This window comes from Colias eurytheme, chromosome 28 (assembly GCF_061535395.1).
Source record: "Colias eurytheme isolate Ceu_HAF_F1 chromosome 28, ilColEury1 Martin Lab GWU primary, whole genome shotgun sequence".
In the NCBI taxonomy this organism is placed as follows: Eukaryota; Metazoa; Arthropoda; class Insecta; order Lepidoptera; family Pieridae; genus Colias; species Colias eurytheme.
Genome location: NC_143007.1, coordinates 167,260 through 239,348, shown reverse-complemented (window position 1 = coordinate 239,348; position 72,089 = coordinate 167,260). Strand labels below are relative to the sequence as shown.

The 72,089-nt window shown below is 33.6% G+C and overlaps 3 protein-coding genes across 3 annotated transcripts in view; 2 read left to right on the top strand and 1 right to left on the bottom strand.

Annotated features, from left to right (window-relative positions):
* Nucleotides 1–25,785, bottom strand: part of ergic53 (lectin, mannose binding protein ergic53) — a 26,164-nt gene extending 379 nt beyond the window's left edge. Inside the window, exons 1-11 of the mRNA XM_090117507.1 lie at nt 25,578–25,785; nt 7,503–7,657; nt 6,678–6,850; nt 6,019–6,134; nt 5,126–5,290; nt 4,236–4,348; nt 3,376–3,501; nt 2,913–3,008; nt 1,881–1,966; nt 1,078–1,239; nt 130–255 (exon numbers count right to left, since the gene is read on the bottom strand). Coding sequence (XP_089973633.1) covers nt 130–255; nt 1,078–1,239; nt 1,881–1,966; nt 2,913–3,008; nt 3,376–3,501; nt 4,236–4,348; nt 5,126–5,290; nt 6,019–6,134; nt 6,678–6,850; nt 7,503–7,657; nt 25,578–25,743 — 1,484 coding nt within the window. The 5' untranslated portion in view covers nt 25,744–25,785. The remainder of the gene's footprint in view (nt 1–129; nt 256–1,077; nt 1,240–1,880; nt 1,967–2,912; nt 3,009–3,375; nt 3,502–4,235; nt 4,349–5,125; nt 5,291–6,018; nt 6,135–6,677; nt 6,851–7,502; nt 7,658–25,577) is intronic.
* Nucleotides 25,786–26,076: 291 nt separating this feature from the next.
* LOC149896400 (uncharacterized) lies at nt 26,077–32,247 on the top strand. The gene is made up of 9 exons (XM_090117725.1): nt 26,077–26,401; nt 26,825–26,904; nt 27,511–27,774; nt 28,277–28,408; nt 28,611–28,697; nt 29,135–29,214; nt 29,960–30,053; nt 30,530–30,648; nt 31,414–32,247. Exons 1-9 carry the CDS (start codon nt 26,280–26,282, stop codon nt 31,594–31,596), a joined length of 1,161 nt encoding a protein of 386 aa, XP_089973851.1. The 5' UTR covers nt 26,077–26,279; the 3' UTR covers nt 31,597–32,247.
* A 7,489-nt stretch (nt 32,248–39,736) lies between these two features.
* On the top strand, nt 39,737–64,067 carry LOC149896399 (uncharacterized). The gene is made up of 24 exons (XM_090117580.1): nt 39,737–40,059; nt 41,681–41,881; nt 42,562–42,721; nt 48,242–48,449; nt 49,810–49,901; nt 50,163–50,290; nt 50,692–50,787; nt 51,528–51,607; nt 52,087–52,223; nt 52,653–52,740; nt 53,459–53,544; nt 53,896–53,965; nt 54,337–54,496; nt 55,147–55,201; nt 55,847–55,937; nt 57,442–57,606; nt 58,108–58,188; nt 58,803–59,006; nt 59,195–59,241; nt 59,851–59,933; nt 60,382–61,130; nt 61,702–61,925; nt 62,634–62,699; nt 62,931–64,067. The coding sequence occupies exons 1-24, from the start codon at nt 39,744–39,746 to the stop codon at nt 63,148–63,150; spliced, it is 3,807 nt and encodes a 1,268-aa protein (XP_089973706.1). The 5' UTR covers nt 39,737–39,743; the 3' UTR covers nt 63,151–64,067.
* The last annotated feature ends 8,022 nt before the right edge of the window (nt 64,068–72,089 follow it).

Here is a 72,089-nt window from a genome sequence, read left to right as displayed (position 1 = left end):
TTTTTGAAAATTCACTTTCATCAACCGGGAATCGAGCTGAGTAAAAAATAAAAAAAAATTGTTCCACACAGTATAGGGACATAAGGACAGAGAAAGCGACATTGTTTTATAATATTTTACAATACTCACTTATACATTTGATACAGGAACAACACGACCAACTGCCCCGCGACCACAGTTAACAACATGCCGGTCCCCACACAGGACACCGTGGGACAAGACCCCGGGCTGATTGGGGCTTGGGGCGATGATAATCTGGGGACAAAACAACGAAATATAGATAAAAATTTCAGTTTGGGTTCAATATTTCATACCGTGTCCCCTAGTGGGGGGTGGATGCATTACTAATACATCTGTTTCACTGATCGATTTTCTTTAGGGACAAGTAGGTGATCAGCCTTCTGTGTCCTGCCAGACCAAGATATTTTTTTCTTCGTCTCCACCGGGAATCGAACCCAGCACCTCGGTTCTACGCACACGCGTCAGCCGTGTAAATAGTAAAAATATGTTATGACGTTTCAAAAGTGTTTAGAAGAAGTCTAATTGAATAAATAAATGTTTGAGTTTGAGTGGAAGCATTGCAATGGATTTTAAACTTTACGGCTATGCTGAGGAAAAATAACGATAATAAAGACAACATAAAGGATGAATCCTTTATGTTCTCTTTCTATAAGGGTCCCTAGTACAATGGATTTTGAACTTTATCTATCTCTAGGGAATAAAGTGGTAATTGGAAATGAATGTTCGGACGTTCTTTAACAGACGCAGGCTACAAAATTTGTCCGAAATAAAAATCTGCCCACGCGTCTGATGGCAGAGGCAGAGAAACCAATTGAAATGCACTATGAAATAGAAAATAATTATCAAATTAATTGTGTTCAAAGTTCTGTGGGAATAAAATTTTTGGTTGGGAAAATAATATTTGAGGAGTAGAAAAAAATTGTTTGGCGACCCACGTCTTTTCCTCGGCGAAAGACGCGGGTCAGGTATCCATTTTTTTGTATTCTTAGGAAATTTCTCATTTACAATTGAATGCTGTGAAAATAGATAACATGAATTATTTTGTTAAAACCTCACCTCTGAGTAACTCCCGCCAAATTAGCCTTCACACTGTTTACACTATCCCGCAATTCGTTCAGGAACTGCGGGTTGATGGCTGCCCCCCCTCCCCCCGCAGCTACCGCCCCCCCTCCTGCTAGTAACGCGTCTGTTTTGCGGTTCACTTCGATTATGAATGCTCTGAAAATACAAAAATATATAAACATACATGATATTGTAAAAAAAATATAACATAAGCGCTATATAAAGTTGGTGGAAATGATTTAAGATCTAAATAATAATCATTTATTTAGCATTTGTCAAATATAAAATAATAAGAACATTTTAAAGTACAGCTAGCTGACGCGTAATATGTAAAAAAAATAGTGTAACTATGCTGTTTTGTTTCGGAGCTGATTCCAACTACTCTTTTGTACGAGAATATTGTGCATTACATACATCAAGATAGATAAATAAAATATGCACATAAGAAATGACAAATGTTTTGTATTCTTAATAAAAAAATTGGTAATTATTTCACAATCCATTAATTTTTCTAATCTTAAAAAAATGTGTAGTGTACACACGTAAGAAGTGAAACTTCTTTATGACCTTATTTTTTAAAAAATAATTTACTATATGCAACTTTACAGAAATACGTCGAATCACGCGTGGTAGGGATAAGAAAAAGATGGCGCGTAACGGAAAAATGTCACGCGTAACGAAAAAATGTTACACTAAATTTTTCCAGCCCCGATAAAGAAGTTTCACTTCCAATATATATAAATAAAATGCAGAAAACTTAATAAAATAAAACCAATCCAAAACAAAAAGCGACTCACTTGAGCTCGGATATGGTCTGTATGGTCATCTGGTTGTTGTTCACGAACACATCCCAGTCGTGTCGGGTTATCGGGAACGCGGGCATCTTTGGGGAAACAATTCAATATATAATATATTAAGCATTATTGAAAAGAGTTGAAAGTGATCGGAAATGCAGCTTTGAAAAGGTGAATAAATATTTAGGTAAAAATATCTTTAGCTTCTTGTTTTTATCGTGGACAAAATCAAGGAGTATTTTATATACAATTATTATATATACTAATATTATAAAGCTTAAGAGTTTGTTTGTTCGAACGTGCTAATCTCAGGAACTACTGCTCCGATTTGAAAAATTATTTCGGTGTTAGATAGCCCATTTATCGAGGAAGGCTATAGGCTATATATCATAACGCTAAGACCAACAGCAGCGGAGCAATGCGGGTAAAACCGCGGGATAGTTTTTATGCCAAAATTCCCACAAGAACAAGAACTATGCGGGTTTTTCTTTGAAAACGCGGGCAAAGCCGCGGACGGAAAGCTAGTAAATAATAATTTATCTAAATATAAAAATGAAACCCGTTTCGCGTTGTCACGGCATCACGTGTGAACGGCTGAACCGATTTCGATATTTTTTTTTAAATTATATTCCTTGAAGTACGTGGACGGTTCTTATGTAGAGAAAACGTAAATATGTATCACGGGCGAAGCCGGGGCGGACCGCTAGTTAAAAATAAATATCATAACTTAAAAATTGGTTGTCTGTAAAGTCGGTATACTGACGATAGTTGAACGTGACAACGTCCGATTGTGTTTCTTTGTCGCTCGTTCCGCGCTCTCGCTCGCACTTCAAGCCTTACATGGAACGCCTCAGAGAGTTTTTTTGTTTGAACGCGCTAATCTCAGGAACTACTGGGCCGATTTGAAAAATTCTTTCGGTGTTAGATTTCCCATTTATCGAGGAAGGCTATAGGCTATATATCATCACACTAAGACCAACAAGAGCGGAGCAATGCGGGTGAAACCGCGGGGCACAGCTTGTTTGTTATATTCACCTGCACTTGCTGACCGGGCGCTGCCATCGGCTGTCCCTGCGCTTGACTGTACACTGCTGTGAGCATCGACAGCGAGTTCATTTGCTTGCCGATCACCTGGAACATGATGCACCGGAAGTGATGAGATTGTAAGGTGGTGATGGTTACAAAATTGTAGTATTGTGTGAATCGGTTGAATAAAATAGATGGGTAAGCTTTAAACGTTTGTATGACCAGCATATTACCTAAACTTTTCGTTGTAATGGGAAATAAAAATAAATTTAGCAATAATATAAAAAAAAAACGACCAAATGCGAGCTGTCTTTTTTTATAAGTTGTAACTATAAATTTATACTTTTTACAATGATTTCTACCAAATTTCAAGATTCTGTGTTACAATTATCAAGAAATGTGTGACAACACAAAAATATCATGAATTTAAAGCGATTTTTTAACTAAGTATATTTATTTGTATTTCACTTACCTCGTCAACTTTCTTATGCAGGTCTCTAGTAACGTCCTGTATATGAGAGAGACTCTGGAAGATCTGCCGCAATTCCCTCTGACCGTCCGACTCGAACCAGTCGTCCATCTCGTCTTTGTCGCGGACCTGGAATTAAAACCGGGTTTAATTGGGTTTATTGCCGTTAAAATGTTTTAAGAGAGATTTTATATATAACGTAGTTTTTTCGGGCTTTAATTGCGGTATTTTTCGTTTAAAATGGCTTCTAATGTCGTTAATTTGATGATTTGCTGCAGGTAGTTACTAAAGTAAGAAATGGAGAAAACACTGTTATTGAGCAAATAGGAAAAAAATGATAATTACGTAGACTAACGACAATAAAGTAGATATTAATTGGAAAAAAAAGCGTTATAATACTCTCAATTCCAAAAAAAAAATCATAAAGAAATGCAATATCTATAAATAAATGAGGGGAGTTTACGTAAACTTATAATAAACGAGGGTAGTTTACGTAAAACTGTATTTTGACTAATTTTGTGAGTACTCATGTGCCCTGGTAATCGCTTCGTTAGTTGACAATAATTAAAAAAATAATAATACAAAAAAAACGATTTTTGGAACCCTTCACCTCCCCGTGTTGAGAAAGGAACACTCTCAATATCTATAAACAAATGTGGGTAATTGACAAATAAAATAAAAAAAAGACGTGTGTCACTCGGGGACTGCCGCGGTAAAGCTATTGCATGCTATGCCTTCAAGCCACATCTCCGCGCCCGTCCCCGTGGGGAGCGTGAGGTTTTTTCGTTACGGAATTTCTGGATTCGGTCCCCGCGCTCAAGGCCCGCGATAGAAGCTATGCAATAGCTTAAAAAAAAAATTACCTCTCCGGGATGTTCCTTCCTATACTCCTCCTTCTGCTGTTCAAGCTTGCGCTGATACTCTTGGTACTCCTGCGACAGCTTCTGTTGGTCGTCGTTGCTTATTTGTTGACCTCCTGGTGGTATCAATGTGTGCTTTAATATGGTATGTACACTTCTTGATTGTTTTTTTTTTTAACTTATTTGTATTGTTTCAATTATAATGTAATTGATAATTTAATTGATTTCGTAAGTATAGCAGATATTTTCGTGTACCATTATTTAAATTATATAAATGATTGGTAATATTTCTGTATTTCGACGCTTCAAAGCACTTTTAAATTAAGTATAGATGAATAATTACGTATATATGTATTTTCTATGTATATTATTATTACAAACCGCCTCCTTGGTACAGTGGTTGACGCGTGAGCGTAACACCGAGGGGTCCTGGGTTCGATTCCCAGTGGAGACGAAGAAAAAAAAAGACGGGTTGCACTGGGGGAGTGCCGGCAGAAGTGAAAACTTGATTATTAACGTTGAGCATGTTTGATATTTTGGAATGGTATCCGTCTTACGCTTTTTCGATCAGGTCACGTGTCCTGACGCGAGTTTAAGATTTTATACCCATTACAGAAAAAGTGCTCAACGCCGCTAAAGAAGTTTTCACTTCAAAAAATATCTCGGTCTGGCAGGACACAGAAGGCTGATCACCTACTTGTTCCTAAAGAAAATCGATCAGTGAAATAGATGCATAATGCATCTGCCCCTTACCCCACTTAAGGACATGGGACTTCATATTTGTCTTTACAGTGCGTAAGTGATACTTGTGTCTATATCACTACGTATGTTTGTATGTATCTGTGTGTGTGTGTGTGTGTGTGTGTGTGTGTGTGTGTGTGTGTGCCACTCACCGGTCTGCTGGTCGCTGTGCAGCGAGCTGGTCAGCAAGTGTATCACGTCATGGTCGTCCGCCAGCCCGCCGGTCGCGGCTGACAGACCGAAGTATCCCCCGCGCGGTAACACCACGTTCTCCGCGCGGAAACATAGCTCGTAGTCCGCCTCGTTGTTTGTCAGACCTGTGGTTTATGATAAATGTTAATAGTTTGTAGAAACTTGCAAATGAAATGATTGATAGAATGTTCAAAATCAAATTTTAATACTTTATTGCCAATACAAATCAAATTTTATACCAATATATTTTTACATATGTACATACTAGCTTTCCGCCCGCGGCTTCGCCCGCGTTTTCAAAGAAAATCCCGTTCCCGTAGGATTTCCGGGATAAAACCTATCCTATGTCCTTTCTCGGGTATCAAAATATCTCTATACCAAATTTCATGCAAATTGGTTCAGTAGTTAAGGCGTGATTGAGTAACAGACAGACAGACAGAGTTACTTTCGCATTTATAATATTAGTATGGATGTATTAGCAACCTAATGCAGGTATTGCAATACAATAGGTCATATATTTAAATCACATCATATTATATATGTTTCATTGTTTATATACGTCAGGGTAATTTATTTCAATTATAAGATTATATATTTAAGCAGACTTTTGAGTAACTATTCCCATAATTATATTTTGATCAAAAAATTTTTTAAACAATATACATATTTACAACATACAAAGTTCATTATCATGTGTATGTGTACCAAATGTGTGTAAAACGTGCAAAATAAATCCAAATGTAACTGTGTAAAACATATGGGTCTTTTAAATAAATATATTCTCATATTTTCATTTCCATTTATATAGCAAATAAAACATTTCACGTCACGACACACTTATGACATAACTCACCATTATGGAAGTACACGGTGAGCGTGTTCTGATAGTACTCGATCCTGGCGCGAGTCGGGAACGGCTTGTTACGGAAGTCTCGTAGACACCCTGATAGGAGTTGGGTTGAACCGTCACTGTAATAAACAGCATACAGTTAGTAGAAACTGTATGTCTTTTCAATAGATAATAATAAGTGAAGTCCCGTGTCCCCTAGTGGGGTAAGGGGCAGATGCATTATACATCTGTTTCACTGATCGATTTTCTTTGGGGACAAGTAGGTGATCAGCCTTCTGTGTCCTGCCAGACAGAGACATTTTTTTTTCTTCGTCTCCACCGGGAATCGAACCCAGGACCCCTCGGTTCTACGCTCATGCGTCAACCACTGTACCAAGGAGGCAGTCATAGATAGATAATACATGTTTAAAAAAACCTTATTGTCTAGCTGTAAGATAAACAGGAAGATAACAAGTACTTCGAATCTATACTACACGTTTAAGAAAAGAACCTGTAAAATGAAAGATCTATGACGTTGTTTAATTTGCAAGTGACTGATAAGTACATAGTTATTTCCATACAGCACATACATATTTCTCTTATTACACCTTTTATTTCAAAATTCATATACGATTATTAAAATGGCAACCCTACAAACCACCCACACAAAGTGTCTCCCTCACCTCTTATGATCAAAGTTCTTCGTGCCATCATTGATCATGGCCATGATGTAGGGGTTGTTGTGCTTGTTGTCATTGTCGAACGAGTCGAATATGACGCCCAGACCGTTCCAGCGGTCTGACGAACCGAACACGTCTCCCGTGTAGTCGCCACGCTGGCTTGTGTACCAGAACGCCTGGGAGACAAGTTATATTGTTATTTAATTATATAGTAATCTTATATATAAAAATGAATCGCAAAATGTGTTGGTAAGCGCATAACTCGAGAACGGCTGAACCGATTTCGATAATTCTTTTTTTATTATATTCCTGGAAGTACGAGGATGGTTCTTATGTAGAGAAAACGTAAACATGTACCACGGGCGAAGCCGGGGTGGACCGCTAGTAAGGAATGAAATTGATTGATGGTGCAGTGAAGATGTTTCTTTTACAATATAGTTATATAATAGAGATATGTCAACATAAAATATCAAAGTGATAATTTTAAATTCACACAATCTCTTTACTTTTTGGTTTTTGTTTAAGATCAAGTTAGCATCTATCTGTATATTAAGACTTTCTTATTTTACTGTTTCATATAATAACTTTAGTTCTAAGCACGCTTTATCACAATTGTACCATTACCGTACAGATTGGAAAAGTAAAAGTCTGGCACAAACCAGAACCACCGTTTTCACCGTCTTCGGTAAGGTATGCACATTCTCCACTACATAAAAGGCTGTTTTCCTTTGCCTCATTTAAATTAAAATCATTCAATTATTGTTTATGTATCGGCATAATTATTGTTTATGCCGATACATAATCACTTTTTTTTAAAAAGCTACTTACCAAACCGTCAGCACCTATCCTGCCTCTACCCGTGATCTTGAACATCACATCCACCTCCCACCAGTCGAAGTTGATCGGCTGCTTCGTCCATATCGCACCCTTTTGACTGCGTAGTGACGGTGCGAGTCGGACGCTTTCGCCGGACGCTATTGCGTCTGTAAAGTAAAACATAACATGTTAGTACCAGACTTAGCAGACCTTTTATATTATCGCGTCCAGAACGGCTCATAGTGTTAACCACATTTTTATAGACGGTTTATAAACGTTGAACAATAGCAAACAAGAAAAAAAAATTTAAATTTATTTTAGTAAGTAGTTAGGTAATCCATGAAAATTTTAATACTTTTAAGCTATAATATAGTATTGAAAATAAGTTCATTGTAGGCTCATTTCTAGGGTGGGGTATATTATAGATAGTAAGTACTTATGTATAACAAATCGATAAATTATCATTTTAATATAATTAAATTCTCTTTAGTTTGTTGAATGTCTCGTCTTGTTTATTCAGATGTTTGTAAATTTTCCGAAAACAGAAATGCAAAAAATTTTACATTGAAAATTAATACACATACGATATAATAGATATTCGCCTGTTTAAATACCTATATTAACATATTATTAAAACACTTAGAGCCAGCGCGCACGAGCAACTTTGTCTCCGCAACTATTTTGTCTCTCCCATCAATTTGTATGGGGAGTTGCGTCGCTACGTGCGCGCACTTTCATACTAGCCCATGGGTAGGAGAGACAAAATAGTTGCGGAGACAAAAAAGTTGCGAAGACAAAGTTGCTCGTGCGCGCTGGCTCTTATATTTTTATATCGATTATTTTCATTATTTTATGACTAATAAGTTTAATGTCGTGTCTCAAGCTTTTTTTCCGACACAAAGTAGGCTATATTCTTCTAATAATCACTTTCAAGTCTTCGGAAAATACATTTTTTATGAAAACTGGTCAAGCCGTTTCTAAGAAGTTTAATTTTCACATCCTATTTTTATAGTTATCAAAATGTATTTAATCATCCGCACATAATTTTTATTCAAATAAAACTTGACCCTATTAAATAAATATCACCGGCAGACGCAAACCGCATCAAAGCCGGGTCAGCCAACACCAACTGACACTTGACAGATAAACAAACATTATCGCTAAGAGCTAGCGCGCACGAGCAACTTTGTCTCCGCAACTATTTTGTCTCTCCCATCAATTTGTATGGGGAGTTGCGTCGCTACGTGCGCGCACTTTCATACTAGCCGTACTAAACTACTAAAGTATCTCTCAATTCAGTGGCTATACACTTTTCAATGATAATAATCTACACAGCAATAGTAGATGATAAGATTAGAAAATTTTTTGTAAATGTTAAATATAATTTAATAAAATAATGTTATTATATACCTACTGTATTTAATGGTTGTGATTATCTCTGGTAGATTAACAATATTTTATTAAGAAATTACTCATTGAATAATACTAGCCGTTCGCCCCGGTACTGCCCGGGTTAATCCGGATTTAAAAAAAAAGGTAGGTAGTCTACGTCACGAATTATGTAGCTAAATTTAAGTAAGAACTTGTAATAAATTTTGAATTCGATCCAGTAGTTTCGGCGATTATTATATTAACTAAAAAAATCTACTGTATGTTTGTTTGTAGTTTATTACTGGTTCACTCAAAAACTGCTGAACCGATTTTTATGAAATTTAGATAGAGGGTAACCTGGATTAACACGTAGGATTATTTTTCCTTTGACTACGCGGGTGAAGCTGCGGGCGAAAAGCTAGTAAAAGAATACCTACCTACATTTTTAAATAATTTATTTTAGTGGTCACTAGGCAATGCTTACATTGTATTATTTTAACAGATAATATTATACAGTAATATAACATTATAGCCCCGTTAGCATTTGTACGAGCGTATTTTTTGCAACGCTCGCGGCTCGCCACACATCGACCTCAAACTTTTTGCTTGCCTGTCTTGAACGTGTGTTTCTACACTCAAACTCAATTAGGTTTCATTTGGAAGTGCTTTTAAATTGTCATCATTACTATTAAGTATTAACAATTTACCTTCTAGACCAGTGCCGATAATTTTTGAAACAAAAAAAAATCACAGTAGGATGAAACCCGTTAGAAAAGGAGGGGAATATGATAAAGTGTTCCTTTAATTTTTATCATATTCCCCTCCTTTTCTAACGGGTTTCATCCTACTGTGATTTTTTAAAGGTTTTTATCATTTTGGAAGGAATTGGCAGTTGGCACTGGCCTATTCGGTTCAGAAATCAGAACGAATATTGTAAAGCTTGTTTCTATCTTCTTCTTCTTCTTCTTATCTTCTTATATATAAAAATGAATCGCAAAATGTGTTGGTAAGCGCATAACTCGAGAACGGCTGAACCGATTTCGATAATTTTTTTTTTATTATATTCCTTGAAGTACGAGGATGGTTTTTATGTAGAGAAAACGTAAATATGTACCACGGGCGAAGCCGGGGCGGACCGCTAGTATAGAATAATAATATTTATGTCAATATGTGCAGTTAGCATTGAGTATGTTTGAATTTAATCTATGTATTATAATAAAGTAGTGGCTGTGCCCCGCGGTTTTACCCGCATTGCTCCGCTGTCCGCTCATACTGGTCTTGGTGATGAATAGATGATAATAATTGTTTAAGGTATTTTTATTCTTTGTACCTATGTCGCAAAGTTAGAAGATCTGAATTCTCAAATTAAATAATGTTGAGTACTAAATACTGTGCTTAAAAATCATACACACTATTTCAACGACCTATAAAAGTAGAAGCCACATAAATAATCATACAACATTAAAAATACACATAAATCGGCTATCAATATGTAGGTCAAGATATTCAAAGGTATATTTATTGGTCTAAACTATATCTTGTAGAGGTCACTTTATCGGAGCGGTGCATCTATGCATGCCGCGTATTTACTTACGATACCACAAACGTAAATATTATGTTACGATTCATGACCCGGCCGCGGCCGCGGCGGTGTAATTAAAGGAGATGAGATATCATGTTATCTTTGCATGAAAAGTTATATAAACATAGCATTCATGTATTCTTAATTAATATTTTACCCGATTACTAAAGAAGGAAGGCAATGTTTTTCGAGTGTATGTATGTGTGTATATTTGGCACGCCCTGCAGTCCAAACCGCTGGGCGGATTTTCATTTAGGAGGTGTCGTTGTAACCATCAGGATTGTTTTTTTTTTAATTGAAAAGTTACTTCCGAAAAGGATTTTGTATATATACTATAATATATCCTAGACCTTAACTTTCAAACTAGGACTAAAACTGTACATAATATTAAAATGTCCGAGAAAGACACAACAACTTATCATTACCTAAATATAAGCTCAAACTCAAACATTTATTTATTCAATAAGACTTCTTTTAGAAGCAAGTTTGAATCGTCATTACATATTTTTAACATTTACCATCGATTCGAAAAGCAGTATCTACGGAGTAGAACCGGCAAGAAACTCCATAGTTGCTCTTTTAAATCATGTCAGTATTACAACATATAATACAAAATTGCAACATAACTATATAATATACTTTAACATTTAGTATCAACTAATAATAATTAGGCTATCAGAAGGCAGACTGAGCGAAAAAAAAATAATTTAAATGAGCCATGTTGCTATTTGGAACATTAAAAAGAATTTTTAATTTTTAATATAGATTTCTTTTATTTAATTTACAAATCACATATATTATAATATCTAGCGCATGCCAAAAAACAACATTAATAATTAATTATACAATAAAATTAATTTTAAATCAATAAGTATTTAAAAACACAACTTTGCAAAATTTTCCACAGCGCATGCATCTTAGCTGCTAAATTTTTAATGTTACAAGAAATTCATTTAAAAATGTCATAATTTACATAAACTATTTATGTATAATGTTTGTTTTTTCTTTATTCTAATACAAAATGTAGTTTTAAATTTACATAAGTGCCGTAATATGTATCTAATTTCAATACAAGTCTTATTATTTTACGTCTCTATATGTGATGCCGATTATTGCATAAGAATAATTATTTTCTTGTCCTATAAAATCTTTGTTGTCTCGGGTTGTCTGGCAGAAATCGCTTACAGCGATAAGACCGCCCTCTGTACATGTTGTTACTTGTATGGTTATTAGTTTTTAATCCTGTATTAAGTGTGCAATAAAGTATTTTTCATTTTTCATTTCATTTCATTCATCTTTGTTCGTAATCTTACAGCACCACCTAAACAGCATTGCTTATTTATGGTATATCGCGAAAATAAAATGTATCCATAGGCTTAAAAAAAATCCCTTTAACTATTTAAAGACCATATTATTTGCTTTGTGTGCACCTAAAACATTATTTTCTATACCATGCAGTCAAAAAATCCATACTAATATTATAAATGCGAAAGTAACTCTGTCTGTCTGTCTGTTACTCAATCACGCCTAAACTACTGAACCAACTGTCATGAAATTTGGTATGGAGATATTTTGATACCCGAGAAAGGACATAGGCTACTTTTTATCCCGGGAAAATGACGTAATCCCGGATATCCCACGGGAACGGGAACTATTCGGATTTTTCTTTGACTGCGCGGGCGAAGCCGCGGGCGGAAACCTAGTATTAAATAAGATATTTAATCTATTTCTTACTAGAGTATCCTGTCAACTTATAAAACATTTTTCTCATCCGATAGTCAATTGTTTTTTTTCGATGTTTCAAAAGGTTGCTCTTTTAAAAGGGTTTGTTAATAAATAAATCTTTCGAGTGTACAGTGTGATTAAATACATCCAATTTCCTTCCTCTATATTGAAAAGAGACAAAAATCGCAAAACTGATGCATAACGCAACTCAACGGTTGCAAATCAAAATGATTTGATAAGGAACTCACGTGCTACAATAAAAAATCAACCTTATATTAAGACAGTAGGGTATAAATTAATCTAATACATAACACAAAGGTTATTAAAAGTTGTTGAAAACATTCATTTTATTACTTTTAAATGTGTAACTATCACCTTAATGCGATTTGTGTGTTTGTGTACAATGGATATAAAATTTCAGTTTGTCTGTATATCTATATCTATACTAGTAAGATACGAGATGAAGGGTCTGTTTGAATGCATGAGTGTCTGGAATGATTGTGCTGATTTCGATAATTCTTCCCTCATTGAATATGTATGTGACTCCTGCCCCCCTAGTCGAGTGGCTTTCTGTTAGCGTAGCGTTCAATAGAATAGACTACGAATGTATGAGATTGACGTAACATGTAGATACGTTTATCTACAGCCTACGTCAATCTCATACATTAGTAGTCTATTCTATTGAACGCTACGCTAACAGAAAGCCACTTGACTAGGGGGGCTGAGTGCTAAAGGCAATGTTTTAAAAATTTGTCTGTATGTCTGCTTACTTCAGGGCATCTCGGAAATGGATATTTATTTAATAATTAACTAGTAACGAATTTTATAAGGAAAACTTGGCTTAAAATTGGCGAACAATAAAAATATTTTTTAATGTAAGCAAAGTGATCAATATCTAGTTTTTTACATTCCATACGTAAAGAATAAATTATTGCAATTACTTTTATCATGGTTCACTTCTATTTAATACTAGCGGACCGCCCCGGCTTCGCCCCCGTGGTACATGTTTACGTTTTCTCTACATAAGAACCATCCTCGTACTTCAAGGAATATAATAAAAAAAGAATTATCGAAATCGGTTCAGCCGTTCTCGAGTTATGTGCTTACCAACACATTTTGCGATTCATTTTTATATATAAAGATTGTTTTTATTATATTTAATAGTTATTGTGAAAATTGTCATATTAATAAAAGTATGTTTGTATCTCTGTCTAGTTTACTATTTCCATATAAACAAGTCAAATACATATATTTTCATGTAAAATTGTACACAATATTATTTTCACAACAATACAAATACAATAATGTATTAGCACAGACTAATAATAATATACTACGTATACAACAGACGGTGCACTCCATACAAAAAAAGTTGCACTATGAATTTACGCAATTAAAGCGCCAGTGGGGAAATAACGTACTACGTGTTCGATTATATCTCTTAGTCTTTTGCTTTTAACACACTAGATGGCACGTTAAACACAGACTTGATGTTCTTTTTCTTCCAGAGCCACTAGATGGCACTAATGTAAATATATGTACACGTACCTTTTATTTTCAAGTCTTTGGCGTCAAGTGTCAACTGTCAACTGTCAACATAATATTTTGTACCTACTCGGATTTTTAATTAGACAAAGCTGACTCACAGAGTACCTACATAGTACCTACATTATTATGACTGGTATTTAGTTCAGTTTATTTACGAGATTCTGTCAAAACCAAAACGAGAAGCTTTGTTTGTTTTCGTTTTTAATTGTTGAAAAATAAGTGCTAAATATGATTGAATGACTGTGAGGTTATGTAGAATCTACAGGCAGAAAAACGGCAGAAAATAAGCTTTATATGGTAAACTGATATTTTCTCTGAACATAAATTTTTACAAACATGATTTTTAATGATTGGTTTAATGGATTTGTAACCCAATATAAGATTGTTTTATTACAGACTTATTATGCTTACGTTCGCAATAACAAATTTGTTCAAGAGAGGAGAAGAATTAATCCATCCCAAATGTAAATACGATTCTCCACAAAAACATTGTAGACACAAGAAAGGGATTTCTACATTTGCTACTAAGAAGGATATGGGATCATGAAGGATTTCATCTGTTTTAATACCAGTAAAATGGAATGAGCGCCGTGGCCGTGACTGTGTTTGGTAACTACATAAAGAATGACAAACATTCAACTTAAAATTATTATGAGTGCATTACGGGCAAGGGCACAATAAGTTGTCCTTTGACTAAGATGTACTTAATTTTAAGGAACACTAAAATGGATGGCTAGAATAGGTATAATCGCATACATAGTATTTATTTCTAGTCTGTTGTATAAATAATCAAAGACTACAAAATATATAGTGAACTATGTCTTTAATATTAATTCTACAGTTTACAGTGTAGTGTGTAATCTATTGTATGTGTGCGTCTAGAATATATAGTCCTGTTGTTCTACAGTTTAAGCAGTTCAATACAAGCTTACAGTCGAGTCAAGTGTTTCATTAACCACCAACCATTGCATGGCAACCCTGCCAGTTTTGTAAATTGTAGTCTACCTAACCTGACTGTTGGTTTTGATTTGTATCACACAAAGAATACTATACCAAATTTCAAGAAATAAGAATTAAATATTTGATTAACTTTTACTAATATACAGGAGCTTATACATCAAACAAGACCAAAGCAGGGCTTTGGAGAAAGTGTGTATGGACAAAGACCACAATACATATGGTGCGGACAACTGCATGAAAAGCATGCAGTAAGGGACATTAAATAAATAAATAAATAAAACACATTTATTGTGAGAAAAGGCGCGACAATTTTGATATTTTATTTTTATACAAATTAATTAGAAATCATATTGACTGCCCTCAATTGCTTTCTCTGATTGGATTCCGGACGCCTAGTAAATTCCCACGTAAACCGATCCCACTATTATCGGTGCCTGTCATGAGGACCACTTTGGGTTCCTTCTCTCCCATACCACGAATATGTAGAAATTACAATCGAATAGTAAATCATACACTAGATATACATTTCGATAATATTGGAAAATTTAAACAGACGTTGCAAGCGATCAACCATGTCAGTGTTTAATTATTATACTAGGTACCTCTCTTTTATACATGATTTTTTTTTGTTTATTTATGTTGGAAAATGAATTAATTCTGCATTTTATATTAATTTAATTTGAATGTTATATAATTAGTCATTTTTAAAGTAACGTTTTAATTTAATTTGTTTAATTTTCAATTAATTTTATTCCATTTTGATTATTATATTGTTATTTTAATTTTATCTAGTGATTATTTTAAAATGTATTTTATTAAGTTAAAATGTATTTAATGTGTATATTATTATTATTTTTTTTAATGTAATTAATTTTTGTAGTGCATGCAGTGCTCATTTTTTATTAGTTGTACATCATGTCCTATATTTTTTGTGTACTTTTTATGTAAAACAATCGATGTACTGCTGCTAATGAGCCTTAATAAAATAAAATAAAATCACAACACGAGATACATTTATAAACGAAGGAAAAACAAAAAGAAATAAAAAGAAAAATAATTAAATAAAAATAATCTTATTCCTAAGAACTGTAATGTGGCAGTGAGTGACCTGACAAATGGAGCCAACTCAGTATATGATGGCAAGGTGATTAATACCTCACCACCACTGATTTTCAGTGACCCCAAGTGACTATTGGAGTTTCAGTCTAGAATTGTATATAATGATAATTTAACATGAGTATATTATGTGAAAGATATATTTCTATTAATATGATAAATACTAATAAATAAATACATCAGTTAAAACATGATATACATATATATATACATATATATATTATGTATAGTTAGATATAATATCAGTATGTAATTATGTATATACTTAATGTAAATAAATAAAATTAAATTATGTATATGTTACCGGAAATGTATGAAATCAAGGAATTGTATACAAATCCTAGTGGTCTAAGATCCGAATATAAGTCGAAATGCAACGGCGTGATAATAGAATGAGACCAATTTTATAATAAATAAAGTGTATTAAAAATGGTTTGACTGGAAAAATCCTGGACAGGATATTTTTTATTAATTATAAAAAAAAAATATTTTCATTTTTTATTAATTCAATTTAATTCAATTTTATTTTCAGTTTCGAGATAATAAAACAAACGTTATTTGAAGACTTTTTAACGAATGGGTCTCAAACTAATAGGAAATGTGTACAATGCCGATGCCACTTAGGACATGTATAAAATATTGTTTAATAAACTATTTAATGCATACAATATATCCTAGTAAATGTATAATCTTCCTTGGAATTATATATAATTCCAATATCGTATTAGGAAATGTATATAAAGTAAATGATTTCTGTAATAAAACACGTTGTTATTTTTTTTATTATAGCACTTATTGAGACAATCGGGTAACAGTCTTACCGTAAAATAATAATAATATTATGTTCATATTATCTTACTAATTAAAATTTCTTAAATCAACTTATATTCAATCAAATCAAATTTTCATTTAAGTATTTAAGGGTGCTATTACCGATTTTTAACAAAAAACGCTATTTTACGGTACCATTTTAACTCAAAGCAATTACACGTGAGAACAAAGTAATATCTTAATTTAAAGATAATATATTCAGATCTACGATCATCTTATAAAAATTGTACGACGTCATACAAAATTGTCGCTGAAATACGATTTTCCCAGCACAATGATCGCATAAAATGCAAAAAAATGGGGTCTAAAACGGTACAATTTTAAGAAAATTAAAAGCCTAATCTATCTTCTTACCTATAAATTATTGAGGGATATACATATAGTCCTTTATAGATTCTGATAATTTTTTTGTATCTAAATCAAAATTTTATTTCAATTATTAGCTAAATTAAAAATACTTGTCGATTTCCTCATACATTTTGCTCTCGCGGGTCGTCAGACCGCGCTCAGAAGCGCTCTTGGAAGGACGGGTGTATCGCTCCTCGTCCCAAAAATAAAACGAATTAGAAAAAGATTACTGTGCGTGCACTATCGTTTTCGCGATTTGAAATATTTGATACTTTATAAGAGTAAACTGTTTATGTTTCATATTCCAATTATTTGTAATTTTAAATTATGTTTTAAAAATGACCTTGCTTGAGATGCTCTTTTTTATGGGTTGTTGAATAGATTGGTGGGGTGAAACAATTCAAGATGGCGTCGACGAAAATTTGACTTTTTTTTCGTGATGGGTGTTATTTTCAAAGTTTTTGGGGTAGCTATTAACGAATATGAGGTCAAAACTGAAATCCAAGATGGCGCTGACGAAAATTGTACATCTTTTCGTCATGGGTGTCATTTTCACGGTTATTAGGGTATCTATTAACCAATATGAGGTCAAAACTAAAATCTAAGATGGCGCCGACGAAAATTTTACATCTTTTCGTTATGGGTGTCATTTTCATGGTTTTTGGGGTAGCTATTAACGAATATGAGGTCAAAACTATAATCCAAGATGGCGCCGACAAAACTTTTACATCTTTTCGTCATGGGTGTCATTTTCATGGTTTTTGGGGTAGCTACTAGCTATTAACCAATATGAGGTCAAAACTGAAAAAATTGTATATCTTTTCGTTATGGGTGTCATTTTCATGGTTTTTGGGGTAGCTATTAACCCGTTTGAGGTCAAAACTAAAATCCAAGAAGGCACCGACGAAAAGTTTGACATCTTTTCATCATGGGTGTCATATTTTCATGGTTTTTGGAGAAGCTATTAACGAATATAAGGTCAAAACTATAATCCAAGATGGCGCTGACGAAAATTAGACTTTTTTCGTGATGGGTGTCATTTTCATGGTTTTTGGGGTAGCTATTAACGAATATGAGGCCAAACCTAAAATCCAAGATGGTCATCGAATTTCAAGATCGCGTCATGGTAATACTGTCGCGTTATGGAGCAAGGCGGCGATTTTGGTATCTATGAATCTCGCCAAAGAAAATTCACTCCTGCCACTTTTTTCGGCACACACGTTCTTTTTTATTTTATTCTCTTCGTTTAAATGTTTTAGATAAACTATATTTTAAATATAGTTTATCTAAAACATTTAAACATTTTGACCTCATATTCGTTAATAGCTACCCCAAAAACCATGAAAATGACACCCATCACGAAAAAAAGTCAAATTTTCGTCAGCGCCATCTTGGATTATAGTTTTGACCTCATATTTGTTAATAGCTACCCCAAAAACCATGAAAATGACACCCATGACGAAAATATGTCAAATTTTTCGTCGGCGCCATCTTGGATTTTAGTTTTGACCTTATATTCGTTAATAGCTACCCCAAAAACCATGAAAATGACACCCATGACGAAAATATGTAAAATTTTCGTCGGCGCCATCTTGGATTTTAGTTTTGACCTCATATTGGTTAATAGATACCCCAAATACCATGAAAATGACACCCATGACGAAAAGATGTAAAATTTTCGTCGGCGCCATCTTGGATTTTAGTTTTGACCTCATATTGGTTAATAGCTACCCCAAAAACCATGAAAATGACACCCGTGTCGAAAAGATGTAAAATTTTCGTCGGCGCCATCTTGGATTTTAGTTTTGACCTCATATTGGTTAATAGATACCCCAAATACCATGAAAATGACACCCATGACGAAAAGATGTAAAATTTTCGTCGGCGCCATCTTAGATTTTAGTTTTGACCTCATATTGGTTAATAGATACCCTAATAACCGTGAAAATGACACCCATGACGAAAAGATGTACAATTTTCGTCAGCGCCATCTTAGATTTCAGTTTTGACCTCATATTCGTTAATAGCTACCCCAAAAACTTTGAAAATGACACCCATGACGAAATGATGTCAAATTTTCGTCGGCGCCATTTTGGATTTTAAATTTGACCTCATATTGATTAATAGCTACTCCAACTCCTTGAAAATGACACCCATGACGAAAAGATTTCAAATTTTCGTCGGCGCCATCTTGGATTTTAGTTTTGACCTCATATTGGTTAATAGCTACCCCAAAAACCACCCAAATTTGCAAATGTGTTTGCTTATTAGGAAAAGTTCAGATTTAAAGATATAGGTAATGTGACGAATTTAATTTATTGCATTCCGACTGTTTCTCGGAATAACATACATTTACTAAGAATTGCATACAAATACAATGCCGGGTTTAATATATTGCCGGTAACATAATATTATGTATGATAATAATTCTTAAAGTATTTTATAGATACATTTCTTAAAAAGCTTCGATATATGAATAATATGTATACAATATACAATAATACAATTCATATTCAAATTGTTGTAAAATAGTCACACTTTTTTAAGTTGGTTGAATTCACTAAAATACACATAAGGATCGTACCTACTAATAAAAGTAACAAAATGAATTTTTAAAGTTCCCAGTAATCTTCTGGAATCAATTTCAATAAAAATATAAAAAAAATAATATCAAGTATGAATATGGTCTATAAAATGGAATGCGCTATGTTTACGTGAGCGTGATGTCCCGCGAACCACGTTGCGACGTTAAATACCTAAATTTGAGTAGCGCAGATTTGTGACAACTGACAGCGTCCTTAAAAAAGTATTTTATACATTTCTTAAAAAGCTTCGATATTGTATACAATAATACAATTATTCATATTCAAATTGTTGTAAAATAGTCCCACTTTTTTAAGTTGGTTGAATACACTAAAATACTTATAAGGATCGTACCTACTAATAAAAGTAACAAAATGAATTTTTTAAAGTTCCCAGTAATCTTCTGGAATCAATTTCAATAAAAATATAAAAAAAAATATTAAGTATGAAGATGGTCTATAAAATGGATTGCGCTATGTTTACGTGAGCGTGATGTCCCGCGAACCACGTTGCGACGTTAAGGGTGACAAATCAACATCAAGCTATGCTGCGCTGTACTGCGCTGTGCTGTGTTTGGTCAACTCGCTCGTCTAATATTTTAATGAGGATACAAACAAACCATGCTGTGCTGCGCTGTGTGAGGCTACGCTCTGTTTAAAAACGCAGCAGTCTCGAGCGAGGCGCGCTACCCGCCATGCTGAGCCGCGCTGTGCCGAACTGTGCTATGTTTTTTATGGAGCTCTGCCATGCTGCGCTGTGTTGAGCTTATCACTATCATCACTACATAGTATAAAACAAAGTCGCTTTCTCTGTCCCTATGTCCCTTTGTACGCTTAAATCTTTGAAACTACGCAACGGATTTTGATGCAGTTTTTTTTAATACATAGAGTGATTCAAGAGGAAGGTTTATATGTATAATAATATCCATTAAATAGTGGAGAAGTACTGTTATTTTTGAGGTTTCTAATGTGATGTCGTAAAAAATTACATTTATTCCGCTTACATTGCAAACGCAGGCTGAACCCTACGAGTTTTATCAAAATAATGTACTAAGTATTTATACACATTGAAAAGGTCTACAGAAAAGTCCGCGATGGTATATGTCTATCTCTTATGGATAACTCACAATAACTTATTTTTGTCATTTACTTTTTACGACAAATAATGGCTAATTTTCGAAGCGATTTTAACCAATACAGCATTAATCCTTAACCAATTAAATACCTTGAATACATTGTTCATTTAATATAGATCTATAGGGCCCTTTACACCGTATAATTTAAGTGAATATTTTCGAAGATATTACAGATTTAAAAATTGCGGGACGTAGCGTTTGCGGCGGTACCGGCCGGCCGCCCGGCTATATATTTTATACCCGTGCGAAGCCGGAGCGTGCCGCTATGTTTTTATGTTGTAAAACGTTCACAGTTTTTCTGTAGTGTATTTAGTATCAGCATTGCACCCGTGCGAAGCCGGGGCGCGGCGGGTCGCTAGTTAATAATAATTAAAATGATTTTTAGTCATTCGCAAATATTAAAAAAAAATCGTCTTCAGTGGCAATACTCTTTAGAAAATTCTCCGTATTTTTCACGTATGGTGTGAGGTAACAAGCTACCGTGACTGGACTCTTTTAACGACAAAATACATAAAATATCCATATCCGCTTCTTCTTCACTTTCATCTTCATCGGATTCAACTATGTCGTAATGTTTACGTTTTTTTGAAAATAGGGTCATATTTGACGAGATAAACGACTACACGAGCTGCTGATTACTTTATACTGAGCTAGATTGTTAAAAAACGTAGCTTAAGAAACACAACACATCACAGCGCAGTACACTGTACAGCGCAGCATCGTTTAATTGTTAAAAAAACGTAGCTTAAGAAACAATGTCGCAGTTGGATTGTATAATCCGCCGTATTACAAACGGCCGGCATTTTGTAATATGCCGAAATTCGTCTTTTTCAAACATTCTGTATAGTTCTAAAAAACACGAACCTAACCTAACCCACCCCCTTATCCAAACCAAAAATTTCTGATTACGAATTTTCGGCATATTACAAAATGCCGGCCGTTTGTAATTCGGCGGATTATACAATCCGATTGCGACATACATACCCCTCGTCCCGCGTACCTTCCAAATTTCCAATATCTTAGATGTTTTACATTTCCGACTGTTAGTTAGGTAATGTATGGATTTCCTAGGAAATGTGTACTATAAAATAATTTATTTCACACATTTCCATGCGATTTTAGGAATTACATACATTTCCTGGGAATTTTATACAATGACGGATTACATACATTTTCGTTAACATATACTTACAATGTTTATAATTATAATGATAAATAGGCAGAAAATAACGGTCTATATAATGTTATGTTATATTATAACCAGTAAATAAAATAAATATTTAATTAAAGTTTATGTGTAAACTGTAATTCGATACAAATGCAGGGTTAGAACAGGATTTTAAAATATGTCTCCGGTATTGGAAACGAAAATTATTAATATTTGTCAAACTGGTTAAATGGTGGTGGAATGTTGTTCCAACACTTATGGCTCTTTCAATTTATGCGTTTCGTATCGGACCGCTAGTCGCTACAGTGCCGAAGCTGTGCGTTTGTCGTACGGCGCACGCGGCACGGCCGGTTGTTTGTTTTCATACAAAATGCACAGTGCGGCAACAGCGCGGCGTCCGTACCGCGAACGCTCGACAGCAGACGGCAATCTACAGATCACCCATATTTGGCAATCTCGCTTCACCTAATGGCCTTGTCTGTTCAAGCCGAAATGAATTAATTACCTACTGCAAAAATTAAATAATTTAGATTACCTGGAAAAGACAAGGAAAATAAACTTTAAACAAGTGTTCGACCGATTATTACCAAGTAGGTAAATAAATTAATGACAAGACAAGGTAATTAATGCTAATAATTTCCTAAAGAAAACATTTTTTTCAAAATTTTCACATAATAGGTACTAGTACCTAACTAGACTCAAAAGTTTATGATAAGTCAATGAATGATAAATAGAATATGTTTAAGTAAAATGAAGTAGTTTATTTTACAATAAATTAATCTTATAAATTACCAACTTTCATTCTACGGCTTCAACCGTGTGCCTTATTCAATCCCTGTTCCTACACCTTGAATCCTATTTATGCAACAAAATTGAGATATCCTTTTTCAACGTAGGTATGTACCGTGTATGTATATCGAAATTTCCGTCAAAATCGGTTCAGACGCGTGCGGGAATACCTATTTTCTTGTGGTCCCACTATTTTCTATTTTGTCCTACTATGACGGAGTAACTTTCGTATTTATCTACAAAACAGAAATGATTTGATTGTTTGTTTGTTTGTATTGGATAGGATCCCAAACTACTGGATTGATTTGAAAAATTATTTCACCATTCGAAGCAAAAATTATACCTACCTGATGAACATAGGCTACTTTTTATAACGGGAAAATACTTCATTCTTATGGGAATCGATGTCGAAATATTTCATTTTAGGCGCATAAAGAAAAAAAACGCAAAGGATCATTCAAAACCTTTTCTACGGTTTAAATCTCAAAACTTTTTGGTTCATACTTCATATAAATTATAAAGGTAATCTGATAGGATTATTTAGAAAATAAAACAAGATGACGTAGGTAGGTATTTAACTTTAGTTTCGATTTATTATCATTATGATGTTTTCATTATGAATTCTTGATATTCTTAACGACGCGGTTGGCGCAGAGGTAAAGTAACTGCCTACTGAGCTGACGGTCCCGGGTTCGATCCCCGGTCAGGGCAAATATTTGTGTGATGAACTTGATTATTTGTTTTTGGGTCTGGGTGTTATCTATATATGTATTTATAAAATATTAAATTATATTTATCGTCGTCTAGTACCCACAACATAAGCCTTAATTGAGATTACTGTGGGACTAGGTCGATTTGTGTAATATTGTCCTTTAATATTTATTTATAATTTATATACTTATAATTAAATGTGACTAGAAATAATATATACTTACTACGGTTTAAGTATAGGTTGTATTATGTATATTATTTTGTAATGAGATCTTGCAATCAAATATTCACACAATCTCGCAAGTTTTCCGACAATTCATTTTTCGTATGAAAACGATCAATACACTAGGTACCTACCAAATATAAGCCGCTACAGGAACGCAGTTAGTAATAATTAATAACGGCTTTAACCCATTTACAATATTTTTTATAGGTACTGCAAAGGCAATGAGGTTATGTATTAAAAACGTAGTATATTATTATTAGTCTGTGGTCTGTGATATTATTATTAGTCTGTGTTAAAAACGTGAAAAGTAACGTAAAAACGTCTGTAGTGCCATCTAGTATTCGTTTAGCATCGCCAAATCGGAGGAGAATAACTTGTTTATAGTAGTTTCATGAGATGGCGTTGTTTTGAATATAAACTTTTCTGTAAAATTAGTTAAAATCGAGTGAAAATTAAATTTAATAGGTAGGTTCTATTTACAAAAGTATGTAAAAAATTATAAAAAGCAATGAAATTGCAATTAAATCTAATTTTATTTTTTGCTGGTTAAAATGATACACTTAGCGGCATCTATTGGTAGACGGATGGCATTAATCGTCTTTTGTATGTAGTGCACCAGACATGGTATTAGCTAGTTCAGACTGGTGAAAGTTAATATCTGTTAAAAGTAAAATTCACAATGACTTACAAAAATTTGCTTTGTTAAAATATTTAATATATTTTTAAGAATATTAAATAATGTTGTATGTAATTATTATATTGCATTAATTTTGTAGTCTTTCACTTCTTTTGCTTGTCTAATTACAATTATTTTTATTTTAAACTAGCTGCGCCTCGCGATTTCACGTTGCTCCGTTCCTGTTGGTCTTCGCGTAATGATATAATATATAGCCTACCTCGATAAATGGGCTATCTAACAACGAAACAATTTCTCAAATTGGACCAGTAGTTCCTGAGATTAGCACGTTCAAACAAACAAAATTTTCAGATTCATAATATTAGTATAAAGTCGTATGTATATTAATAAGAGGTAGGTAGTATAATGAGAGGTAGATAAAATGCTTTCGCCTTTTCTAAAGTCAAGAAGTCAAATGACTTATTAAAAATGTATCATTTTTTAAATCTTGATAACATTATGTTACATTTTATTGTTATGATAATGTCATATAATGTTCATAAATTAATAAAGTGTGCCGTTTATCTTATCATTTGGAATATTATTTGAATATTTTAAATGTATATAAGCTACTCAAGTTACTTAATTTACAACCCTGATAATTGATTTAAAAAAAACATGAAAATTTCCTTTTAAAAATAGATATTTTGTGATAATATTTTACATTTACAAAGAAAATTATGTTATTTTCTGATAGACAGTGAAAGTCTTAGGTAAAGTCGTAGTAAAGTCTCTAGAAGCTATCAATAAAAAAATGTACCCATACCAAAAGCAACACATGGAACTGAATAAAAATTCTGCAATTTCCGCCAAAAAAATTCATCCACAAATTTAGTCTAATTGACTAGATACCCAAAAAGGCTATTAATTATCATCTACTATGAATATGTATTATTACCTATACCTAAAAATCGCTGCCATTTATAGTAATTTAAATTCTAGATACTGTAATAAAATTTAGCAACATTTATAATGAGACGAGTTAATATTTTAATTCATGAAAACGATAAAACGCATTCCAAAAAACTTGAATCCACGATCTTTGCCGTCGTGGAAGCGCAAACAAGATTTGACACGTATCTCTTTTCTTTGTCACGCATATGCGAAATACAATACATCCATCCCTTTCCAATTTGACAGATTCTTCTGACGTGTCTTTGTCAGATGTGATGTACCGTAACAACAAGCCATGTAATTAATAAAAACGCCCTATTATAAGTGAAAAACATATTTTACTACCTAAAGAAATATTCAGTTAATAAGCCAATACACTAAAATAGCCGAAAAAGTATTGATAATGTACAGAAAATGTACTTACTTCCTCCATACTCCCAAAACGGCACCGAACCATCTTTTTGCGCTAAGTACGGCGGCTTGAACGAATATTTATATTCAAATCGTCTATGTACTGATTGCTGTGTACTCGTATTCACTAAAATACACAAAACTGAACACAATAACAAGTTTATACTAAACGAAGACATCGTTACCACGGAGCTCTCGACATGAACACGGACAGCTCAAGATGAAATGTCAAAATAGTGAATAAAATCTCACAGATTATTAATTCACGGCGTTTCATTTTACGGCTACCACTTATGAAAATAGAAAATTACATATATTACTCCGCACATATTAACTTATTATAGGCTGGATTGTTTTGGTTGTTTTTGAATAAATTGTTAGATTTGGATATAGGCTTTTTAGGGGTTTTTCCTCGCTCTGCCCGGGATGAACCGGAATTTTATTAGAGGTATTTGAAAATATTGACAGTTGACAACAAATAATCTTTGATGTTTATTTCTGATTCATTTTGGATTCATTCTGAAATTCTCTCTGAATCGGGCTTTTGAAAAATTATGAATGGTTACTAGAATAATCTCAGGTCTTTTATATTTTATTTATAGTTTATTGAATATTTCATGAAAAAAAAATTAATATAGGGTAGAAGAATCGAAAGTTTCGCAAAACCATTATACCCTCGTGATACCCTCAAACAGTTACATTCTGAGAGCTGAAAATGTCTTCCAATAATAAAAATAAAAAAGCTGATTTTGTAGCAATATACAGGCTGGAATTTTATAAAAATAAGAGTAATTGGAAATTAGGTGCAAGAGGAAATACAATAGAAACGAAAGTACAGTAAGTACCCCCAATATTCCAAATAAAATTTAGCTGAAAAATCAGACATTACTCGTATAAAGAGAAAGATATGAGTGATGCGATACTTTAGTATATAGCACTTAGTATTTTGGTTTATATAACGCCATTTATTTTGGCAAAAGAGTCAATATCAAAATGATCATGGATGTTTGTGATTTTTGTACCCGTGTACAAAGGGATTGACTTGAGGGGTTGACTACTGTATATTTTTAGTAATAGTAGTTTTCTAAAATCATTTATGACCAAAACTTATCATACATATCTTTACTATGCCTATGTAAGCAATAATAAATGATGTTTTGTTAAGTAGTTACCTAAATCATCAGCTTAATGTCAAGTTTTGCATGAAGAAATTTTATACAAATATCTATGAAGAGTAAAACAATTTTTCATTGTCTGCAGAAGTACTCTCAATGCAACCTATGATGTGGAGGAAGGGTCATCATTACACCTCAATGATGCATTTATTGATACTGCCTCAGGTTTGTAATAGAAAATATATTTTTATTGAACACTAGCGGTCTGCCCCGGCTTCGCCCGTGGTACTTATTAATGTTTTCTCTACATAAGAACCATCCTCGTACTTCAAGGAATATAATAAAAAAAGATTTATCGAAATCGGTCAACCCGTTCACGCGTGATGCCATGACAATGCGAAACGGGTTTCATTTTTATATATAATATAGATTGAACAAATGTACAAAATTGGTAGTTAAGATACTTAATCATCAAATTATTTTTTTATTTGATGATTATCTTGGATGAAATTAACCCATTGAGCCCCGAACGGCCCGATCAGTCCACGACACAATAGATTTTCTATTGTGTCTGTGATTCCGGGGCCTGAGTTAATTTAATTAAACATAATAATTGTTAGTATTTTTAATGGATTTACTAGGCAAGTGTTGATATATAAAGTAATATTTGAATCTGTTATATAGATATCAATCCTTTTAGAAAATTAGTGATCAGTAAATTTTGGCAATAACAATCTTAATAACAATTTATTTAAACTAGTAAAAAAAATTGCTTTTCTAATATAGAAATTATCACATCCAAGTAACATTAAAAGCATTAAAATATTCCAGACGCAGACAAAACATCAAAATCTAAACCGGACTCACTAAAAAACAACCTCTCACAGCAATGGCTGGAAAGTATCAACATATGGCCATCGACCACACAGAAACAGAAGACAAACGATTCCAATGATATCCTACAGAAGTTATTATCTAGAGACAGAGAAGTAGATATGAAATTGGATCGTAATTTGTGTTTAAATTGTCCGGGATTGGAGAAGGAAATTAACGATAGGGTTGTGGAACTGCAATCTGAATTCTTGCCGAAGCGAGGTGAGTGGTAGAAATGATTATGGGAGATAGAAAAGTACTTTCCATTTAAAAGGAATAAATAATTGAATTAATAAGCAAGTATGTGACAGAAATATACGTAGCTGAACTAGTAAATTTCGTAGTGCATGATATTTTTGTCAATGTTTTGTTTTTTAATTCAATTTTACTGTTCGGGAATTAAAAAAAAAATTCACACAGCATGCTACATATTATTACAAAATAACATTACATTTTATGTCTTTCTGCCTGCTACTTTTGTTCGTAATTCTGTAGAAACTGCTTTCTGAACCGGTGGTAAGTTACTATTTTTCTGTATTTTGTCAAATCAAAAGCGCTTCTAAACGAAGTTTTGTTGAATATATAAATATTTGAGTTTCAGTTTAGTTTCAGTTTACGTATTTTTTGCGAAATTTTTGCCACATAAAAAAAGGTACAAAGTATCGTAGTATTCTCTTATATTTTACTCGGAATTTACCATTTACTTTTAATACATCTATTCTAGCGGAAAAACGTCCCAGAAGCATAAACACGAACACAACAAAGAGTGCTCTAAGTAAAGACGACGTGAGGACGATCGCAGAATTGCAAGCGCAGTACTACGGGGTGGAACACGCTTGGCGGGAGTTTAATCCAGGTACGTGATTGCTGATCTGCCAATAAAGTATACATAAACATTCGAATAAAATAACATTCCTACTGAACTGCTCAATAGATATTATAAACTACAAATTTCATACTTTGCACAATTTTCGAGAATATACGGGATAAAAAAAGAGAAGTTACAGGAGTAAAAAGCTTTTTTTATGCGTTCAAATGTATAGTTTAACAATTTGCAGCAATCCCGCCCCCACCACTGCCGCTGCCAAAAATGACTGAACCCGACTGGCCTCAACAGTGGATCAATGATAATCCTGCTGATGATGGTGAGATGCACACACACACACAAATGCCCGCACGCACGCATATACACACGCACGCTGCACGCACACAGTAACGCGCATGCGTGTGCACTGTGCACACACATTCGCATCCATCAAATTGAAAAATAATTCATATAAACTTACAAGAGTTCATTGATTTACCACCAATACCACTCTCATAAACATTTAAATTCTTAAAAAAAATTGCGAATTCTAGCAGCCTTTGACAATCAAGAATTCGCAATTTTTTACATATTCTGTGAATTTTGTTAATTTAAAATGCGGCACTGTCTTCTTAGAGCCGCATGTTAATGCCTTCATTTTTGAACGCAATAAAGAATTTTTATTTTAATTATTTTATGTTCTTTTTCCGCGTCAACAACAGGTGCTAAATTCCCTTTATTTTTTTGTAAAATTGGTTAATTATAAGAATATTACAGTGGACGTGGTGGATGGAGCCGATCACAGGTTCTTGTCGTCTGGTTTCTTGAGTTTGCAGCGTGAATTCAATTTAGTAGAGGTGAGTATATGCGTATTTTTAGTATTTTTTGCTATAATTTATAAATATTAAAAAAACGACTATACGAACACGCATAGTGAACCAAATTCAGTAGCTATAAATACCTATTTCATAAAAACATACATAGATATTAAACAAAAGCCTAAATTAAAATGCTAAGTCTGTTGTGATTTCTATTTCTACCTTTATCTCAAAATATATTTTTATTTTACTGTTATATCTATTATTGACATACTGTAAACACCTAGACTCACAATCGTCTATTAACCCATTGAGCCCCGAACGGCCCGATCGGTCCACGACACAATAGATTTTCTATTGTGTCTGTGATTCCGGGGCCTGAGCTATTAAATGATCGTCAAAATTGTGTGAGCAGCGCGGCATTTATACGTATACCTCACTTTATAACATTCATTCCTTGCCACTTTTGTCTGCAAAAATTAGTCAAAAATGTATTTAGCTAAGGACGTTGGTCAAAACTTCAGTAAAAGAAATTACTTTTGAGTGTGAGTGTTTTCGCTCGCTCCTGTTTGCCTTTGCATTTAAAAGCTATTTTGACTAAGGGCGTTCGCGACGGTCAAAACCACTTTTGACTGCCGAAATCAAGCGTTCGTTCGAATCGAACGTTCTTTTAAAAACTCTGCCTGATAGTTGATACGCGTAAGCAGAGTTTTGCTTCGGACAATTTTGTGCTTGATTGTGAGCTTAGTTGTTTATTGTACGTCAATGATTTACACTTCACCAGGAGCGCATGTCATGTCTGTCAGTGGACAGCTTTAGTGAGTTCAGTCGTGGTGCTGATCTCGCGCCGCACGCGTCTGAAATTGAATTGGCGGACTGTGAGTAATGGCTTTATGTATTATCTGTGTAAATGTAGCCTGTGTGAATTCTGTTGGCAAATAAAATAAATAAATAAATTCAAGATGGTAGACTGCGAATGGCGGGCGTATTTGCTAATCGATTTAAGTTTAGATGATGTATGAATTTGAGCTTTATTTTTTGTTATCTACCCTGATAAATCCATATCTATACTTTATAATATTATAAAGCTGAAAAGTTTGTTCCTTGTTTCAACGCGCTAATTTCAGGACTACTGGTCCGATTTGAAAAATTCTTTCAGTGTTAGATAGCCCATTTATCGAGGAAGGCTAGGCTATATATCATTACGCTAAGACCAACATGAGCGGAGCAATGCGGGTAAAACGGCGAAGCACAGCTAGTCATTAATAAAGTTAGTAGTAAATTTGAGTTTGACCTATGAAACATTTTGCGTGTTTTTGCTCAAATCCTTCGATTGGTCATACAATTCGGTCAGTGCACGAGGAGCTAGACCCGAACGTCGTGGCTCGCATGTCGTCCGAGCAGCTCGGCGCCGCGGTGCAGGCGCACGCGCGCCGCCTCGCGCAGCTGCTGTGGGAGAGCGGGGAGCGCCGGGTGAGTGCCTTGTGTGGGGATATTTATTTATTTAACAATAAACCAGGTTCATAAAATAACAATTTACAATAAACAAAAGGACAAAGGGCGGCCTTATCACTATGCAGTGATTTCTGCCAACCCCGGGGAGAAGGCAAAGAAGCGAGATAATAAATTGAGAAACAGAAATAAAAAACAATTATTAGACAAGATACACAAAACATACTTAAATATGTACATTATAACTAAACTAACTATAACTTAAACATACTAATAGTGTGGGATAGGGATAGTGTCGGAAACAAGAATTATTATCGTAAAAAAAACATGGGTGACGAGCACACGTGTGGGAAATGAAACTTCTTTGGTAAGATTCAAAGATACCAAAATCGTCCCCTTACTACATGACGATACGGGCCATAATGACCTTGAAATTTTACTATCAACGTGCCTAAAGAAATTTCACTTCTAATACAAAAGACCCGACTTCTAATACCCATTTGAATCTTGTCAAAGAAGTTTCACTTCTGTGTTCTCGGCACACACGGTCTTTTTTTATTAATTACATACAATAATTATTATTAGGATCGATCGCTACACGGTTATTGTATTTTTGAATTTGAATTAAATGATTTACTTTTGACGTTCACTTAATTATTGAAATATGATTTTGAACTACAATAAGCGATTTTTTTTAAATAAATACATTGATATATTTTTTATGTCCACAACAAAATTATACCTGAATTTTTATAATACATAATCAAATATATTTTCTATCTCCAGAAATTACGCCACTCTCACAGCCAGCACGAGCGTATGAGCGTCGACTCGTTTCCGACGCACGATATGGGACCGTACCGACACGATACGACCGAATTTATCGCAGGCTCCTTCCCCACGGGGCCACAGGGGAGGGTGGTAATAGAGGGGGGGAGACCGGTTAGGTTGCATGGGGATTTTGTTTAAAAAAATTTGTGGGTAGCAGAAAAACTTACGACGGTAGTTTTTTTTAGGTTTATTGTGGGTAGTCTCATGTTGTATCGAATTTCAGTAATTTCTTTGTGATTAATTAGGTTTTTTTGTTGTTATGAGGCTAATTTACAAGTACCCTCAAAAATGTATAACGTTTTTGTACGGGTTTAAAAATGGTTGTGCCATAAATACTGTTTATATTAATTATAATCTTAAATTGTCATAATTAACTATATATTTTCCAAAAATAGTAAACTAAAAGTATTGTCGAAGACTGATTATTGTATAAATACATAAAAATTGTTAAAAATTAAGAGTTTTATAGTCGACTTAGAAATTAAGTCGTCCACACACACGCGATTTAATTGTTTACGTATTAGCTGTGATTAAAATATGATTTTTCTTACAAAATAGACAGCTTAAAAAATGTAAAATAGCTAAAACACATGTAACAGAATATTTTTTTGTCGCTATGGCCACACTGGGCGCCACATTGATACATGATTTTTTCATACAGTCAATGATTTTGAGACGAACTTTTTGATCGAACCGTTCGTCTTCAATTTCAGGGATATAGAAGTAAAGGGTTTATAATTCTGACTTAAATTAGTTCAACTATGTATGTATTATATTTACCCTCGGAGCAATTAACTAGCCTGGAGAAGTAACAATTAATTGAACAAACGGCCAAGTAAGTTAAAAAGGCCAAACTAGTGTTCTAAACACTAGTTTGGCCTTTTTAACTTATGGCAAAATGTCATGCGAAAGAAGAGGACAGATATATTTCAGTTCGACAGTTTGAAATGACATGTAGCCATTTCGTTTTGTTTTGATCACCAGTCTGGTGATCATCGCTTGGTGATTTTAATTATTGTTTTTGAAGTGAATAACGTGTTTTTTAGTTTCTTATTTTATTTTCTGAAAAGATAATTTACTTAAGATTACATGGCTTGTGTTGTTCACGGCTGTAAAAGCCGTAGTAATGTGAAATCGAATGAAGATAGGAATTTGTCATTTCGCAGGTTATGGTTTTGATCAATTTTTTTGTTAATTGTATTATAAATAAGTGAATTAACGTTATTTCCTTAATCATCTATATTTTATCTAACCGCACAGTATTTTTTTGACCCTTCTTTTGCGACAGCCTAATTTTATTGAATGAATGTATGGATATATACATGACAAACGCAAGAGTAAAACTCCCATGAAGCTCACTATCATACTTTTCGAAAAAATTCAATCTGAATAAAAAGTACCGGTATTTTATATAATTCAATTTTAATTTTTTATTAATTTTTCTACCATTATAACACATTTTTTTGCATTGCGAGCGTCAAGGCTAGCCATAGGGCCAATTTTCGATCCATTCGGGGAAGAGCTGTGACTTCGCAATTTCGAGATAATCGCATAAATAACAAAATTTCATTTCTTTTTTTGTGACTGAACTTTTAAGAATAGGCAAATTATTTTTACTTCAAAACATAGTTATATGTATGGACTACTTCCACAAAAAAAACCGATCGCGAAAAGAGCGGGATTCGCGAGATATTAATTTCTGAAAAAGTACCGGTTCTTTAACGATTTTTTTGTATAAAATCCTAAATCACACTTTATCAATATTTTTATTTCATACTTTCATATAAAGGTAAGTAGGTACCCCAATTACTATTTTTTTTCTTTATTTATATACTTATACCACATTATACTATGAAGAGGATTACATAAATTTGTAAGTTTCCTTGTTTGTAAAATTATTAAAATAAACTTGACCTTGGATTTGGCAGGAAAAAATATGTAGCTAAGGGAGTGAAATGAAATGTGAAAATGTCTAAACTAAAAATACGTCATTTTCATTTGTTAGAATGAGTGAACTGTCTTCAATTTCAGTACAATATGATTCTTCTTCGTTGTGTTCATCTTCTTCTTCATTAAATTGAAATGGTTTCAACATTTCGATAACAGCAGAGGGCAAAGGCAATTTTTTCATACTGTTTTGGCGCATACTCAAACGTGTATTCGATATAACTGGATCGGACGATTCCAATGCCCTATGAAATAAGTCTTCCATTGTGTGTTTTCTGTCGTCTTTTCGGCTGTGATGTTCGCGGTCATATCGCCAATATTTATTTCTGGACTCTCCAGCTTGTTCGGATAAAACACCTACGGGCAGTACCGAGTTTTCTATAATTTCTTGGCCGTGAATAAGGATTTTGTGCATTGTCGTCGTCATGGGGTGCCAGTTGTAATTAGCTACATATTTTTTGGCTAAATTTCTGCAAAAAATTCCGAACTTCGTTGAGTCTACCGGTAGACCGCAGTTAATTGCCACTAAAATTACGTGTATGTCATCTACAAGCCATCTACTTATTCCTAATATGTCTGCAAATATGCCGCGACTTTCCTCATTAGCGAAAACTCTTCGAGCAGTATTTCCGTCATTAGTTGTTCCAGAGTTCGGACGTACAACATCTACTAGTATACCCAGACGATCCCGTATTTGCGCCTGAATTGTTTTTTTTCGGTCTTCAGTAATTATGCCCGCAGGTGACAACTTTGAGACTCGCCACTGTCTTACTCGGGGGTCATTTTTGTATCCCAAGTGGAGTAAGAACTCTAGAAATCTTATAAATGCATGAAGAGGGCTCAGACCATTTTTTATAGCTTCTTTATTAATTTGTGTAGAGAACGCCAAATCCAGGTCATTGAATTTAGTTGCTGTCAACCCGCAAATTGGACACCTTAGTTGAGAAAAGGTATTGTTGATGATATTGTACACCTTGCCATCTATTATACTTAATGTAAGATTACAAATAGTTTTTACTATGAAGCCTTTTGATGTGGCTGCTGCGATAGGGGACAAATTTTTTAATTGTTGTTCAACGTACTGTTTTTCTCTGAGAATAAGAGACTTTGACTCTTTTCTATATTGAATATGTAGAGGCCTGCAAGAGCGATATGATTGAGGTGTTGGATTTACCCAGAGAATTTGACTGCTGCACGTTTCCATGACCTTTAATGGTACGAAGGTTGTGGCAAATATAGTATTTTCATCATACAAAGGATCTTGGGGTGCCTTCTGCTTATATAATGATTGGCCTGTGCTGCCGTCAAAGCCCCAAGAGCCTTCAAATTTACAAGACAATTCGTCCAAATCCATTCGTTCGCAATACGCATTAATGACATCATCACAGAGACTTACAATTCTTTTAAATGTGTGTGCAAGCAGACCTTGTAGCGAAACAGAAGCTTCAACTTCATTTGCCAAGACTCCATCCTCTGGGTAACACTCCAGTTTTGCTTTTGCTACAAGTCTGTACGGTGGAAAAGCTTTAAAACCTCTTTTATTTAAATCTTGTTGTAAAAATTTATATGTTTCGACACTATATTTTCGGTCAATAAGTATACCAAGCGCTTCTTCTGGAGAGTATGGATTACTGTACTGATTTATTTTTGCCAACACTTCAGTTGATTTATTTGCAGACTCCAAACATATCTTTATCACAGCTTCTAAGTCATGGGCACTTTTTTTGCTTAGTTTTTTGTTGTCATGAGATTTAATGACTTTAGTAAATGATGAAATCAGTTTTGCTGATGGTTCATTCTGAATCAATAATTCTAGTGATTTTTGTTTTCTAAGTTGCGTTCGTTTATGAAGTTTTGCATATTCTTCATCTTTATTACAACAGGCAATTTCACGCAAGACCAAGCGATGAGGATCGGGAACTATTGGGTGTTCATCGGCTACCTCAGATGGCACGTCCAAAACCATAGGCGATACATCCAAGACGGCAGGTGGTACATTCACAACCTCAGAAGGTTTCGAAATGACATCTTGAGGAAGATCATTTATAAAAGGCTTATTCAACCAAGCGTTATTTTTTTTTCGAAATTGTGACAAAATTCTGTTGCTATCGTTATATCTTTTCTCAACTTTGTTGATAAAACGGTTTATAGCAATGTTAAAATTTTTCTCCTGTGGTTCTGAAAGGGGTGTATTTAATATAGTTGCAAAAATCGATTTTACAAAAATATTCCTTTCCGATTTGGATAAGTCAAACGGTTTTCCATAGCGACCATGGAGTTTTTTACTCTCTTGATCCAGATATATGTATATATCATATCGAGTTAGTGTATGGCAGCCTGTTTCTACATCTAGCCTGTATGAGGCCACCTCCGAAGGATAAGAGGTTCCAGCTACAGCGTTATCCATAGCCTTTACGTATACAAAACTGTATGAATGGCAGTGAAAGTATTTAATCAAATAAAATAATTGGATTAAAGAAATTAAAAAACAAAGTAAAAAAGAAAAGTCAAAAATCAACAACCAATAAATGGCTTTACAAAACGAAATAGAAGATTTAATTAGGGTTTTGACCCACAACCAACCAACTGAAACGGTTGGACCGATAAAACCAACCGATTTTTCGTTTAAAGCGGATAAAACGCTAATTCAACCAACCTTACTTTTCAAACTACCAACTTTACTTTTTTTTACTTATTTCTCCAAACCAATTAACCCAACTCATGGAAATCAGCTTACATCTTATATGTAACTAACAAAACATTTCAATAGCGCGATTCAGCGCGCAAAAGCGCCCTCTAGTCTGGATTGCGAAAACTCCACACACCCCGATAATGTCAACTAATAAGTTGAAATAAATAGTCGTAATCTTGATATCTAGTGCCTAGAGAAAGCAATTTCAATTGATGGATGAGTTGAATAAAAAAAATTTGAACTATTTATTTTTATTTATCTAATTAAATGTCATCCGACCAAACAAATAGAGAATTTATTGAAAGTCTTTTAAAGCAAAAACATTTTTATTATAACACCTTATGTCGCGATAAACGCTAAATAACATCAATAAAAAAATAATTAAGATTAATTTGTAAATGATGTAATTTTACTGCATAAAGAAATTTTGTTTAATTTTAACTCAATTTTTTTTATAACTTTTTTATTTTTTATATTTTGTTATAGACACTTCAATTTACTAACAATATGTCTCATCAAATTTTCTGTAGTATTCCGTCATCTGAGAAACGCAACTCTATATAAGTTCAATTTATATTGTGGATTTTATACAAAAAATTCGTTAAAGAACCGGTACTTTTTCAGAAATTAATATCTCGCGAATCCCGCTCTTTTCGCGATCGGTTTTTTTTGTGGAAGTAGTCCATACATATAACTATGTTTTGAAGTAAAAATAATTTGCCTATTCTTAAAAGTTCAGTCACAAAAAAAGAAATGAAATTTTGTTATTTATGCGATTATCTCGAAATTGCGAAGTCACAGCTCTTCCCCGAATGGATCGAAAATTGGCCCTATGGCTAGCCTTGACGCTCGCAATGCAAAAAAATGTGTTATAATGGTAGAAAAATTAATAAAAAATTAAAATTGAATTATATAAAATACCGGTACTTTTTATTCAGATTGAATTTTTTCGAAAAGTATGATAGTGAGCTTCATGGGAGTTTTACTCTTGCGTTTGTCATGTATATATCCATACATTCATTCAATAAAATTAGGCTGTCGCAAAAGAAGGGTCAAAAAAATACTGTGAACCGTGATCATTAAAATGAAATCATAATCAGCTTAGTTTTTAGAAAAAATGCAAAATATAACTTCCATAGTGTTGTGCAATTATCGATACTTTAGTAGGAACGAAGTACTTCATTGATAATGACTGCTTTAGGTTAGGAGAAAATAAATTCATAAAAACTCATTCAGTAGTTTTTACGTGAAAGAGTATCAAACGTCCATTCTTATATATTTTCGCTTTTATAATATTAGTAGGATACGATTGTTGATTTGTAAAAAGGTCAACCAGGTGGAAGTCAGATTCGCGCACGAAGGGTTCCGTATAATTCTATGAATGAATCTATGAAAACAGGAAAAAATACGAAACCATAATACAACCTAAACCGAAATACCTAATAATATTTTTTTATAAATACCACTACCATACAATGCAAGGCAGTCAGTACGGATCGTAAATGAATAATTCCAAATAGATTCGTTTAAATTATCTTCAAGCAATTTTATAACTAAATTTTTATATTTATCGATATTTTAGTATTCGATAAATTAGTGGCAAGCACTACCTTTTTAGAACAAAAAGTGGCTACATGTGGATTTGAATGTCAAGCCGATAACAGTGTGTTGTCTCTTTCTATCGCACTAATTAGGGTATTGAATAAAAGAGTGCCACTATATAAGAAACATTCAATTAATTGTTACTTCTCCAGGCTTCTTAATTGCTCCCGAGTATTTACCAGTGTTTTCTTGTGTAATAACGCTATGTACATACAAATATACTCTCTTAATTAAAAAAAATACATTTTTTAACGTAACTTTTTGTTTGTAAAATCTGATTAAAATATATCAATATTTATTTGTTTGAAAAATTTATACCAATTATGACGACATTGTTAGATAGAGATGCATATATCGACAGTATAGTTCTATCTTTATCTAAAAATAGTAACGTCGTAAAGCTTGTAAGGTTGTTTAAAGTTCCTCGCTAATGAACGTTTAAAAAGATCTCATAAATAAAATGTATAAAAATCATTGAGTTACTATGTACTACGTACTAGAGAGGACATCGCTACTACACTATTTGTAACACGAGTTAGAGTCAATCGTCTCAAACCAATTTTTTTTGTTACATTGATTGGTTTTAATTGATAAGTTTATTCATATTTTTTAACAAGATAACCAATATTTATTTGTTACATTGATTGGTTTTAATTTATAAGTAATAAGAGGCAGAATATCTACAAAGTGTATGACTCACTAGCCGCCACGCGCCGCCGAGCCTGACGCACAGATTTTATTCGTGGTGTCCTCTCTATACGTAGTAATAATACCTCAATGATAAAAATTTGGCCAAAAGTATTCTTAAAATTTATAAATAGTTTACCTCGTTTAATATATATTTTTTTGTATCAAATACAAGTGAGTAAGATTTTTCATAACTTGAAGAAGCATGAAAAACGAGGGAAAGCCTCTGAAATTTCTAAGAATGCTTGGTCTTTCGTTGTTCGCTAGAAGTTTAGTTCAAAATGCACATTAGTGATTTTTTTAAATGCTACATTTTCTAAACACAATGTGCATTTCACTGTTTTTTTTTTTCATTGTAAGTTTTAAATTTTTCGTACTTTTAAGCATTTATAGACATAAAAGTTTTCATTAACTATATTATTATATTTTATTAGTACCTAGTAAAGCTTTGTTGTATTGTCATTAAGTTTCGTTTTATACGTATTTTTGTTAGTAAATGTTTGAAACATGATTTGTCTTTTTCATTTCTCACACTCTAATGTACAAACCCTGGGTTTATTTACATGCTATTGAAAATTAAAAAGAAATATTTAGAAATTTAAAAGTGCACGACTCATTATGCTCATTCTTCCGATGAAAAGAAGAATGAATTTTCCCTTTTCTAATTCTAGTTTAATTTTCTTGAATAATGTGCATATTTTGGATATTATAATATTATGTAGATTACCAAACGTGTTATTAATTAAAATATAGTTTTTGGAACCAACAAACGAAATTTTTCTATCCTAAAGAACTCTCTGCTTCGCATAGTCGTGCACCCCACGGCCTACGTGCACCCGTAAGTGTACCTATCCCCAAAAACATATACATGTATGTATTGTTAACTAGACAGTGCACGAAAAATATTTGTTTCGATAACATATTATTTTGATCTATTGCTTAGTGATTTCATTCCATTTCATTTGTTAATGCTTCTGCTTCCTTATTAATTTATTATTAACTCAATATGTTATATTTATTTATTTAACAGTTTTATGTACCATTACAAATTTTACAAACATATAATATTAAAAAAAATAATAATCAAATATTAATCTCTATCACACTCTAATATTTCGACTCTCACTATAATTAAATAGAAAGAAAATTCATTAAAACGTGTTAGCTTCGCAAATCAAATACATTTGGCTGTTTGCTTGTTTACGTTCCGCCTTCCGCTATTAAAAAGTTACAACTGTAAAGTGTATGGTAAAGTGCGAAAGTGTAAACATTTGCATTCGTCACGTCAAATGTCAGTGTCAACGCGGCATTGTTGTGAACGCGGCGTTCGCGTCACGCGTGATAAACAAATCGAAATATGAAATTGCCGGTCCGAAAATGTTATTATGTGGCAAAAGTTAGTTTCTGTTTAATGCTAGTAGTTGTATTGTTAAGTTTGTTTGAGCAATGGCGTGGCAAAAGGCGTTCTGTGGGAGCACAAGTGACGAATCTTAACGATGAGTACGAAAGAGAAATCAGGGAAGATGAAGATCGGATTGTCCCGGGTCTTGGGGAAGGTGGTGAAGCTGCTCATTTGTTCGGTGAAGACAAGCGGCTCGGCGAAGAATCTGAGAAAAAACTGGCCATTAACGTGTATTTAAGTGATAGAATCGCTTATAATCGAACTTTAAAAGGTAAGTGTTGATTTACAGTTAGAATGTGATTAATTATTCTACACCGGTATTATTGAAGTTTATATTGGGTAGGGCTTGTGGTAGAGTTAGGAACATTACCAGGTGTAATTTAAATTAAGAATAATTTTTAAAATAAGAAACAGAAATTATATTATAGATGATAACAATTATTATTTATTTGAAGTTGTTTTAACTTTTACCTGCAAGTTCTTATAATTCGTTAGGGAGCCAGGTGCAAATTTGGTTCATTATTTCCTCTCAAGAGATAATTCGTCAGACGCATGAGAGTATAGTATTATAAAGCCTCGTGAATGTCAGCTGGCGCTCGGTTGGGGGGGGTGAGCGGTTGTAGCCTCCCATGCACATAGGAAAAAAAATACATTCATTCATTCATTTCCTCTCAGCTAAAAATTTGTCAAATTGTAGCTAACCCAATATCTCAACGAAAAAAAATAGTCAGCTGGTTACAACATGGTGTATTATACGTCAGCTGGTGTCTCGAACATGAAAGTTATATTTAAAGAAAAATTTATTTTCCGTTATTTCCTCTCAAACAAAAATTTACCTGATGATAGCTTATATGTAACTGTGGATAAATATATATGTCAGCTGGCTGTATCTTGGTGGAAAAACCGTCAGCTGATACGGGAGGCTACAACCGCTCTTCCCCCCAACCGAGCTCCAGCTGACGTTCACGAGGCTTCATAATACTATACTTTGATGCATTTTACTAATTACCGCTTGAGAGGAACTTGGTCATAAAATCTGCTGCTGGCTCCCGGACCATTAAATTTAATCGGTAATGCTTACACTTTATGGAATTTTTTTGAGCTATTGCATAGCTTCTATCGCGGACCTTGAGCGCGGTTAACGAATAACCTCACGCTCCCCACTCCGACGGGCACGGAGGTGTGGCTTGAAGGCATAGCATGCAATAGCTTTACCGTGACAGTCCCCGAGTGCCACACGTCTTTTTTTTCTATATTTTGTTGTTTGTATTGATAGAGGATCTAGGACATTTTCACTTAAATTTTTATTTCAATACAACTTTGATCAATTAAATAAAATCATAGTTAACTGTAATACATAATTTTTAAATAGAAAAAATGTAAGCAATCTATTATCGCCAAAATTTATAGGAAGTAAGACACATAAAACTATGAATTTTGTCACTGAGTGGTCTTTTTGTAACTCAGGAACCAGGCAAACACTTCAAAAAATATTTACACAGTTGAGATATTTGTAGCGACTACACACTTACCTGCATTTTACCCAGTAATAAGCATGTAGTATCACTACATAGTATAAAACAAAGTCGCTTTCTCTGTCCCTATGTCCCTTTGTATGCTTAAATCTTTAAAACTACGCAACAGATTTTGATGCGGTTTTTTTTTATTAAATAGAGTGATTCAAGAGGAAGGTTTTAGTATATAATTTATAAGGTTTTAGCCAAAGCGGGCGAAGCCGCGGGCGGTAAGCTAGTCATAGTACATAAGTCATGTTTTACGAAAAAATAAATCAGACGTTATAACATCTTGTCTGGTTATTTTATTGCCCATAACCAATTTTAGCAAAATAGTAATTGCATTATGTTTCACTTATATTATACTCACATTTACAGACCACCGAAACCCAGCATGCAAGCGCGTAGTCTACGACGCGGAGTTACCATCAGCTTCCGTTATCCTGATCTTCCACAACGAACCATACTCGGTAGTTGTGCGAACAATATGGAGCGTGATAAATAGTGTACGGCGAGATCGGCCGTGGTTCGCGAAGGCTAATTTTATAGAGAGGGATACAGGACGGAAAATGGTCCTTGGTAAGATTATTTTAATTAGTCATTTATAATCTTCTTAATACATATAAATCTCGTGTCACAATGTTTGTCCTCAATGGACTCCTAAACCACTTAACCGATTATAATAAAATTTGCACACCATGTGCAGTTCGATCCAACTTGAGAGATAGGATAGTTTAAACATATAGGTACCACGGGCGAAGCCGGGGCCGACCGCTAATACATACATATATTTTAACTTTGTGTTTATAACTTATACATCCAGATAGTCGAACACCACCAAAAGGCATTTTGTGGCGTTCAACTGTCCTTGTAAAACCAATGAACCATGGTATTTTATAAGTTTACCTTAAAAAAAATACCAACTTGTCGAAGTAATTTATTCTATGTACCACTCTTACGAAATATTATTTTAACTCCTGTAGTGATAATAATATTTTTGAAGTGAAACTTTTTTATCGGGGTTGGAAATTAGTGTAACATTTTTTCGTTACGCGTGACATTTTTCCGTTACGCGCCATCTTTTTCTTATCCTTACCACGCGTGATTCGACGTATTTCTGTAAAGTTGCATATAGTTAATTATTTTTTGAAAAATAAGGTCATAAAGAAGTTTCACTTCTTACGTGTGTTAAGTACACTAGTACACGCAAACATTTATTTTTTTAACAATGTAAAAGAAATAGTCAAAATCACCCGCAGGCTACCCTGGACAAGATCCTTCATCCCCATATGTATATTTAAAGGAAATAATACTAGTAGATGATAATTCTACTCTACCAGAGCTCAAGGGAAAGTTGAGTTATTATATACAAACCAGACTGCCGCCAGACCTTATTAAAATATTAAGGTTACCGGATCGGTAAGTAATAATAAGCTTATGATATTTATTTTATAATTTTCTATTGGTAAAATACTTCATTTTAATTTTATAGTCTACAATTTTAATATTGCATAAGAAATATTGCAAAATTAGCGAAGAATGTATTTTATGTAATTTTATGCCTGTGTTTGTGGATGGTTATTGAGGATTTTGTGTACATAATAATATGTTTACATCCATATTATGATTATGAACGAACTAGCTGTGCCCTGCGGTTTTACGCGCATCCTGTTGCTCTTAGTGTGATGATATATTATAGCCTTCCTCGATAAATGGGCTATCTAACAGCGAAATAATTTTTCAAATCCTACCAGTAGTTCCAGAGATTAGCGGGTTCAAACAAACTCTTCAGCTTTATAATATTAGTATAGATAGGTTAAACTTACAATGAAATTGATTATAACATTTTACTTTCAATAAAAAACAAATATTAATAAAAACAAAGTTAGATTCGCATACAGAATGCTAACAAAGATATCAGGGTAGGTTTAACCCGCGCAAGATTGGAGGGTAGTCGGAAATCAACAGCACATGTCATGGTATTCCTCGACGCTCATTGTGAAGTCAATACCGACTGGCTACGGCCGCTTTTACACCGAATAAAGACGAATCGAACGGCCGTTGTTACACCGCTCATTGATATGCTCGATCAAACTACGTTTGAGTATCAGAGCGGACATGTGACTAAATTTGAGGTTAGGATGATTTTGAATGATGTTTGGGGGTAGTATTAAGTAGTGGGGTTTTCTGTATTTTGACGATTATTAAATAATAAATAAATTTCTTTACTACTTAATTGCAGTACTAATGTAATTTGTCAGTTAGAGTTTTTTGAGTGGTGTATTTGAAATAACGGTTCTATTTAGATACATTAATGATTAATCCATTCGAGTACATAATGTAAATGTAGCGTTTGTGTTTGGGATTCACTACGAGAGGTTTTAGTACATATATTGAAAGCACTGCTGAAGTAAAAAGAAGGTTGTTAATGCATAATTATTTATTTATTTAATTAAATACATAGTTGTTAGTATTAGTAGGTACAAAATGACCATGAGAAGAGCATATAACGAGTACCTAATTATAAAAGTTTTCTTCGAAAATTCTGCGTTTAGCAAGCTTGCAAAATTTAGAGTAAAAAATGAATAACTATTGGACCTGCACAAGGGTATAAAAAGAATAATTCTCCGAAGTTCTGTTAAAAATTGTGGGATTAAACAAGTAATTTCTGGGTACAGTGTCGGTCTGACTCGAGCGCGTTTGGCCGGCGCGCGATACGCGAAGGGCGAAGTCCTAGTGTTCCTAGACGCGCATTGCGAAGCCCAGACCGACTGGCTCAGACCTCTACTCCAGAGGGTCAAAGATGAACCGCATACAGTGGTTGTGCCAATAATTGACGTGATTGAAGCATCCAATTTTTATTATAGCGTTCAAGATGCGGTCACTTTTCAGGTGCGATTTAAATGGTCTTTTTTCACAATTTTTTTATGGTCACCACTTTTTTTCGCTATTTTTTGTGTTCACCAATTTTTCGGTTTGTAACTTAGGGGGATTTTTATTCACTGTTTACTTTTCGTTACTGTTTTTGGTTGGTCTTTAGTGCACGGAAATGGCTATAGAGAGGAAGATTTATGTTTATTATATGTAATTGTAAATAGCGCAGTTGAATGTAGGTTTTTTTTTGATACGTAGGAAAAGCATAAGTAAATTTTGTCTACATAACATCTACCATGTTATGTAGACAAAATTTGATCCGTAGTTACATGAATGAGATTTTGTTAAAATAGTTAATAGTTACACAACGTAACATACATAGTTAAAATGATCATTTTTTTATTGTGCAACCGTACAGAGCGCAACATCATCATTTTTTGTATCAAATCAAAAAATCAAAAATCAAAAATATTTATTCTGTAACAAATAGTATTACAATTTAACAGTCATTGAGACATCCTTTTAAGCAATTAAATGCTTGTGTTAGGACATCTCGCTCTTCCGACAGTACATTATGCTTAAGTGTTACACGAATAACATTTTCTTATATAAAGAGAAATATGTAAAATTTTTTTAGATATATGTATTATAGGGAACAGAACGAGTGTATATTTTGTGTGTGTGTGTGTGTGTGTGTGTGTGTGAGTGTGTGAATGTGCGTGTGTGTTTGTGAGAGAGTGTGTGTGTAGTGTGTATATTATATAATATGTTGCTTTATTTTAATTTATTTTATTTAATTTTAATAAGTCTTCTATTTCCTCATAATTTTTATTTTTTAACCATTTAATTAGTTGCAATTTACACTCCTTCGCTGTTTTAGGGTATATATTTAAGGCTTTATTTATTAAGTTGTATAGGCAAGAAGATTGTTTAGCCTGTTGTCTTCGAGCATATGCGGTTTTAACTAGTACATTGGGAACCACACATGTTTTCCTCCTTCTATTATCAACTTTAGGATCATATTTTAAACTTTTGTGTTGTTTCAGAACAATATTTAATACGTAAAGCTTTCGAACTGTAAGAACATCACACACCGAATATAATTCTTGAGTCGGAAATCTATAAGGTTTAAAATGGATAACCTTAAGTAAAGATCTTTGTGCCCTCTCAAGATCTAGAAATTTTGTTTTGGTAGCCCCTCCCCATACCGTAATACAATATGTAAGCACCGATTGAACAAGTGACACATATACAATTTTCAGCAAATCTGTAGTTGCGACATGTCTTAGGGTCTTGAAGAACCATACAAACTTTCTAGTCCTTGTCATGAGGAGTTCTAGATGTAGATGCCATGACAAACGTTCGTCTATGATTACTCCGAGATATTTTGTGTTAGATACTTTAGTGATTTGTTGACATGAACAGTTTAATTTATCACGGTTAGGGCAAGAATGAATTTTTATATTAATATTAGGTTGATTTCTAATGTAATTAGCAAAGCAGATGTAGTTGGTTTTGGCTATATTAAGAGTCAAGAGGTGCATTTCTAACCATTGTGCGATTTTAGCTAAACCAATTTCAGCACTATTTTGTACTTCTTCCCAATCTCTTCCACAAAATACAACAGCTGTATCGTCTGCATATGAAAACACATATCCATTTGTCAAAGACATATCACATAATGAATTAACGTAAAGCAAAAAGAGGGTTGGTCCCAATACACTCCCCTGAGGAACACCATAAAATACCTTAGAATCATCACTACAATGCTCTGTTATCTTTACCCTTTGTCTACGATCTGTGAGGTAACTCCGAAATAGGTTTAAAGAAGTACCTCGTATACCGATTTGCTCTAGCTTCTGCACAAGGATGGGGATAGAGACACTATCAAATGCTTTTTTTATGTCTAGAAATACAGTTATACATTTGTTTCCTACATCTACTTGATTAACGATTAAAGACGTCAGAGCTGTAACAGCGTCTTCAGTACTTAAACCATGTCTGAAACCAAATTGCGAGCGGGATAGTAAATTAAATTTATGTAAGTAAGAAGTTAAACGGTTATTTAATAATTTCTCTAGAATTTTCGCCATTACTGGGAGGACTGAGATGGGTCTGTAATTATTGGGATCGTCTTTATTCCCACCCTTGTGCACAGGCGTTATTAAGGCCAATTTCAGAGCGTCCGGAAAGACTCCTGTTGTAAAGCAAAGGTTTGCGAGATGAGTCATTATAGGTATAATTATTTCCCCGGCCTGCTTTAGAAATTTTGTAGTAATATTATCATATCCCGGTGCGCTATCTGTTTTAAGACTCATCAACACAGATTTAACCTCATCATCATCAGCCTCCAACAAAACAAAAGATGAACCATGGGAACTCGAAGTTAAATATGTGGCCGAGCTAGGACTATAACTTGGGCGGGATAGAATCTCTACAGCAAGTGATTTTCCAACATTGGCAAAGAAATCATTGACGAGGTTAACACATTTATGAGGGGTTGACTGTATAGATAGTAGCTCAACATTTTTATCATGCAATGTCTTCCGTTGTGTAATATTATTGATGGTTCTCCAGAGCATCTTAGGGTTTCCGGCAGCATTAGCTATTTGTTCTTGTTCATATCTACGCTTTAGCTTTTTAATGAGACTAGTGCAATAATTCCTATAACGTCTGTATGTGATTTGCAATACATGATTTTGTGGGTCAGATCGAAGCTTTATTTGTAAATACTAATAATAGTCACATCATTTTCATTTTCATATAATTTAGTTCACGTAAAAACGTCGTGTGCCGCGTATATGTGCTCGTAGCATTATAGTATAGCATAGCGTTAAAACATATTATCTTAGCAGATTAGTTTTATTAGCAGCAGCATCCCCAGGTGTACTAACCGTACATCTTTATGGTCCTTCGAGCCGAATTATTGTTGTTAAATACAATTTATTTTGAGATAAGTATTTAAAAGGGATACATATTATTATTTCGGCGTTTAAATGTTTATATTTCAATGAATGACCATGAATTGACCATGAATTCAATCCAAAAAGGAAACAAAATAATTCAATTCAGTCGCGATGTTATGATATTTTTCATCTATATTTCGATGCCAATTAAGCTTGTAAAGGAAAGTTAGAGTTTAAAAATCATTTCCCATATCATTGTACATAATTTACAAACATGCTTCGTTTCTAAACACAACCTTTGAGCACGTGTTTTCTTATCCATGTTTTGTTTTCTCAATCACGTTTTGTTTTTGCACCCTTGTATGTATGTGTGGGTTCCGTAGTGTGTCTGTGTGTGTAGATAAAATAGTAGATGTATAGATGTAGAAAGTGTTTATAAATAGCTACCTACACGCGGTTTTCATGAAAACGTTGTTTATATAAATTTCTACCCTCTATAGTCTATGTCATCGAGTTTTCGAAAATAAGCCCGACTGTATTCATGTTTTTGTCGTCTACCGTCATCATCTTTTGTTTTCATCTAATATTTTATTCTAAGTAAGTATGCCTTTTCGTATATTTTAATTTGTAGGTAATACTTAAAGTAGGCAATACGTAGTCATAAATTGTACTGTAAACAATTGTGCCGTAATTTAATTTCACGCCATTAATTATTTAATTCTACGCTCGTTAATTAATATTTCACACCTTAGCAAGAATATGAGGACGTCATAATTTATGAGAATGGTTATAGATTAATAAGTAAATAATTTCGGGAGAAATACATAACCCAATTAAAAATCCATAACAATTTAATTTCTAAATACAAACTTGGGAAATTCGAGTTTGAAACATGTTTATACAGTATAGCTTATGTACAAGTAAGGGATGAGGAATAAAAATCAATAAACTAAATACATCTAAATGCTGTATAAACATTATAAATAATCAACGAATCATCCACGAATTGTTTCAAAAGTTTATCTATTTCATAATATTTACAAATACAATTTAAAATCGATTACATTATGTTATTTTAATTGAGCAATGAGAAAAACAATAGCCACGAAATTATCACATAAACCGTGCCTATCTGCTATACATATCATCGCCCGTACAGACAGGGCCTAATGCGTGCACGCATACGCGGCGCTCGCGCAGCCCGCGGCGACGTGCTCGTATTTCTCGACGCACACTGCGAGGCGGCCGCTGATTGGCTGCGGCCGCTACTGCAGCGGGTCGCACACAAGCGTGACGCGGTACTTACCCCGCTAATCGACGTCATTGATCAGACCACGTTTCAGCTAGAGGCAGCTGAACAGTTTCAGGTTATAGGCTTTTGTGCATGGAGGTTAAGGGTTGTGGGGTATAGGTATTTGAAGTTGTAGTAATCGATGTAATTGATCAAACCGCTGTGCAATTAGAAGTCGAACAGTATGAGTTGGCTCTGTCGTTGACGTAAAATAAACAACTAAACTCACAATCACACTCGAAAATTACTACACTTCGCGTCTAATAGGCATAGTTAGTTGAGTGTATAGATGTGTACAATAGACTTTGAACTTTACTGCCACGTAATAAGGTGTTAATTTGAAATTTGAATGAATTAAACAACGAGGCTCGGAAATTTTAGACAACCTTTTAATAGACGATTGTGAGTCTTGTTGGTTATATTATGTCATTGAATTCGCTCGTTCGATTGGTGGATGTATGCGCTTCTATAGTCTTTGGAATTGTCACATGTTTTGCATGATCGAGCTTTAATATTTAAAGGGAACGTGGAATCATTTAATACTTGTTAAATAGGTAAATAATAAATTGTTATTTTTTATGTTTTGTGATATTTATAGGAATGCAGTTTTAATACAGGTCTTGGATAAAAATAACAGTAACAATAAATAAATGGTTCTTACTAACACATTCTTGCACTACACACTTCTTAGCATTTCTTCTTCTATTTTCAGTAGAATTATCTAATGGAAATAATAGACTAAACTAACTTAGCCTTTAAGATATTTATATTGTGAATCGAATAAATTGTTTGCAAAAATTTAAGTTTATAAAATGTGAGTACCTATATTGTATTCCGTACTAAATTGAGAATTGAATTTCAATTAATCTAACAAGTTGCAAGCAATCATTTAAAAGTGAGACATATTTGTGTCTTATGTATTTACCATTCCATTTTTATCATAGCAAATACCGATTTTATAAAATTGTAATGCAACTCTTTTGAAAATAACAATATAAAATATTTAAAGTTATTTAGAAACTAGATTTCCGCCCGCGGCTTCGCCCGCGTTTTCAAAGGAAAACCCGCATAGTTCCCGTGGGATTTCCGGGATAAAACCTATCCTATGTGTTAATCCAAGTTACCCTCTATATGTGTGCTAAATTTCATTGTAATCGGTTCAGTAGTTTTTACGTGAAAGAGTAACAAACATCCACACATCCATACATCCATACATTTATACATCCATAAATCCTTACAAACTTTCGCCTTTATAATAGTATTAAGATAAATATTTTACTGAGAAGCCGAAAGACGCGGGTTCGAATCTCGCTTCGTGCTTAAATTATTTATATTCTTTAAAAATTTCTCATTTAATAATGCTATAGAACTTATATCACAAAAAAAATATTATTTCTTAGTATTAGATTAGGTTTTATATGCATATTGGTGTGCAGGTAGGCGGTTTCACATTCATGGGCCACTTCACGTGGATAGACGTGCCCGAGTGGGAGAAGAAACGCCGCGGGTCAGATATAGCGCCCACTTGGTGAGTTGTGGAAGTAGGATATAGAAGATAGTGCTTATATGCACTTAAGACTGTATTTAAAGTCCGTATCCTTCCATCAGGCTTCCAGCAAAAAATATATATTTTTTTATTATTATCATGGGTCTTCTTCAATGTAATGGTGGTAAATTATAAATTCATGTAATGACAATTCAAAAGTGCTTCTAAAAGAAGTCATTGAATAAATAATTGTTCGAAATTGAGATGAAATAAAAAAAATACTATAAATATTACACTTTACAGGTCACCAACAATGGCTGGCGGGTTGTTCGCTATAAACCGTCAGTACTACTGGGAACTAGGAGCTTACGACGAACAGATGGCAGGCTGGGGAGGGGAAAATCTCGAAATGTCCTTTAGGATATGGCAGTGTGAGTTCTTATACTAACATTGCAATAATTAGACTCACAATCGACTATTCAAATGTTCGAACGGCAATGTAATGTTCATTCAAATTTAGACCTTATTTCGTAGCAGTAATGTTCAAAGTTGTATGCGTTTATTAGAAAACTCTGTCCTGAGAGTTTTCCTTCAAACATTTTTTTTAAAATGATTGTGAGTGAGTTGAGTTGTTTATTGTACGTCAATGTTTACAAAAGTCGTTAAAGAAAAGTTAATTACACGACGCCGTTTAATAAAGAGCCTAGGCCGTTAATGAAACGTCTGATTTACCTAGTTGACTGCCACATACACATATTATGCAAAAAATAATGATTTATGAAAAAATTTGAAGAACACAAGAAAAAAAAACATACAAATGCATGTATTCCAGGCGGAGGAACATTAGAGACGATTCCGTGTTCTCGCGTGGGCCACGTGTTCCGCTCGTTCCACCCGTACGGGCTGCCCGCTAATTCCGATACACATGGTGAGATGTTATAATATGTATTGTTTTTTTATATCTTTAGATTTTTCAGCAAAGAATGTGTGGCCTACCTGATGCCACCTATATAATGTGATAAACACTAGTGGTATTACAGATTATTTGGCGATTTTTTGGACTTATTCACTCTTTTCTTGACTATTATTTGTAGTAATGTCATTTTTCTCATAAGCGAAGCGTTGAGGTGGGTACTACTGTCACTTCGCGCAAAACATCTGATTTTTCAAACTTAAAATGTCTTTATGTATCATACATTGCACTTGTAAGATAATACATACACACACATATTAAGAAAAAACACTATTTTTAACGTTCATGATATTTTTGATGTCATTTTTGTTATTTAAACTAGTTAAAAAACAGTTTAAAAAAGTTCTGTCTTGGACGTCCGTGTGTCTGTATGTGCGGATCCTTTTTCTTGTTAACACGATAGCGACCGAAATACTTTACTAATCGAGTCTTTTTTTTTCTCTTACGCTTGAGTATGCTCAGGAATAGAACCCTTTAATTTTTCAGGGTCTGATTCGATGTGGTTTAATTGTTATTAAATAAACAAAAATAATAATTAATAAATATTTATTAAAAAAAAATTATGAGGCGTGCACTTTTGGATTTTCCAAATTATTTTGTATTATCTAACTAATCTGTGCTATAATATCATTTTTAAATGCTGGTTGGTTGTACTTTTACACATGTGTTTATTACAATACTTGTCTGAATTTCAGGTATAAATACAGCGCGTATGGCCGAAGTATGGATGGACGAATATGCTGAACTGTTTTATTTGCATCGACCTGATCTGAGGGTGAGTTTTTGTAGACTTTTTATACATCGTATATAACTACATAATTATACAGAAATAGTAATTTATTTTACATAATTTGATCTTATGTGTGTTGCCGTTAATTTTCATTTGCATACGGTTATAATAAACTCTGATAGATGCATATTGCACAGGCAGAGTTTTACTCGATTGTGAGTCTAGCTGTTTATTGTGAGTTTCCTCCCATTATGTGCAGACTCATAAATAGTGAGTGTGAGTTTAATTGGTTATTGTATACTACTACTAATAGGGTGAAAAAAAATATTTTTAATATGCTTTTACATATAAGCTTCACTTGTATGTAATTGGAAAACGAGGACGTTATCAATTCGACTGTATTTTTTTGGTTTATTATCTCAGAACTTACGACGGGGTGAACCAATTTCGATGATTCTTCTTTATATGAAAGCTAGTGCCTTTTGGTTGGAAAAAATATTATTTTAACTATGCTTTTTTCGTAGAATAATCCAAAAATCGGTGACGTCACTCATCGCCGAATACTGCGCGAGAAATTACGCTGCAAAAGTTTCGGCTGGTATCTCTCGCGTGTGTATAGAGATAAATTCGTGCCTGTCAGAGATGTTAGTGAGTTTGGCAGGTAATGTATTTATTTTTTTCAACTGACTAGAAAAAAAAAGGGTCTATGCGACTGTATTTTTTGTTTGATAACTTTTAATTTTTGGACTGATTATGATATTTTTTTGTTACATAATGAGTGTATTTATGTAAATAAGTGAGATTAAATGATATACATATAGTGCTGTGATTTTTAAACAACATTAAACATATACCGTCTTTGTTGTGCGATGCCGCGTTTATTTTTTGTAAATTTGTACATTGAAATACGCTCTCCAATGTATGATTTTCAACAATAAAATACCACATCCATCTATAAATAATTATTTAAAAACAGTAAGAAAAACTATAGTACATTCTAAATACTCTATTTTTTAGCCTCTTCTTAAAATCAGTAAGAAAATATAGATCAATATAGAAAGTATAAATTTTACGTATAATTTCTTTATAGGTTCCAAAACCCGTCTACAGGTATGTGCCTGGACAGTCTACAGAGAGAAGGTGAAGCCAGTCCTCTAGGATTATATCCTTGTCATAAGGTAATATATTATTTATTTATTTGTTTATTTAAATTTATAGCACTATAACTTGTATCATACCTCGTCTTTGCTTGCGTGGTACCCAGGTAAAAATTTTCTTTGTTCTTGTCTAAACTATAATCCTTCTCATTTTTTATATATTTTTTTATAAACAAATCAAAGTTTTTGTGTACTTCTGAAGTGGAAAATTCTGAGTATAAATATAAATATTTCAGGACAATTTTCACACACCCATACTAATCTTTCGCTTGTGTTATGGAAACCAGATGGCTGATAAACATGCATATTATATAATTTTAAATAAATACTTATATAGATAATTAACACCCAGACGCAGAGCAAACATCTATGTTCATCACACAAATATTTGCCCTGGATAGGAATCAAACCCACGACCTCTGGCTTGGAAGGCAGGGTCACTACCAACTAAGCCAACCGGTCAGTCATAATTCAAGTTCTCAAACTCAAACATTTATTTATTCAATAAGACTTCTTCTAGAAGCACTTTTGAATGATCATAACATAGTTTTACGATTTACCACCGATTCGGAAAGCTATCTACGGAGAAAAGATGGCAAAAAAACTCCGTAGTTGCTCTTTTAAAATCATGTCAATTTGCGATGTGAATTTCTGAAATCGTTGAAGCAGTGTCAAAGCTACAGACAAATAAAATGTTCACTATTTATAATAATAAGTTTTATTTTTCTTTATTTTAAAGGGTCTAGAAGCAACCCAGTATTTTGCTCTGTCTCTCAAAGGGGAACTTAGGGACGAAGAAAAGTGTGCTGAATTACAGTATACCAGGTATTAGCCAATTCTAGATACACATTTTTTTGGTCTATTTGTATTGAACATAATTTTTTGGGTATCTATAAAAAAACATACATACAGACGAGAAGAGAATATTATAATTTCCCGTTTTTATTTTTGGAATTTTAAAAATACGGATCAATCAATTGTTTTTACTAGCCATACTTTCTAATTATTTGTCATTCTAACAAAATTTATATGTGGCATCCGAATTGATAAAGATAAGTAAATTAAGAGCTTCCTATAACAATTATATTTTAATAGTAGGTATAAATAACTATAGTATTGAAAAATATACTTTAACCCATGGAAATAAGATTTAAATCGCGTCATAAACTTATTTAGGTCTCTAGCTGACAGTGACAGCGGTCGGCGAGTGTTGATGGTCACCTGCCATGGAAAGCTAAGAGGACAGGTTTGTATTCCATTTCATTTTAAATATAAATTAATTATAAGTTTAAAATATTATGTGTGTTATTTATATCAAGAATTTGCATCATATTCGTCCGCCCCGGCTTCGCCCGTGGTACATATTTCGCAATAAAAGGTAGCCTATGTTCTTTCTCAGGGTCTAAAGATTGTCTGTGCCAAAATTCGTTTGAGAGGTTTAAGCGGGAAAGCGTAACAGACAGACAGACAGAAGACACATAGGACTTTAGAAAAAAACGGTTATTTTAATATTAGAAATAGACACCCCATTTTTTGTATAGATTTTTACTTGCTTTTATTAATTTTAGTTTTTATCGTGCGTTGAATTAAATGTTTTTTCTTTTTTTATAAACACAGCGTTGGAAACACCTGCCCTCCGGTGAGATCCAACACGTGGAATCATCTCTCTGTCTGACCGCGTCTCGAGCGAGTGACGTCACCGCGCGACGTTGCCGCGCCGCACCGCAACAAGTGTGGCGAGTTGACTACACTGAGGGGAACGGGTTTAGACTTAATAGTGAGTTCTTTGTTAATATTCAAAATTAATTTATTTCTGACATACTGATAATACTGTTGGACGTAACTTTTGATTTAATAATTTTGTCGATGAATAGTTGTCACTATTTCCTGTCAAAACATGTTTAGCTGTGGATGACTATAAATTGCCGCTTTTCTTTGAATCGTGTAGCATTCGTACGAATCGTGCCCGGGGGGGGGGGGGCTCAGACGTTGTATATACGACGTTCGAGCCACCTACCCTCACAGCTCACTTTGCTAATAGTCGTTGACTCGCTGCGATTTGTTATCAACTACCTACATCAATTAGGTACCTGTGTAGAATCGCAGTAAATTCTTATTATATTCAAACTAATATTTAACCCGACCTCGTGTGTCATTTTTTATAACACATTCAGTTGCACAAAGTATATTTCACAATAATTAAAGTATGTATTTCATTTTTTATACTTCAAAGTTAAACTGAATTGAATGTTTCAATGTTAAATTTATTCAGTAATACATACATTCTTCATTAGTCATACATTCAATTAGTGATTACATTTAACCTTTTAGTTTCACAATTATTTATGTACTAAAAGTAAATTATACAATTTATTGGTACTTTATTATATTTTTCCGAATAATACATTTGAAAATGTTTACTAACAGAAGACGGTGAGCCGAGCGAGCAAGAGCTAAGATTGCAAAAGTTGAGAGGACAAAGGTAAGTTTATTGTATTTACTTTTAGACAATCTAAACTATCCCTTTGCTTAAGTTCATCATAATTGATTCAGCTTTTTAAATGTAACAAACGTACAGCTTTGACAATGTTATATTTTAACGTTGTTAAATCGTTTCATTGTTATAGTATTGTAATGTTATATAGTTACACTGTTACAATTTAACATTGTTACTGTATTGTAATGTTATATAGTTACACTGTTACAATTTAACATTGTTACTGTATTGTAATGTTATATAGTTACACTGTTACAATTTAACATTGTTACTGTTTTGTAATGTTATATAGTTACACTGTTACAATTTAACATTGTTACTGTATTGTAATGTTATATAGTTACACTGTTACAATTTAACATTGTTACTGTATTGTAATGTTATATAGTTACACTGTTACAATTTAACATTGTTACTGTATTGTAATGTTATATAGTTACACTGTTACAATTTAACATTGTTACTGTATTGTAATGTTATAATGTGACGTTGTTACAGTATAATGTTGTTACATTATTGCAATGACAAAAATGTTACAATCTTGTTATTGTATTTTTTGTTACTTTGTTATTTTATATCTTTGTTACAAATTTACGTTTTATAAGTCGTTATTATTTAACATATTCATAGGCGGATATCTCGTTCCCTAATGTCATACAACGAGACGGACGAGCGACGTCACCACAAAAAGGGGAAAAAGAAGGGAAGGAAAGGAAAAAAGGTACGTTTTTTTTGTTGATAGGTTTATTACTTTTGGTTTATATAACTAGCTGTTCGTCTTGGCTCCGCCTGGGTGGCAAAAAAAAACAGTAATTGCGTTATCTATCAGAATTGAAAACATTAATTGTAAAAAATGTTAACTAAATCCCATTTCTGTCAATTCTTGTAGTCATTACTTAAATAGTTTGCGGGTCTGTCTGTGATTCTTTATGTTAAATTAATATAATTTTCTTGTGATAACATTCACATGTTATAAAACGACTTGATTTCCGCCCGCGGCTTCGCGGGTTCCCTTTCCCATGGGATTTACGGGATAAAACCTATCCTATGTGTTAATCCAAGTTACCCTCTATATGTGTGCTTAATTTCATTGTAATCGGTTCAGTAGTATTTGCGTGAAAGAGTAACTGGCGTGAGTTTGCGTGAGTAAGCTTAAGTTAGCGTGAGTGATCCTGAGTTAGCGTGAGTGATCCTGAGTTAAAATGAGTGATCCTGAGTTAGCGTGAGTTAGCCTGAGTTAGCGTGAGTGAGCGTGATTTAGACTGAGTGAGCGTGAGTTAGCCTGAGTGAGCGTGAGTTAGTCTGAGTGAGCGTGAGTGGTCCTGAGTTAGCGTGAGTGATCCTGAGTTAGCGTGAGTGATCCTGAGTTAGCGTGAGTTAGCGTGAGTCAACCTGAGCGTGAGTGGTCCTGAGTTAGCGTGAGTGGTCCTGAGTTAGCGTGAGTCAGTCTGAGTGAGCGTGAGTGGTCCTGAGTTAGCGCGAGTGATCCTGAGTTAGCGTGAGTGGTCCTGAGTTAGCGTGAGTGAGCGTGAGTACTCCTGAGTTAGCGTGAGTGAGCGTGAGTTAGTCTGGGTTAGCGTGAGTGATCCCGAGTTAGTGTGAGTTAGCGTGAGTGAGCGTGAGTGGTCCTGAGTTAGCGTGAGTGATCCGGAGTTAGCGTGAGTGAGCGTGAGTTAACCTGAGTGAGCGTGAGTGATCCTGAGTTAGCGTGAGTGAGCGTGAGTGATCCTGAGTTAGCGTGAGTGAGCGTGAGTTAGCCTGAGTTAGCTTGAGTGTGCGTGAGTGATCCCGAGTTAGTGTGAGTTAGCGTGAGTGAGCGTGAGTGATCCTGAGTTAGCGTGAGATAGCGTGAGTGAGCGTGAGTCATCCTGAGTGATCGTGAGTGATCCTGAGTGATCGTGAGTGATCCTGAGTTAGCATGAGTGATCCTGAGTTAGCGATGAGTGATGACTGACCTGACTTTACAGACTTTGACGACGCGGTTGGCGCAGTGGTAAAGTAACTGCCTACTGAGCTGACGGTCCCGGGTTCGATCCCCGGTCAAGGCAAATATTTGTGTGATGAACTCAATTATTTGTTCTTGGGTCTGGGTGTTATCTATATATGTATTTATTAAATATTATATTTATCGTCGCCTAGTACACAACACAAGCCTTAATTGAGCTTACTGTGGGACTAGGTGGATTTGTGTAATAACGTCCTATAATATTTAATTTTTTTCCCAGTGGAAAAAGGGCAAAAAGGACAAGTTCATACTGAAACTGGTCCGCAACACGACCGGTAGCTCGCAGCACGTGGAGGCGGAGATCTTCTGCCGACACCGCCGCTTGCTGCCCAACGACTCGCTCGTGAGGGATGTTGTGGCCGCGCTCAACGATAGGGATATTGCGGTGCGTAGATACAGCTGCACACACACACACAGACACACACACACACACACACACACACACACACATATACACACTGTTGGTGAAAGCAGTTTATATAACCGAATGTGTCTATGTCAAATACAAAAATTATTTAACAATCTTTACTTATTCCTGCCTAAAACCCATCACACACACACACGGAACAGATTTTTTTTTACAATTCACTTATTCTAACGTTTCATAATAATATCTTGTACACCTTGACAAAAAAAAGTAAAAAATTGCGGGTGAGTGGAGATTATTTTGTGCATTAAAAAGACATCATATTATGACAATTTGGATATCAAGCATGAAACATCTCTCTATAATTATTATTTTTACCAATCTTTTTTCCAAATTTCAAATATGTTCACGAGACACAAACTTTACAGTAACACAATAAAATATGTAAATACAATTCCAAATAGGTACCTGCGTCATTTTACCAATATTTTGACCAAATCAAAATAATATAAATCACAGGTAATAAACAACGGGCGAGTGTTCCAGAAGCACAGAGTGACGGATCTGCACAAACAGGTGTTGCCGCAGACTGACAATCAGGTAATTTATATATTACTAGCTGTGCCCCGCGGTTTTACCCGCATTGCTCCGCTCCTGTTGGTCTTAGCGTGATGATATATAGCCTATAGCCTTCCTCGATAAATGGACTATCTAACAGTGAAATAATTTTTCGAATCGGACCCGTGGTTCCTGAGATTGGCGCGTTCAAGCAAACAAACAGATTTTGAAACTTTTAGATTCACCGCTTGAATTTTGGTCTAGGTAGGATTAGGATAAAAACTGATAAAATTTTCAAAACTGTAAAAAAATGAGGTAAGTAACGGATATTTAAATCTAGACGGAAAACTAGATTTTCATACAATCTTGGTCATTATAATTGTCAGATAAGCTAACTATGTACAACATAATATCAGGAAGGTGTGATTCCAACCACAAATCTATACTAATATTATAAAGCTGAAGAGTTTGTTTGTTTGTTTGAACGCGCTAATCTCGGGAACTACAGGTCCGATTTGAAAAATTCTTTCGGTGTTAGATGGCCCATTTATCGAGGAAGGTTATATTATATCATCACGCTAAGACCAACAGGAGTGGAGCCACGGGGGTGAAACCGCGCGGAGCAGCTAGTGTTACATGTAATGTTATTATTTCAGCCCAAAAAAGTAACCACAAAAAAGAGAAAAGACAAAAAGAAACCGGAAGTGCAGCCTGTCAATATGGATGTGATCGACAACGCGCCGGAAGTGAATCAAGATGCTGGACCGAATGTGATGCGGTTGAACCAGGATGGAGAGAAGAAGATTATCATTGAGGACTTTGTTGAGATTAAACCGAAGATTTCAACTGATATGCCTAAGGTTAGTACATTTTGTAATTTAAGTCAATATTTTTCTTTTTTCTTTTATATTACAATTCAATGCACAACGATTTGTGTAGTTACTGTTAAAAACGTTTTACCACGTAATCAAATTTGATCAAAAATAACTTAATCAGAAATAAAACCGATTATAATTAAAAATAATCAAATTTATAATATTCTTCACAGCGCAAACGTAAACGTCCTCACAGAGGCAAGACTGTCACTCGACAAAGGTATGTCTGTTATTTATTTATTGAAGTGAAACTACTTTATCGGGGTTGGAAAAAAATTTAGTGTAACATTTTTTCGTTACGCGTGACATTTTTCCGTTACGCGCCATCTTTTTCTTATCCCTACCACGCGTGATTCGACGTATTTCTGTAAAGTTGCATATAGTAAATTATTTTTTGAAAAATAAGGTCATAAAGAAGTTTCACTTCTTACGTGTGTACACTAGTACACGCACACATTTTTTTATACTTTAATATTATCATATTATGAAGAAGTCGCTTTTATTAGCTTCACCTGTATGTTTGTATGTAACCGACTCGCTCGATTTTGACCCAATTTTATTCAAACATTGTACACTTATCAAGGATCGCTGACAATAATTTCATGAGTTTAAGCGTGTTTATTAGTTATTAAGTGAAACTTCTTAAGGCGCGTTGAGAGTAAAATTTTAAGGTCGCGTCATGATAATACCGTCATGTCATAGAGTAAGGCGACGATTTTTGTATCTTTGAATCTTGCCAAAGAAGTTTCACTTCTGACACGTGTGCTCGGTACACACGCTGTTTTTATTAACTGTGTTAATTATTTTTATGTAAATATATTTTATGCAGAGAGGAAGAAGCAATTAAACCTATATCTATAGAGGACTCTCCAATGGACCAAGCTATGGTCAGAACACAGGATGTTGACTCTGGTGAGATTTGTTTTATTTAGTTACTAGCTGTGCCCCGCGGTTTCACCCGCATTACTCCGCTCCTGTTGGTCTTAGGGTGATGATATAAAGCCTATCCTCCTACCTTCCTCGATAAATGGGCTATCTAACACAAAATATTTTTTCTAATCGGACCATTAGTTTCTGAGATTATCGCGTTCAAACTAACAAGCAAACTCTTCAGCTTTATAATATTAGTATAGATCATATTTTTAATAAAAACTTGTGTATAAAAGTTTCAATTTACTCGCCTTAAAACATCTTCATTCTCAATCATTTAATTTTCCTATACCTCTAGAAGAAATGATTTTACGCTGCCATAGAAGCTAGATTTGGCCTATTTTTACACATAGGCTGAATGTTCTTATATATTATTTATGGGTTTGTTCAGCATTGTATGAATAAACAGTTTTATTATTATTAATTTCAGATGAACAACGCCCCTCACACAGACACGCGCCACAAACGCACAGACATACACACGTACACTTGGATATAGATAACAAGGATGACGACGAAGACAGTAAACATGACAGACATGCTCATAAAGTTGGTAAATCTGACCGAAACGCGTATAATGTTGATAAAATTGACCAGCACGCGTATAACGTTGATAAAATTGACCAGCATGCGTATAACGTCGACAAATTTGACCAACAAGCTTATAAAAATGACAAATTTGACCAACCTGCTTATAAAAATGACAAATTTTACCAACCTGCTTATACGAATGACAAATTTGACCAATCTGCTTATAAAAAGGAGAAATTTGACCAAACCGTTTATAAAAATGACAAATTTGACCAACCTGCTTATAAAAATGATAATTTTGACCAACCTGCTTATAAAAATGACAAAATTGACCAACCTACTTATAAACACCACAAAATTAACCAGGAAGAAAAGAAAAATGACAAAATCGATGATGATAGAAAAGACAGAGATAAAATAATTAACTTCAAGAAAGTTTTCGATCAAGTTGGCAATCAAATTGTTAAAAACACATACGATTTAAAATCGAATGTTAATTATAAAGTTAGAGACAAAGACGATGGTTATAAAGATACAGTTAAAGATAGATATTATAAAGATGATAGAGTTGTGTACACTGACTCGGATAAGTTGAGGAGTGAGGAACGAGAGGACAGTGGGTTCGATAAGGGCGAAGCGCGTGATGATGTAAGTACTTTAATAAAAATAATAAAAAAGATATATGAGTGTGAAAGTGTTTGATTTTAAATCAATTCTGATCGTGTATATAGTTAAAATAATAGTTTATCTTGTGTATAATAAATAGTTTATGATAGTTAAGGAAAAAAATCGATAAATATATTTAAAAGCCACATAATATTGTAATTAAAAACATCTATAATTTGTAACTACATTCTTGCAAATAAATATAATTTGAATTTGAATTTGAATTTGAAAAATCATTTAAAATCGTCTGTTTTTTAAACCCCGTTAATTATCACGATATTTAGAATGTCATTAGTTTAAGTTCTATTTGTATTATGTAAAATTCATACCCAATTGGCAATACTCAATTTTTTAAGTTATTGCATAGCTTCTATCGCGGGCCTTGAGCGCGGGGACCGAATCCAGAAATTCCGTAACGAAAAACCTCACGCTCCCCACTCCGACGGGCTCGGAGGTGTGGCTTGAAGGCATAGCATGCAATAGCTTTACTGCGGCAGTCTCCGAGTGACACACGTCTTTATTATTTTACATATTCAATTAATATTCCTAACAGCAAACGGACCCATCGTCCCCATACCACCGCACGCAAGACGCTGTCTCGTCCCCATTGCCCCAAACCCACGGGGACATAGATACAAACACGCGTGTGTCCGCTGAGGACAGGCTTGTGGGGCAGACTGGGGCAAATGTGGACCAACACATGGGGCAGAGTGGAGCAAGTGTGAGGGGCAGAGATCTGGGACCGTCCCAAAGTGGACCTGTGAGAGTAGTTATGAGGTGAGTGAAGTAGTAGTGGTATTAGTAGAATCATTCCTATCCTATCCTACTAATATTACAAATGCGAAAGTTGTGAGGATGGATGTGTGTGTGTGTGTTTGTTACTCTTTCACGCAAATACTACTGAACCGATTACAATGAAATTTAGCAAACATATAGATGGTAACTTGGATTAACATAGTATAGTATAGGTTTTATCCCGGAAATCCCACGGAAACGGGAACTATGCGGGTTTTTCTTTGAAAATGCGGACGTAAAGCTAGTAGAAGTTATAACAGTAGCAGTAATTGTAATACTAGTAGCATATTATGCAGTAGTAGAAACTGTAGTAGTAGTGGTAGCTATGGAATTAGTAGTTATAGAAATACAACACGTAGAAGTAGTAGTAAAAGTATTAATTAATAGTAGTAGTAAGAAGTAGTAATAGCAGTAATTGAATTGGTAGTAGCGGATAATTAGTAAATAGTGTGTCGTAAGAAGTAAATTAATATTATGTATATCTAACTAACTATGCACTGCGGTTTTACCTGCAGCGCTCCGCTTCCGTTGGTCTTAGCGTGATGATATATTATAGCCTATAGCTTTCCTCGATATATAGGCCTATCTAACACCCAAATAATTTTTCGAATCGGACCAGTAGTTCATGAGATTAGCGCGTTCAAACAAACAAATAAAGTATAGATTGATTTAAAAAATGTCTCATTGCAGGTCGAATCTCACTTTCAACTTGGGAGATGAATTTTTCAATTGGAAGCAAGCTGCTGATGATGTTGCGTGAGTTCATATCTACTAATTATTTTTATAAAATTTGTGTTTCGATACAATAAAAAACCTACTCGACGGATTTTAAACAATTATTTTACTGACTTTGTTACATTTATTTATTTTAATCAGAAACCTTTTGCTGTAGAAACTAGACCAAAAAACTGAATTTTCTTTCTAGTAGTGAACTCCACGATTATTATAATTAATTTTTAAATATATTTAATTGCATTTTTTTTCCAGAAACCTTCTCGGCGAGTTGACGATACCAGGCAACACTACAAAATCGAGTAGCGAGTTCGATTCCCGGGAACAAGAGAAGGAAACAGAGTCAATAAGAGAAGGGAGTGGGAGGGAGAAGGAGATACAAGATAACGGAAGTGCGAGAGAGAGGGAAATACAGGAAAAAGACAAAGGGAGTGACAAGTCGGGCTCCTCTGAAAGTAGTAGTGAAGAGATATAGACTTAATAGTTATTATAGAAAATATTACTTATTATAATAGAAAATAATCATTATTGTGTATGGAGGGTAGTTTTGAAAATTTTGTCAATTTTACTTCTGATTTGATTGTAATAGTTTATTATAGGTGCAATTATGTATGGATTTGCGAATAGTAGAAATATTTCATTATGTTTTCATTGTTTTTTTAAGTTTTGGTAGGTCAGTGTGATTCTACTAATGAAATTTACATCAGTGATGTTGGTATAAATAATTAAACATGGAATGTTTCGCGTATTTCGTATTAAATTTTTGGAAAACATAATATAATATGTTCGTTATAATTTTATTATACTCATGATTTTTATGTACTAAGATCTGAAACTTCGTGGTTAATGTTAAAAATAAAAATATTTTTCTCCCCGTATCTGAAATGTTAAGGGAAAATAAATAAAATGGGTGCATAATTTAACTATGAGACTGGTTATGTACTTGTTTTGTTAATTATTTACATAAATATTCCTTTTAGGGCCGATTTTTCAATGCTTGGATAAAACTTATTCGTAGAATAATGTATAAAACTACCATTTTAAAAACGTATTCTAATTGCCCGTATTTGACAGTTTACGTGACATTTTAATATTATCGTGTAGTATTTTATTGGACGGATAAGTTTTATCCAAGCATTGAAAAATCGGCCCTTAAACAAATGGTATTCGTTTAAAAGCATTTACATCAAACGAACATAGAGCTAGAGCTTTCTTTCGTAAAATTTTAGTGTAAACGAAAACTCGTATTCAGTGATGTTGAGTATTAGAACATTGCATAGAATCTTTACGAGTGCTCTAAGAACAACGACAGAATGCTCTACGCCTGTTAACACTTCGTCGTTCGTTCGTTTGATGTTAATGCACCGTAAGGATAAAAATTGACAATTTTAAATTTAAGGTTGATGTTCCGACCGTCCCTCCATACATTTTTGATTACCTCTAAACACTTAACACAGACACTATTTCTTTAAAACTAATCATTTTATCACTTCTCTATAATGAAATGTGTGCGCGTTCGACCTTTTTAATCAATAATTTACAATATTTACTTAGAAAAACAACAGTAAAATACCGGAAAAATTTGACACTTCTACAGTAGTGTGCGTGACTTTTGCCAAGCGAAACACGACATAAAGCACGACATCTAGCGCATAGACTATATACTTATTACAGATCTAGCGCGTCAATGTCTAAACGAAAGGCGATGTTTAGACATTGACGCGCTAGATGTCGTGCATTCGCGTTCGTTATCTTATGCATAATGAGCATAATTCTAATAAATCAAAGTTCTGTGTAAAAATTGAGTAATTTCATTTCCAATCGTTCAAAGAAAATAACAATAAAATAAAATAAAACTAATGACCTTAGAAACTATGTTTTTTTTTATTTATTACTCATTATTGTTCGTCCGTCGTAGGTCTGTAAACTGTATTGTACACTGAAGGTAAATGGTACTGTAGGTACTTTAGTTCGGCGTCGTCGCTCGTCGGCTTGATATAAAATTACATTCTTGATTTCATTGACACGCGCTATGATTTGCGCGCGGAATTTCTTGTGTTGTGAATTTATTTTTGTATGCTATGCATTTTAATTGATTCAAATTGCAATGTTTCTCTAGTATGCATTTGAGACTATATTGTAAATTGTAATAATTGATCGTGGGTATAGTAATTAATTATTCTAATAACGCAATTAGTAATATATGTATTTTCGGTGGGATTCAAAACAAAAAATTGGCCCGTGATTTTTATGAAATTTCACCACATTGCAAATCACATCAATCATAGTTCATACACATGTATGACGAAAGTGATTAGTATTGTGGCTAACATTGACTCATCAGTTCATCACTGAAACCAGTGATAAATCAGTACCTATATCATATTGTGTTTGAATATTTTTAAACAATGATATAAGTATACAATTATTATAAATCGGTAAACTATCAAAGTAATCACAAACTTGCAAACATTGGTAAAATGTCCAGTAGTTTATGAGCCTATTCATTACAATCAAACAAACAAACAAAGTTTTCCTCTTTATAATATTAGTGTAGACAAACACTATGAATACGATCACGAATGCAAATTCGGGGATTTTCTAATTATTGCTAAATAATAATTGAATTCGTTTTGAAATACTCTATAATTTTTAGTGTATAAATAGACATTTATAATGTGGTGCTCATTTTTTTTGTACTGCTAACGCTATTGTAGGTACCTATTTTCGTTGTTTTATTTCAAGTGAACACGGCCATACAATTTTGTCACGAGCCGCCTATGATTGTAGGTACTTTTGTAAGGCTCCTTCGTCGTCCGCGTCGGCTCGAAAGTTCTTGATTTCATTGTCACGCGCTATGATTTGCGCGCGGATTTTCTTGTGTTGTGAATTTATTTTTGTATTACTTATTATTATTTTTTATTTATTTTTTTATTTTATTGATTCAAATAAAATATTTCACTAGTATGCATTTGAGACTATATTGTATTATGTATAATTTATCGTAGGTATAGTTATTCTTATAACGCAGTTATATTTTCGGTGGGACAATTTGACCCGTGATTTTTCTGAAATATCACCACGTTGCAAATCACATCAATCATACACACGTATGACGAAAGTATAGTGGCTATAATTGACTCATCAGTTCATCACTGAAACCAGTGATAAATCAGTATATCATATTTTATTGTGTTTGAATATTTTTTAAACAACGATATATACAATATTATTATACTTAAATCGGTAAACTACCAAAGTACTTCCGAATTTTCAGACAGACAAACAAGTAGTTTGAACACGCAGTTTTCTTATACTAGTAGCAAAAATCAAAACCATAATATTATGTTTACCTACTATATTTTACTAAAAGTCGAGTGCGTCGAAATCGTAAATAATAATATGTTTTTCACCTTCCTGGTTATTTTCCCATAGTAAATAGTGTTTTAGGTTTGTTGTTGTAGGTAGGAATAATAATAATTATTCTTACATGTTGGTTATGAAATGTATATTGAAATAATTTACTTTTACAAATCATTAGTGATATAAGTTTTGAGTGAAAATGCTTGGATCAGCATAATATTATATGGTACTTCAAATACATGTTTTGATAAAAAAAACAATAGTGTAATAAAATAAAACTGCGTTTTATTGTAATCAATGTTGACAATTTTAAATTCCAAAATTATTGATCAATAAAATAGTTTACACCAACAAATATAACTTTTATTTTTATAACAATCGTTCATAATATAAACCGTAGCAGGTGGCGTTTTGAAGTTCTGTCTACTCATACAGAAAAATGGAAAACTTGTTTTTTTTGTAAACAATTTATTACTCATGTTGTTTGGCAACTCGAAGCGTGGTCGTCCGTCGTAGGTACTTTTGTTCGGCGTCGCGTCGTCGTCCGCGTCGGCTTGATATAAAACATTCTTGATTTCATTGACACGCGCTATGATTTGCGCGCGGAATTTCTTGTGTTGTGAATTTATTTTTGTATGCTATGCATTTTAATTGAATCAAATTGCAATATTTCTCTAGTATGCATTTGAGACTATATTGTAATAATTGATCGTGGGTAGGTATAGTAATTAATTATTCTAATAACGCAATTATATTTTCGGTGGGATTCAAAACAAAAAATTGGCCCGTGATTTTTATGAAATTTCACCACATTGCAAATTATATATTATACAATTACAATTACAATTATTATAAATCGGTAAACTATCAAAGTAATTACAAACTTGCAAAATATGCTTTTCCGAATTTTCAGACAGACACACAATTTTATTAGTTTGTTTTAGCAAAGTAGGTACCTATACCTATACGCTTACGTCGCGCGTCGCGTCGTCGAAAACGGTGCGCCCAGAAACAAACATACCTAATTCAGTTACAATCCTTTTTTTGTTCCGTAATTTATTGTATTTATTCTAATACGATTTTTTTTATTCGTCGGCCAGTTCTACTAGGTATAAAAAGATAAAATTGAAATATAATTATTGTAGCGACAGCCATATTATGTTACTATGTTTTCGTAAATATGTTTTTCACCTTCCTGGTTATTTTCACATAATCTTATTCTATAATATAAAAATGAATCCCAAAATGTGTTGGTAAGCGCATAACTTGAGAACGGCTGAACCGATTTCGTTAATTCTTTTTTTATTATATTCCTTGAAGTACGAGGATGGTTCTTACGTAGAGAAAACGTAAATATGTACCACGGGCGAAGCCGGGGCGGACTGCTAGTCTTATATATAAAAATGAATCGCAAAATGTGTTGGTAAGCGCATAACTCGAGAACGGCTGAACCGATTTCGATCATTCTTTTTTTATTATATTCCTTGAAGTACGAGGATGGTTCTTATGTAGAGAAAACGTAAACATGTACCACGGGCGAAGCCGGGGCGGACCGCTAGTCTTATATATAAAAATGAATCGCAAAATGTGTTGGTAAGCGCATAACTCGAGAACGGCTGAACCGATTTCGATAATTCTTTTTTTATTATATCCCTTGAAGTACGAGGATGGTTCTTATAGCTAGAGAGCTAGTTAGTTTAGTTTTAGTGCAGTGGCAGTGTAAATGTTGTTGTTGAGGTTATGTAAATTTAACACTTTAGTTAACTACCAAGATATAAAGAAATGAGGATAGGACACAATAACTATTGGTTGAGGTATTTATAAACTCATAATATACTTTTAAAAAAATCACGTTTTAATAAATTTCTAGAATTAAATTAGAACAGCTGATTCAAAATAGCCTAAAAAATCTTAATAATAATAATTACGCTTCACAGCAAGAAGAAATGTACCATATGTACCCGCACAAAGTCGATATTGTGTTGCCTACCGTTCGACTCAATGGCTAGGGTTGTAACTACCTTTAATAATTATTACCAAACTAATAAACCGAGTGATGCGAAATAACCATAATTCTTTTAGAGTTTGATAAAATGATCAGGCAGGTATTTTCTTTAATCCTCTGAATTCTCGGTTACTAAATTGTATCGTTGAAATTATTCTTAATCCCGTAAATTTAATAAATAATCATATGGAAAACACTTTTCATTTGTTTTTTTACTTTCACGCCCAACTACTATACAATAATTACGTTGTTTCGGTATTTTGACGAGAAAACGCAGGAAACATCCGTTGTATCATTTTAGATAGATTGTATATTTTGTATCTGTAGAATTGAAATCAAAGCTATGTATATGTTGTCTCCATTCTTTTCTTATCGGATTGTTGATCCCAATGCGAATGCGTCACTTAAATTTTATAAAAGACAATTAAGAACATCAAAAATAAAGTGATACGTAAATATTTCACAGTGCAATATATTATGTAATTAATAATAATTATATATTTATGAAAAAATAATTACATCAGATTTAATAATAGAAATTGTTTTGAATGTACATAATATGAATAAATGATTACATCATAATAGTAATAATCACAATTGTTTTATTTCCCATTTGTTGCAACCCTAGCATATTTTCATGTAGCAGCAGAAGTACCTACACTGGCGGCGTGGCGGCATCGTGCGACATCAAAGGCATTGCCTTACTAGGTAAGTTTATAATGACTCATTTCTTTTATTATATAATTTACGTTTTACTTTTACAGAATCCGATTCAATGGATTATGAAGACGAGTCACACAACGCCATACGATAGTGATGATGAATGAACATTTCAATAAATGCACGCGTGTTTTTTTATGTTGTTTTGTAATTGTTAATTGTTTCTTAAATAAAGAAATAAACTAAATATTTTTTAAATGATGATTTGTTATTTGCAACACAACTTTATATTTGAGATTCTTTACAAATGTATATTTAGTTTTGTATCATCAAATTTATAAATTTTATTCCATAGTTTTCAAAATTAAATGTAAATGACCATAAAAACATTAATAAAGTAAATCATTGATGTAAGGTCAGGGAACGTAATACATATATACATCTGACCATGTAGAAGCTAAGTCTTGTTGACTGCTGAAGTCTGTAAAGTTTTGTTGTCTGCTGAAGTCTGTACGCAATGAAAATGTCTGCCGTTTCGAAAATAAGTTTTTAAGACCCTAATAAATAAAATATATGAATGGCAGATCTGGTCAAATACTTTCAAAATTGTATTTTTTTCAGCACTTTCATAAGTGTCTGCCAGAATGTTATCCGCGTGATAATGGTCTGCCATTGTTATTTTCCGATAGTAATAATAATCTATTTTCAAATATCAAAATGGCAGACGTGGTCAAATGGTTTCAAAGTTCGCCAAAAATTTCCACCTGTCTTACAGCTTTGCGCTAGCTCTCTAGCTATTACTTCTTATGGAGAGAAAACGTAAACATGTACCACGGGCGAAGCCGGGGCGGACCGCTAGTAAATAATAAAATAATAAATAGTGTATTAGATTTGTTATTGTATCTTGTATACCTACGAATAATTATTCTTACTTCTTGTTGGGAAATGTTCAAATACCTACCTATTGAAATAATTTACTGTTACAAATCATTAGTGTTATTAGTTTTGAGTGAATAGGCATGGATCAGAAATTCAGAATATAATATGCTACTAACTACTCAAATACATACATGTTTACACAACAAACACCACTGACCTCTATAACTATAAGTTATAGAGGTCAGTGACCGTCAGTGACAAACACTATGGATACCTACGCTCGCGAATGCAAATTCGGTGATTTACTAATTATTGATACCTAGTCATTGAATTCGTTTTGAAATAGCCTGTACTTTGTAATTTTTAGTGTTATAGACATTTATAAAATGTGGTGCTCATTTTTTTGTAATAAATCATCCCGAACGCTATTGTATTTTCGTTGTTTTATTTCAATTTTCAAGTGAACACCTATACAATTTTGTCACGAGCCGCCTCTGGCCTCTGGGTGAAATAAACAAGTCAAATGATTTTTGTTCTAATTGTATTTTGGTAGTAGTTTGTTTAGAATTTACATTACCATTGTTTAATTTTTATTTTGTATTTGCAGTAAAATAAAAAGATGAAAAACTTCATTAGGTATATTGTACGACACCTCACTCTGAATCGCGCTAGTGAAATTTTTTCGTTACAGAGCACATATACAACTTTCGGACAATCTTCATTGAGGCCGGCCGGCAAATCGAGTAGGTATGTCGAGAAACTTCACTTATTCGATGGAGGTATTCTACCTTCCTTCCTCCACAGTTGTGGGACCCCGACGTGCATTGAACACGCAGCTTTCTGATACTAGTAGCTAAAATCAAAACCACAGATATGTCTGTGATCAAAACCATAATAATATTTTTACCTATTATTTTACTAAAAGTCGAGTGCATCGAAATCGTAAATATGTTTTTCACCTTCCTGGTTTTTTTTCCATAGTAAATAGTGTTTTTGATTTGTTGTTGTATGAATAATTATTCTTACTTGTTGGTTATGAAATGTATTTTGAAATAATTTACTTTTACAAATCATTAGTGATATTAGTTTTGAGTGAAAATGCTTGGATCAGCATAATATCATATTTGCTACTTCAAATACATGTTTTGATAAAAAAAAAACAATAGTGTAATGTAGGTAATAAAATAAAACTGCGTTTTATTGTAGGTAATCAATTTTGACATTATTTATTTCCCAAAATTACAATAAAATAGTTTACGCCAACAAATATAACTTTTATTTTTATAACAATCCTACTTCCTACTAATGCGAAAGTTTGTGAGGATGTGTATGTGTGTGTTTCACGCAAATACTACAGCTGAACCGATTACAATGAAATTTAGCACACATATAGAACGTAACTTGGACACATTGAATAGGTTTTATCCCGGAAACCCCACGGGAACGGGAACTATACGGGTTTTTTTTTGAAAATGCGGGCGGAAAGCTAATCGTTCATAATAATATAAACCGTAGCAGGTGGCGTTTTGAAGTTTTGTCTACCCATACAGAAAAATGAAAACCACAGGAGATTGCCCAAGTGACTATGGCACTTGGTATCGCAATCAAACTTATTGTGTCAAGATGAAATATAGCTCAATTTAAAGCTTGATGTTAGTACTTTTAGATATGATTAAAGTTTTTATGTAAATAAGCCGCAGTTCGCGACAATAAAAATAAAACAATAGTTTTATTCAACACTTCAAAAAACTACTTAATCGAGTTTAAACTAACGATGAACGTTAAGTTTTACATTTATTACATAGGTAATATTTTAATTTACAAGACAAATGTGAAATCGTAATTTAAACATTATTTCAAAATAACATCGAACAATGCGTCGAACACATTCATTTGACATTTCAAATAGAAACTATGACATATGACGTTTGCAAGAGAGATAGATATAGGTATGTGTCAAAACAAAACTTTTACTTTTATTTCTATTTATTCGGTATAATTCACGGACATATACATGTCTGTGGTATAATTACAACTTAATAGTGATAAATATGATCATTATAAATACAAATAGGAATTAACAATATCACGAACACGTGACACAACTAGTATTTTACCGATTCCATACGTAGTCATACATGTTTCAAAAGAAAAACTTTTACTTTTACTATTATTTCAATTTATCCGGTTTAATTAAGACTTAATATTGATACATATGATCATTATAAATACAAATAGGAATTAACAATATAACGAATACGTGGCACAACTAAAATTTTACCGATACCACCCGTGGTCATTCTCCTTTGTGGGTCATTTGTAACAGGATGGCGGTTCTACAGCGAAAAAAGAAAAATGATGGTCAGAACGCTGATACCGGATACCTTAAGATACTGTAATATAAAATATTACTAGATTAGATAAAATATTATAGGTAGTATCTTCACCGTGTGTGACGCGCTTTACATTCACGCCATCTAGAGTTAAATCTTTATCATTTTTGTATA

What these genes read in the sequence shown, in the direction of transcription:
- LOC149896400 (XM_090117725.1), top strand. Translation starts at nt 26,280, where the DNA reads ATGTCTTCCAATAATAAAAATAAAAAAGCTGATTTTGTAGCAATATAC. An exon ending in ACAATAGAAACGAAAGTACA is followed by an intron (nt 26,402 to 26,824) that starts GTAAGTACCCCC and finishes CATTGTCTGCAG; the next exon opens with AAGTACTCTCAATGCAACCT. An exon ending in GTGAATTCAATTTAGTAGAG is followed by an intron (nt 29,215 to 29,959) that starts GTGAGTATATGC and finishes ACACTTCACCAG; the next exon opens with GAGCGCATGTCATGTCTGTC.
- LOC149896399 (XM_090117580.1), top strand. Translation starts at nt 39,744, where the DNA reads ATGAAATTGCCGGTCCGAAAATGTTATTATGTGGCAAAAGTTAGTTTC. An exon ending in GTCCTTTAGGATATGGCAGT is followed by an intron (nt 50,291 to 50,691) that starts GTGAGTTCTTAT and finishes CATGTATTCCAG; the next exon opens with GCGGAGGAACATTAGAGACG. An exon ending in AAGACTGTCACTCGACAAAG is followed by an intron (nt 59,242 to 59,850) that starts GTATGTCTGTTA and finishes TATTTTATGCAG; the next exon opens with AGAGGAAGAAGCAATTAAAC.